The sequence below is a fragment of the Prosopis cineraria genome, unplaced genomic scaffold (genome assembly GCF_029017545.1).
Source record: "Prosopis cineraria cultivar Desert tree isolate PC_DT_omini unplaced genomic scaffold, ASM2901754v1 PC11, whole genome shotgun sequence".
NCBI classification, from domain to species: Eukaryota; Viridiplantae; Streptophyta; class Magnoliopsida; order Fabales; family Fabaceae; genus Prosopis; species Prosopis cineraria.
The window spans coordinates 30,484,488-30,556,576 of NW_026555342.1; the positions used below are offsets into that span (position 1 = coordinate 30,484,488).

Here is a 72,089-nt window from a genome sequence, read left to right on the forward strand (position 1 = left end):
TATTTATTATTCATTTATTCTATTTTTTCCCCAGCAAAATGCTTAGAAGTTTTCTCAACTACATTTTAAATTTGACGATTACATGTTTTACTTGAAAAATGTACTCAGTTGATCAAATATTGTTTCATGAACTTAATCTTTCTCTAATTATAACATTCTATTAAATTTTTTTCCAGAGCAATCGCTTTTGTCACATATGAGGTGGTGAGGGAGATTTTAGGGGCAGTATTTTTAGTCAAGGGAATGATGGTAAAAGGTCTTAATATTGTATGGTTGTGGTGGATCGAATATTTTTTTTACGAAAAATATGGTTGTTGGATGTAATTTTCCTGAAAATTACTATATAATTATATGTGTTATAGATAGACATGACAACACCAAGTCAATAGTGGAAGACTTGAAAAGGTTGGATAATGGCTATAAATTTTTTTTTATTATATGTTAGTGATGATGGAAGACTTCAAGAAGCCAGCTGAATTATGTCTAATAAAAAATTACTATATAATTTTCCTGCAAATTACTATATAATTATATGTGCCTGTTGGTTGTTATAGATAGACATGACAACACCAAGTCAATAGTGGAAGACATAGAAAGGTTGGAATATGGCTATAAAAGTTTTTTATTATATGTCAGTGATGATGCAAGACTTCAAAAAGCTAGCTGGATTATGTCTAATAAAAAATTAACAGTGTCTGTATGCTTTATATTTTTTTCTCAGACGTGAATCATAAGTCCATATTGGAAGACTTTAAAAAGTGATCGGAATGACGATCTAGAAAAGAATTTTGATTATATGTAATTATTATTTAACACCTACACCATTTCTGTGACTAGCAAATATATTTGTGATGACCAATTATTATTTAACAGCTTTATTGTAATTTTTCCCATTTTAACTCGCACAAGTCTAAGAAGCCAATTACCAAAGACTTCACAAAGCTGGAAATGATGACCCCACAAAAAAGAATTAATTTTTCACAGGATATACTTTAAATAATAATATTTACACAAATGAAATATTTTATAGTTAATCGATTGTGTTGGATGTATTATATACATCAACCTAATTCATTTATAAGTATATGGCGTACTTGACATATGGTTATCAAAATATGATCACTCTTAGCTAGGAATGCTAGCTCTCTTTTGCTTACATAGTTGGTATGTCTTCGATCACCCACCCCCTTATTGCATTAAGGTGGTAGATGATGAGATAAATTTCTCTTTCGTGGACATTTAGCTGTACTTTGTTACTTTGTTTAATCCATTTGTAATTTAAAAAAATTGATCACTCATCTATATGATAGCATAGAAATTATGCAACACTATTTTATTTCTTGTTCTTTGTATCAACTTCTTTTAGGGGTCAATATTCAATCTTTCTTATTGATTTAGTAATCACTCATCTTCCTTATTGCATTAAGGTGGTAGATGATGAGAGAAATTTCTCTTTCGTGGACATTTAGCTATACTTTTTTTTACTTTGTTTAATCCATTTGTAATTAAAAAAAAAAGTGATCACTCATCTATATGATAGCATAGAAATTATGCAACACTATTTTATTTCTTGTTCTTTGTATCAACTTCTTTTAGGGGTCAATATTCAATCTTTCTTATTGATTTAGTAATCACTCATCTTCCTTATTGCATTAAGGTGGTAGATGATGAGAGAAATTTCTCTTTCGTGGACATTTAGCTATACTTTGTTACTTTGTTTAATCCATTTGTAATTAAAAAAAAAAAAGTGATCACTCATCTATATGATAGCATAGAAATTATGCAACACTATTTTATTTCTTGTTCTTTGTATCAACTTCTTTCAGGGGTCAATATTCAATCTTTCTTATTGATTTGTGTGCGTAATAATAGTTTTTCTTACGAGTGAGACCATGTTTACATCATGACATGAGATGTTAGAATTCAAAAACAGCTTTAATATGTTTTCATTTTTTGTTTTTTTTTTTAAAAATTAAGAACAGTTTTTAAAATAATTAAATTCAAAACACTTATCCAAGCAAGTTTTTCATTTTTTAAAAAAATAGAAAATAATTTTTGAAAATAGAAACCAAACAGACCCTAAGCTTTTTTTCTCTTTCTTTTAATTTCTTTTGTTTTGGTTTCTTTTCTCAACAGCCATTTCATTAACCATGCAATTTTGTCAGGCCACACAAGTGAATGGATTGAATTTGTCAGGAGTTAATTAAATGTATGTGTGTGTATTAACAAGTATTCTAGAGATGTATAAATAATATCATGTTAATTAAACACTTAGTTATCTACATTGGATCAATTTTTTACTTTAACTTTTGCATTGCTATTTGACCAATATTCAGCTTTGAAACAAAATTAGATCATTCATATCGTGAACATGTTATCTTTAATTGTTATTAATAAATCAAATTTACAAATTGAGTTTTAATTTTTGTTAGGATGTTATCCTTCAATATAATCTTTAAAAATATTTATCTTTTAAATTTCATATAATTACCACTTCAAGTCTCTGACGTAAAAATTGGATTATTAGATTGCAGGTTGTGATCTTTGCAAAAATACATACTATTTTTTTCACATGCAATATATAAAGTTTTTCAAAGAATAATTAAAAGCCACACTATTTACATGTATTGTTGAAGTCAATTGTGCAATTTTTCTTTGGTTAAATTAAGATGATATTACCAAAATAAAATATACTTAAAGGAGACATATAAAAGCTGTTTCGTGTGAAATGGAGTGTGACTTTAAGGTCTTCTTACAAATCAAATACTCCATGACAAATGGGTGGTTGATGTGTACATCCAATCAATTAAAGTGCGAAGACTTGTATACGTTTTTGATATCTCACTATTAATTTTATTTTAGGGTACTGTCCATGGCCTACCAGCAAGACTATAAGCATAAATGAAATAAAGCAATGGAAACGAAAAACGAAATATTTAGTTTTATACTTTAATGCATTTGAATTTATTGAAATCATCATCTGATAGAAACTTCGGGAATAAAGCAAATAATAACATCTTAGTATAAATTGAAAAAATAGCGATGCACATCTTCATCACTTTGTAGATCGCATTAAAAAAAAAAAATTCTATGTTCAATTTCTTCTGCTATCACTTTGAGTTTGAAGATTACATTATCACAGTCTTATTTAATTTGTGGTCAAGTCTACGGGGCCTTAAAGAACCCAGAAAAGTATTTATTTTAGTAATGAGAAGAAGTGTTTTTTTTCCTTTTATTTTCATCTCTTCAACCCATTTGTCACCTGATTGTAGGAGTAGGGACATAGTATTTGTGGCATCTTTAATATAAGAAGACTCACACTTAAGGAGGAGAAAGTTAGGTTGTACAAATGTGAGTGGACTTGAACTGATATAAAAAATCTCACATCGAATAAAACTAAGGCTTGATAACTAATGTATAACAAATTAAAAGTATCCATAAACTATTTATTGAGATTTTTAGTTAAGATGTGATATCTCTCTACTATTCTTGTCCATTTATTCTCTTGTATTATTTTCAAGTAGTCACTCTTCATTTCCGACAAGTGATATCAGAACCCAATAGCCAAATGTCACCCCAAGACCTAGAAAAACCTATATTGCACACACATTTGAAGTCTAAAATGGACTTGCTCTGACTATAATAGGGATCTGTATGCAACTGTTTGAAATCTAAAAATTGGGCTAGCCTTGATTACAGAAATCATAGACTTGGTGTTTGTTCCTTGAATCCTGCCACAGGTATGTTTTCAAAGATCCCCAATAATATTATAGAACTGAGCATTCTTAACTTCTTTTCCTTATATTAAATATTAAAATAACAAATTGATTATATATACATGTAGTAAATGTGTTATATAGTATTAATATCATGAAACTCTTCCAAGAGAACCTGTTCTTTAAATATTTAGAATTATATAACACATTCACTACATAATTAGCTACAAGATTTTAAAATTTTACATAGTATTTATTTAAGTAACCATGTGAAATGATAAGAATGAGGGAGAATACACAACAAAGATTTCTTTCATCAGTTTATATTTCATGGTAGTTTGATTTATTGTAAATTATAACCAATAATTTTATAGATAGTAGAATTTATATATCCATAATGAAGAAATGAATGACTGTCTAACCCAAAAATAAAAAAATAGAAAAAGGAAATTCATAATTAAGGGACAATGTATCTGTGCAGGCTTCGTTTCGATAACGTTTTTATGGGGTTACTCTCTAGCTTGCCAGACTTGACCATAAATGAAAATATGGTCCCAAAAGTGAAATTTACAGCACACTGAAATTAAGGGAAAAAACTTCTTCTCACTAAAGTAACTTTCGGGGTTATTTTATGGCCTATCATACTTGACTACAAAAAAGTTAATGCTGCCAAAATAAAATTACGGTCAATAAATGGGATAATGGAAAAAATTATACCACGCAACAATCTCCTTTTTTATTTTCATTTTTTCTTCAAAAACATTTCCATACCATCAAGTCAAATAATGTATTGTGGAATTTATGGTCACCTACCGAATTTCTATTTCGTAGAGAGATTTTAACTGAGTGTTACTTTAAATTTAAAATTAAGATTGTTATATAATTTTCTTCTTTTAGACTCAACAAGTATGCTCATCTTTCCTTTTATTTTTGTTTTCAAAAGAAAATATCAATTACGGCATTGCTTCCTTAATGTGATGTTTAGTGAATCATATGGTGCTTCATTTTTAGCTTGTACATACGCACGTGCTTTGGTATTTTTGTTTTGGTTATTTTGATTGATTGATTAATACGGAACCCATTCAATGCATGCTTTTTTATTTAAAACAAAATTACTTGGGTTCCATTTAAAAAAAAAAAAAGCACTCATTCCCGTTGAAATAGCACTGTGAATTACATATTCATTAATTGAAGACTCTCGATAGCTGTAATATCCATGTGGTAAAATTAAACGAGAGAAGGTTAAAACGATATCTTCCAATATAAAAAAATAGATATTATTTACCAAACACGTTAGTTATAATTAATATTTCAGTTGAATTTCTTAATCTTATCATGAGAGATGTTATTTTAATTTTCCATTTGTCATTGTGTTTGCATGCCTTGACTTGCTGTGGGATTGGAGAAGTATAAAATGATGTGTGTTTTCCTAGACACACAACTTGCAATTTTGATAAGTTTGATATGCTCAACATGGAAAAATCTCCTTCCTTTGTTTTCCTGATCTTCTCACTCCATTGCTTCATATCCTCCTTAGCCTTGATTGATGCAAACATCACTACTGATAAATCTGCACTTCTTAGCCTTAAATCTTTAGTCACTTCAGATCCATATGATTCCTTATCTACTTGGTCTCTCTCTTCTTCTCCATGCAATTGGGTTGGTGTCATCTGCAATACTCGCCATGGAAGGGTTCGTTCCTTGAATCTTGGTGGCATGGATCTTAAAGGTACCATATCTCCACAATTGGGGAATATCTCATTTCTTGTTGAACTTGATCTTAGTAGCAACAGTTTTTATGGTCAAATACCAAGAGAGTTAGTTCAATTGCGTAGATTGAAACTGTTGAACTTGAGCTACAATGACTTTCATGGAGAAGTTCCAACATCGATAGGAGATTTATCCATATTGGAGTACTTAAATATTGGAAATAATAGTTTTGATGGATTTATTCCACTATCTCTATTCAATCTATCAAGGTTAGAGGTATTCGATTGGAGTTGTAATTTAATTGAAGGAATGATTCCTGTTGAGGTAGGAGGAATCAAGCGTTTGAAGATTTTACGACTTGCAGTTAACAAGCTTTCAGGAATCATTCCCCAGACAATTTCAAACTTATCGTCACTTGAATTGCTAAGTCTGTCTTATAACACTTTGTCAGGTATGTTTTGGATTATTTTTTTATACCTATATTTATTTGTGCTCTAAACTAGTCTATTTGGTTAGCATGATATATTCCCTTTAGGATCATGTGGTAGGACCTAAGTTTGTCTCGACTATTTTAGTTGGACATTTTTATGCATTTTTTCTTTCATCAATTGTTTTCAATAAATCACGTATCTGTATGAAACTGAAGCAATAGGATATTTGTTTCTTTACTACAGTGCATTCAAATAATAGCTAGCATGGGAATAATAGTCTATTCGATCATTGAAAACATTTTGAAGGGTTTTCTTTCTAAATGAGTAAAGCTTACAATGCATAGACCTAGAACATTCAATTTTAATTTGGACTATTTAAATTATATTTTAATTTTATTATTTATTACTAACTATTATTTTGTTTAAAAAAAGTTTGTAGTCAAATATTCATTTTTGTTATGTATATTATTTGCTAAAAATAAATATAATGAAATACAAACTTTAGATATAAAGAATTTATACTTAATTCGTATATGAAATGTATAAGTTATCACATTTATAACATGAGTTGGAGTTGGAGGGAAGTGTAAGCTTCTTTTCTCTTCATTTTCATCTCTTTCTTTTGTTCTTAAACCAATGTTAGATGCGAACGTTGTTTTTCCTTAATGATAATTACTAAATCCATTATAATTACACAAACCACCAAAAATCTGTGGCCTTCATTTCATAATTGAAGTTAACTATTCAAAAAGTAAGGCCATATAATGTGGCACTCATTTTTTCATTAATAATACTATTGAATTCACTCAAAAAAAGTAATAATAATATTGAATAGCTCAGTTCTAATATTGAAATTTTTGTGTTGATTTTTGTTATATCATTCTATAAAAAGAGGTATTTGTTTAAATTCTAAGGAATATGACATTTGGATTGGGACACTTCAAAGGAAGTAAGCCAATGACTTCACGGATACCCCCAAGACAATGATAGCAATGAAACCCACTACAACTTTTTTCTATTTTATATCAATTAGAAAAAAAAATTAGGTGAGTTAAGTCTTCAATAATCGAGAACTTAAGATTTAGGATATGCTTTATAACTCCAAAAGTACTTTCACATATATTTACATGTTAACATCTACTAAGGATCTCACATCCATGACCTACTTTAAATATGTTTCTTTATAAGATAAAGGTTTTATTTTTATCAACTAGAAAAATAATCTTCATTGGCCTATGTATGTTGATACCCTATATAGGACTTAATTAGTTAGTAACAAATTCAATTTCTGAAAATAATTATATTTCTTAACATTGTGAGCTTTATTTTCTAAGGATGGATTTGCTCATTAAGTATAAATTTTGCTTTTTGAATCTTGTGTCAGTAAAAATGCATATAACTACCCCTCTCATCTCTAACATAAAACACATGCAACACTAGATTGAGAAAGTATTAATATTGTAAACATGAATAAAAGAATGCATACTTTAGAAAATTCTTCCTTATGCTTATTCTATATTGCTTCTAATAGTTTAAGCTGAAGATATTTTCATTCCTGAAATATAAGCTAGTTTGTCTAAACTATCAAATTAAATATTTTGCATTTTTTAGATGAAATTTCTTCATTTCTTTGGAACATACCTTCTTTAAGAGAGGTTAACTTGGGAGGGAATCATTTAAATGGAAATTTTCCCCAAAAAATTATATTTGAGTACCAACTCATTTACAAGTATGCACATTTGTGTGTGTGTGTGTTTTTTTCCCCCCAAAGTAATTATGAATAAAATGTCAATTAGCTCTGGATTAGAATATTAGATTAACTATTTAATCCCAAAGCAATTATGGTTAAAATGATATATAATTATATATGATATAAAGAATTATGTTTGGATGCTATTACATATATGTCCCTATCCGTATATGTACATGGTTTGGGCTGTTGGCTGTTGAAGCAAATGATGTTTGTTTTTCTTCCTAATCTCTTGGATAGAAATAAATTTGAAATGAAATCATTTTGTTTACACATATTTTGACAACACGCACTCACATAATGGTGAAATAAAAATTTTAAATCAGTTACATATTTGTGGAAATTTTTTTGAATGCGAAAAGTAACTTTACATCTTTAAAAGGATTATATTTAATTTAAAGAATTTTATTACATATAGATGACAATAAGCTTTTAAGAATGTTTAATGTTGATGATTTGTAATATCAACATTATTTATTTTCACTATAATGATATAATTTGATAGAGATAATAGAAAAAGGATCACTAAGATTTTGATGCCTCTGTCTTGTCCATAGTTGCCAAACTCTCAAGTTGACTCTACAAGTTTAACATTTTTACATTTCTAGCTTACAAAATCATGTCAATTCACTTATAAACTCAGAGTAGATACAAATTTGGTTAAACTCACGAGTTTACTATTTTTATATTTTTAACTTACAAAATTATATCAACTAATTCATAAACTCGGACTAGATGCAAGCTTGGTTAAACTTATTAAGCTTGTCAATTTTTTTTAGTTGAGCGAATTAATTATATACTATGAAGAATTTAATTTATAAAAGTTATAAGATCTGTTTCAAAGAAAAAAATTAAAATGCAAAAACTAATATTAATAGAAAAAGAAAACAAAAATATCAAAAATAAGTTCTCCTCTTTTAAAATTGTTATGTCTTGTATATGGTAATTTATCAATGTATATGGGTTTATTTTAATAATTTACATTTTTAATATATTTAAATTAAATCATAATCATATTTTAATGGCTATTTGTTAATAGAGGTAAACTCTTACGAGTTTACGATCCGAGTTTAAGATACGAGTTTACATTCTTATTACAAGTTTACTTAAACTCGTGAGTTTAACAACCTTGGTCTTGTCTCTTATTTTTTATTTTTCCTTCATTTTCTTTTCACATGCAACTTCTCTTGTTTTTTTGTTTTTTGTTTTACCAATAACTGTAATTATATTCATGATCTGTCTGTATATATGGATGAGTTTTGAATTTTCGTTTCTAATATATAGGCTCTCACCAATATACTAAAAAAGCTTTTCCTGTTTTGTTTTCAATTTTGCTATCACATTTCATGTTGTCAAATGCATTTTAAATATGCAAGTAATTTGTCACTTGTATAGAAATAAAAATATTTATTCTTTATTCCATAAAAATATTTAGCTTTTAACAAACAAAAAATCACATATACATAGTAAAAGAAAATAAAATGGTGATAGTATTATTTATGTATATTGCTTGATGTAACTTCATGGGAAATAATAAAATTTTTTAATAAATATAATTCCAGTTATACCATAACAAGATTGACACTTTACTATTTATCATTACTTCTGATCTTATCTTATAAAAAAATTACTTCTAATCTTATATCAATATTAATTATTGTATAAAAAGCTTAAATTTTTTAAAAGTAATAACCAGATCATTTCAATGCAAGCCCACGTATCCCAAGCCCAATCATAATTTTTTTTTGGGCCAAATTCCAGTCCGTTAGTATTTGCCTTACACTTCAAATTCATATATCATTAAACACTTATTTCATTTTTTTTCCAAGAATTGTATATATTAATTAATTAATTTATTTCATTATTAAAACTTATAGTAGAGGAATTAAATATACAAAAATATATATAAATAAATATACAAAATAAATTTAAAATTATAATATCAGAATTGAAATTTTAAAACTAAAAAGAAATCTGTTCAACCATATCTTGCTCGCTCAAACCACTCTTCTTTTCATTTAAAAAAAATTAATTTTTAATAATTTCAAAACCTACATACTCTAAAATTAAGATTAACAAAACAAAATGGTACACGAACCTACATACTCCGTCTAAATTGGTGCTGAATAACAACCTATCCAATAACATTAAAAACAAACAAACAAACAAACAAACACAAAACGCTGAAATTAATAACAAAGTACATAAACGAGATATTCGCAATACTCAACAAACAAATAAAATTCATCATTATAATTTATTTGGGTTTAGAAAGGAACTGTGCTAAATTTTTAATTCCAAAATTATGCTTGGTGAAATTTTAATAATACTTTTCAAATTAAAGTTTTTCTTATAATAATTATTCAATAATTATTTAATTTGAAATTAAAAATTTGGGAGATAATAAATAGAGAAAATACTGAAAAAAGGTCAAATAAATAAACAATGATGAGGAGAGAGAAAAATATAAAGTTAAAATGAATAGGAGAGAAAGTAACAACAATAATCATTTTCCAGGTTAAGTTGTTGGTGACAAATTTTCAGGAGTAATTTCAACAAGAATTTCCAACTTATCTTCACTTGAGTTATTTAATTTGTCTTAGAACAATTTAGATTATTTTTAACATATATAATTGTCTTTGTTCTGAACTTGTCAATTTGGTTTGCTTGCTATAACCCTTCAAGGACCACGTAGAGGAATTTGGGTTTGTCTCAATTGTTTTCTTCTTCTTCTTCTTCTTCTTCTTCTTTTTAATTTTTTGATATTTTTATGCATGTTCTTCTTTTTACTTTGCAACATTTTTATCTTTTTAGAAAATTTTTCATCCAATTTTCTGCTATTATTATTAATCCAAACGGATAAAAAGGGTCATTTATCTTTGAATGTAATAATATTGTTTATATGTATTGCCATAGAGGAATCTAGGTTTGTCTCAATTTCTTTTTTTTTTATTTATGTAGATTTCTTTTTATGTTTTGCCAGCATTTTTTTATTTTCATGTATATTTAAGTTAATATAGTCACAACATGGGAAAATAATACTGTTATAACGATAGTCCGAACAGATCTAAAACCAATGATTAAAAATAAATGTTTACTGTTCTTTCATTAAAAACTTTGTTAATGGTCTGTTTTTCATTACAAAAAAATGAGTAACCCTTACAAGGCACAAATTTGGAACATTTTATTTTGATTTGGATAATTTAAATTTCATTTTAATTTTAATTTCTAAAAAGCTTGTTGTTAGCAAAACTGATTTTTTTTAAGAGACTCCCAACAAATGTGTTTTGATACGAATGATGAAACGCAATGGCCAAATTAGATTTCAATGTTTTTCTTTGATTTTTTGTACCATAGTTAATTGAAGGAACTTAGAATCTAATTTCTTGAATGAGTCGAATACGTCTTACAAGATATATAGGAATTTGCCAAAAATAATTAATTCACCAAATCTGAAAAGATAACATTAATAAATCTAAATTAAATTCTTCTAATTTCGTATATCCTGTGATATGAATAATAAACTGAACTGAAGCATAAAACAGTGTAATGGGCCTAATATGTTATCCTACATATCCAAATAATTTATTCATGGTAATTTCTGTTTTAAAATAGTTGTAGTTGTGTTTAATCATTTGGAATATATTTGTGTTTTTTCCATACTATATTTGTCTTTATTTTATAAAAATATAAAATTGTTACTTACATGCTCTTTTTTCTCCTTCCTAATTTTTCAAGGGGACATTCCCAATGAGATTGGTGATCTTTCACAACTAAAGACATTGTATCTTGGAGCGAATCAGCTTGTTGGTTCTATACCATCTTCATTATTTAACAGTTCAATATTGCAACACATTGAACTTGGAGGAAATCAATTATCAGGTAAGAGTTTTAATTATAAGATTGTCTTAAATTCTATTTTACATTTTGGTAAGACACTAGTGAATATTGATAATTCTGCTAGATTACTTTTAAAGGAATGAAATATGATGCTTTATATGTTAGTTAGCTCTGGATTAGATTAACTAATCCCAAAGATAATATGAATAAAGTGACATATATGATATATAGAAGTGTAAAAGTGAGGTGAAAGTGAAGAAAGAATTTTTAATTGGGATGGAAACATTCCAAAATCTATAAGCCAAGTGTGCTAATTCGTTCACTGGTATACCCATATCCATATGGGTGTGTAACATCTCAAATGGAAATAAATTTGAGATAATATATCCTTTAGGTTTTTATCATTCCATTTGTTGTCCATGGTTTTATCATGAGATTTATATGTGTATGTTCACGACACACACTTATTATGATGAAATAAAATGTTAATTCAATTATGTTTGTAGAAAACATCAAGTAATTGCACAAGATTTGTAATATTTATATTTGTTTCCACTATAATGATATTATTTGATAATATAAAAACAATATAATGGACAGTTTGGATTCTGATTCTTCCCTCTTGCCTTTTATTTTTTATTTTTCCCTGCATTTTCTTTTCAAAGCAAGTTTTCTTTTTCTTTTCCGTTTTTTTTACAAATATAGAAAATAACTTGAAAGGTATTAACTTTAATTATATCCATGATACGCCTATATACATGAATGTGTTTTGAATTTTTGGCTCTAATATATAGGTTTCTAGCAATATATACTTAAAACAGGCTTTTCCATGTTTCTAATCTTATTTTTTCTATGACGTTTTATTTTGCCAAATTCACTTTAACATATACTTTGTCTCTTGTGTTGCTAGAAAAATGGTGATAGTAGTGTTTAATATATTAATTCTTGATGTAATATAATGATTATTAATATAAATTTAATAAATATAATGACAATTATATCATAACAAGATTGATACTTTACAATTTGTTTTTTGATAAGCTGACACTTCACTATTTTATCATTACTTCTAATCTTATATCAATAATTACTGTATAAAAAAACTTAAATTTTTATTAGTCAATCTTCTATGAAATTTGTTATTTTGGGCTAGATTATTTAGAATTTGTTTAAAGCAAATCTTCTAAACTATAGTATTTAAGGGTATGTTTGGTTGGGGGGAGGAGAGGGGAGAAGAGCGCTCCCCTCCTTTGGTTAGGTGGAGGGGAGCCCCTCCCCTCCCTTCCAAAACCTCTCCCCACCCCTCCCTTCCCTCCTCTCCTCTCACCTCCTCTTTCCTTTCTTTGAATCAAACAGACCCTAAATGTAAGCCCACATATCGTGAGTCCAACTATCACATTTTTTGGCACATTAGTTTTTCCCTCACACATAGATTAATTCATATTTTTGTTTTTTTATTTATTTCATAAGTTTTAAAGAATTGTATATTATAAGTATTTCATTAAAATTATTTTTTTATTTTTTAAAATTTATAACAGAGGAGTTAAAAAATTTATAATAGACAAAGACATGTAAACAAACAAAATGGTGAACAAACGTACATATACCACAATGTATCCTATAACAGTAAAGAAAACAAACAAAACTCTGAAATTAATAACAAACTACATAAACGATATATTCTCAATACTCAAAAAATAAATAAAATACATCATTTTAATTCATTTGAATTTAGAGAGGAACCGCCCTACATGTTGAATTCCAAAATTATACTTTATTAAATAATACATTTCAAATTAAAAAAAAGTAAATAGGACAAATATTGAAAATGAAGTTAAATAAATAAAGAAAGATGAGTATAGAGAAAAATATAAAGTTTAAATGAATAGGACAGAAAAGAAAAAAAAAGATATATCATTTTAGAAGTTAAGTTGTGGGAAACCAATTTTCAGGAGTGATTTCAACAGAAATTTCCTACTCTCTGTGGTAGAAATAAATTTGAAATAAGATCATTTTGTTTTCACGCACACATACATATTTTGAAGACACATGCTCATCTAATGGTTAAATAAAATTTTAAATCAGTTATATTTGTGGAAACTTTTCCAAATGCAAAAAGTAAATACACATCTTTAAAAGCATTATATTTTAAAGGATTTTATTACTTACAGGTGACAATAAACTTTCAGGAATGTTGAATTATGATGATTAAGACCACTTGAAATTTGATGCTTTTCTCTTGCCTTTTATTTTCATTTTTTATACATACTTTTCTGAAGGCAAGTTTTGTTTTTGTTTTTTTAACACATGTAGAAAATAATTGGAAGGCATTAACTTTAACTATATCCAAGATATGCCTACATACCGGTAGAAAACAAGTCGTAAGGCTTTTTCCAGTTCTTGTTTTTAATTTTTTTATCACATTTCATGTCATCAAATGCATTGTAAATATGTATGTACTTTATCATTTGTATTTCTAGAAAAATATTTATTTTGTATCAATAAAAATTATTTAATTTAAAAAACAAAAAAATCTCATATACATAGTAAAATAAAAAAAATGGTTATAGTATTATTTACATATGTTGCTTGATGTGAGAAATAATATAAATTTAATAAATATAATTCCAGTTATATCATAACAAGATTGACATTATATGTTATCATTAATTTTAATCTTATATCAATAATGGCTGAAAAAAAAAGCTTAAATTGTTTAAAAGTAAATCTTCTAACCATAGCATTTTAATGTAAGTCTACATATCCTAAGACCAAAAGAAAAGTAAGCCTACATATCTAGGCCCAATAATCACATCTTTTGATCCATTAATCTTGCCTCATACCTCAGGTCCATATACAATCACTAAACATTTTTTTTATCATGGTTAATGAAGGTACTTAGAATCTAATATCTTGAACAAGTCGAATAAATCTTAGGAATATATAGGAATTTGGGAAAAATAATTAATCCACCAAATCTGAAAGGATAACAGTAATAAATTTAAATTTAATTATTTTAATTTCATATATTCTGTGATATTAAACAAAATCAACTATACTTATTTCATTGAAACATTTTTATCTTTAAAACATATAACAGATGAATTAAAAATTTCATAATAGACAAAGACATATAAATAACTATAGAAAATCAATTACAGATTACATTTTAGGAATTGAATCAAAATTTTAAATTCAACTAAGAAAAAAAAGCTTGTTCAACCATATCTTGGGCTCAAAAATTACCACTATTCCTCCAAAAAAAAACCAAGTTAGATAGTAATCATTTTAAAATAAACAAAAAATTGGTAGACTGACCTATCTATATCACAACATATCCCATGACAATAAAGAAAACAAGCATAAAACTCTATGAAATTAAATAACATAGTACATATTACTAACGTATGAGATATTCTCAATAATCAACAATAAATAAAATGTATCATGTAATTCATTTGGGTTTAGAGTGAAACTGTGCTACATGTTTGGATTCTAATTCTTCTCTCTTGCCTTTTATTGTTCATTTTTCCACTGCATTTTTCTTTTCAAAGGCAGTTTTCTTTTCTTTTCTTTTTACAAATATAGAAAACAACTTGGAAGATATTAACTTTAATTATATCCATGACATGTCTATATACATGGATCTGTTTTAAATTTCTAGCTCTAATATATAGGTTTCTAGCAATACATATTTAAAATTGGCCTTTCTTGTTTCTGTTCTTATTTTTTTCTATGACGTTTCACTCACTTGCCAATTCATATGCAAAGTAAAATAAAACAAAATGGTGATATTAGTGTTTACATATATTAATGCTTGATGTGATGAGAATTAACATAAATCTAATAAATATAAATGTCCATTATATCATAACAAGATTGACGCTTTACTTTTTTTTTTTGATAAGCTAACACTTTACTATTTTGTCATTACTTTTAATCTTATATCAATAATTACTATATAAAAAACTTAAATTCTTTAAAAGTAAATCTTCTATTTTTTAAGCTGGATTCTCTAAAATTTGTTTAAAGCAAATCTTTTAAATCATAGCACTTCAATGGAAGCCCATATATTCCAAGCCCAATTATCACATATTTTGGCACATTAGTTTTTCCCTCACATACATATTTGTTCATAGTTGTACTTTTTTCATTTTTTTCATATTTTCCCAAGAATTGTATATTATAAGTACTTTGTTAAAAATATTTTTAAAAACTTATAATAGAGGAATTAAAAAAATTATAATAGACAAAGATATATAAACAAAACAGAATGGTTAAAAAACTACATATGTCTCAACATATCCTGTAAAAGTAAAGAAAACAAACACAAAACTCTGAAATTAATAACAAAGTACATAAATGATATATACTCAATACTCAGAAAATAAATAAAATACATAATTTAATTCATTTTTTATTTAGAGTAGAACGGCCCTACATGTTTAATTATTCAAAGATTAAACTTTGTGGAATTAAATAATACATTTCAAATTAGAAAGAAGTTAAATAGGATAATCACAAGCCCCAATCACTACTTTTATTTAAGAAATCACAACTTTTGTTTTGTAAATTGCAAGAGTTGAACAAGAATTGTCAAGTGTGATTTCTATTATTGAAAAACAAACCCCAATCACAACTTTTGTTTAAAAAATAATAACTTTTTCTCTGTGAATTACAAGAATTATACAAGAAGTACAATTTGAGTACAATTTGTCAAGTGTAATTTATTATTGGAAAACAAGTTCTCTAAATAACAAATCTCATTCACAACTTTTGTTTAAAGATTCACAACTTTTATTTAATGAATCACAAAATTGAACAAGAAATCACAATTAGTCATTCAGGGTAAAATGATCTTTTCAATTTAAAATTTATTAACAAAGAGGTCTTTAAGGAATTCAATAAAATTATGGCATTTTGAGAGATCAGATTGTCATTTATATAATTTAAAAGGATTTTATTGTCATCTTCCCATTTTTGTATGATTAAATAAGGTTTATATCAAGATAACATTAAATTACAGACTAGTTTGGAGTTGTATTTTTCTTATTTATTATATATAAACAAAAACATATCTAAATACGTTAAAGAAATCAATTACAAATTATAATAATGAATTTAAAAAAAATTAAGTGACATCCAAAAACGTGACGTTACGTTCTCATTTTTAATACCTGTGTTTTGTAATTGGAAGCAATAAGATTTAGCTGAAATGGAATTTGAAATCCAAGAATTAAAATTTTGTCAAAAATATCATCAAGTTACAGTTCATTGAGTAATTTTAGAATTTTTGCTGAATTTGAAAAAATCATAACTAAATCTAGAGAATTTGTAAGAGGATGATCTAAAATTTTATTGAAATGTATTTAAGCCCTTTACCTCAAACAAATATAGTTATGGCTTTTACTAATGCCAGACAATACAGTTTATTGCTTTTCTAAACTTGCCCTGTTTTTTGGACAGAATCTGTACCTTAAATGTAAAAATTCATAGCTCATTATACAAAATGATTTGACATGATTCTTGACTCATTTTAAATCTTGTCGAGCCTTCTAAAAATGAAAAAATAAGAAACGGGACTTTAATTGGGCCAACTGATGCATTTAATACATTCACTTAAGTTGCTCTGTTTTCATGACTGATTCTGACCTTTCACTTAGAAAATTAATAACTCACGCTACAGAGCTGAAATTGATTCGGTTTTGAACTTTCTAGAAATCTTGGGATGCCTATATTATGCATACAAATTATCAGAGTCAAAAGAGTCCATTTACTGTAACATTTTAACGACACAGTAACAGACCTTTGGAAATCAAGCATCAGAACAATATGATACTTGTGAGACGCTTAAATCGAAGATCCAAGAAATTTCTATAGCTTGAATTCATGCTTTATCTCTCTAGACATATAAAGGATGGATATTATTAATTTTTAGTGAATTTATATAACTCAAATAAATTAACATGTTATTAAAAATATAAGTCTCCAACTTGGCAATCAAGTTCCATTTACTTAAGATTGAGACATAAAGTCTCAATAACAAGATAACCATTCCACATAGCATGGTCCATTCAAATATTGAACATAACTAGCAAGTATTGCATGAAGCACATGTAAGTCTTAAAACGATGTCATAAAAAATATAAAATCTCTGTTAGATAGTATCTCGTGACACTCTCTTCACAGGAAGAGTATTGTGGCAAAGTAATTTTGATGGTACATTTAATTCTCTCATAAAGATATATATATATATATAATATGGTATCTGCTTATTCTCTCTCTCTAGTTTATACATTATATTTTTTGAAATCTTAGAAGATGTCATGCTGTCAATTAAAAGATTTTAAAGCTTTTAGTTTACTTTTATTATTAATATTATTTTTTATTCTTTTTAGACACCTATATCTTTTTAGTGTTAAAAAGCATTGTGAGAGCTTCTCTCATAAAATGAAAAAGTCAGATTATTTTTTTTTTTTTTTACAAAGATAAAATGTAAGATGTTTAATTAAAATGTTCAAACTCGTCCATATTTTAATCAAACTCATGAAAATCTCATTTCTTTTCCTTCTCCAATAATTTTGTGCTCATTTCTTCTTCCCTTCTCCAATAATTTTGTGCATGGCATGAGGTATAAAATCTGGTTAAATTATTATTTATTTAATAAATAAAATATCATAATTAATGTTATACAACGGGGGATATGTGGCTATGTGCTGATGTGCAAACATAGAAGTGGCACATTGAATGGTCCAGGTTCCGGGGTTCGGCGATGAGTAATGAGCATTCCTTAGAAAATATATCAAAAATTAAAATAAATATATTTGATGCATTTGAATTAAAAAACATGAAATTGAAAAAATATACACGTTCATTAATTATTCATGAAGAATCTAGCAGTGATTGCGTGACGGGCACTTGGGTGGATGGTGGTGGGCGAGTGCCGTTCTTGTCATTTTACAATCATAACATGTTAGAACTTAGAAGGGTCCAAATTTACCACTTTCTGTACATCCATTTATTTAGAATAAGATTACTAATGTTGATTAAATTACGTTGAATAGTATGTGGTGTATGAATAAATTATCTAATAAATAAAATGATCAAGGGTTCAAATTCTAGTTCTTACGTACCTAGAGAGCAAGTTAATTTGGAATGATCTACATTTACTTGGGAAAAATTAGTTTATGCTACCTATTAAAAAGCATTGTGAGAGCTTCTGTTAGAAAGCTTTCACTGTCTATTATGATGCATGCTTTAATGTACCCGTCAAATTAATCTACACATGCAGTGCTTATTCTATACTGCCTCCAATAGCTTAAATGGAAGATATTTTCATCCCTAAAGCATAAGCTAGTTTGTCTAAATGATTAAATAATTAAATATTTTCTTTTTCTTAGGTGAAATTCCTTCATTTCTTGGAGCATGTCTTCTTTAAGAGAGGTTAACCTTGGAGGGAATCATTTAAATGGCAATTTGCCAGAAGAAATGTGTCATCAACTCCCTTTGCTGGAAATCTTGGCTGTTGATAGCATAATTATTTAGAGGGAATCTTCCAAAATCAATAAGTAACTGCACATCTTTAGAAAGATTATATTTGGACTACAACTCATTTACAGGTATGCACTTGTGTACATGTTGTGTTTTCCCCAAAGTGGTTTATGAATAAAATGTGAATTAGCTCTGGATTAAAATATTAGATTATTTAATTCCAAAGTGATTATGGATTAAATAACATATATGATATGAAGAATTAAACTTTGGTGCTATTACATATATGTCCCCATACATAGATGTATGTGATTGGGCTGTTGGGGTGAATGGGTGCTTGTTTTTCTTCCTAATCTATTGGATATAAATAAATTTAAAATGAGATCATTTTTTTTACGCATACATATATTTTGACGAGACACAGACTTACGTAATGGTGAAATAACATTTAAATCAGTTATATTATGGAAACTTTTTTCCAAATACAAAGGTAACTACACATCCTGGAAGGATTATATTTTAAAGGATTATATTACTTACAGTGACAATAAACTTATAGGAATGTTTAGTTTTGATGATTGGTAAATCTACGTTATTTGTTTTCACTATAATGATATAATTTGATTGGGATAATAGAAAGGACCACTTGGATTTTGATGCTTATCTCATGCCTTTTATTTTTCATTTTCCCCAACATTTTTCTTTCGAATGCCATTTTTCTTGTTTTGTACCAGTAAGTTTAATTATATTCATGATATATCTACATACGTGGATGAGTTTTGAATTTTTGTTTCTAATACACACTTTTACCAATATACTAAAAGAAGCTTTTCTTGTTTTTGTTTTTTAATTTTGCTACCACATTTCATGTTGTCAAATGCATTGTAAATATGTATGTACTTTGTCACTTGTATAGCAGTCAAAATATTTAACTCTTAACAAACAAAAAAATCTCATATACATAGTAAAAGAAAATAAAATGGTGGGTAGTATTATTACCTAGATTGCTTGATGTGACTTCATGAGAAATAACAAAAAATTAATAAATATAACTCCAATATACCATAACAACATTGACATTTTATTATGTATCATTACTTATAATCTTATATCAATAATTACTGTATCAAAGCTTAAATTTTTTTAAAAGTAAATCTTCTAACCATAGCATTTCAATGTAAGCCTACATGTCCCTAGCCCAATCATTACATCTTCTTGTCCCTTATTATATATGATACCAGAGTTAATAACATCGATAATTTTTGTAAGAATGTGTAAATTTAATATTGAACTTACGTTAAAATACGGACAAGTTTGGAGTTGTATTTTCTTATTTATTATATATAAACAAAAAAATACTTAAATACATTAAGAAATCAATTACAAATTATAATAATGAAATTTTAAAAAAATTAAATGACACCCAAAAACGTGACGTTACATCCTCGTTTTCAACACCTTTTGTTTTGTAATTAGAAGCAATATGATTTGGCTGAAATGGAATTTTGAAATCCAAGAATTAAAATTTGTAAAAAAATCATTGAGTGAACAGTTCATTGAGTAAGTTTAGAATTTTTACTGAACTTTAAAAAAAATCATAACTAAATTTAGAGAATTTGTATGAGGATGATCTAAAATTTTATTGAAATCTATTATAAGCCTTTACCTCAAACAAATATACTTGTGGCTTTTTTACTAATTCCAAACAATACAGTTTACTGCTTTTCTAAACTTGCTCTGTTTCTTGGACAGAATCTGTGCTTTAACCGTAAAAATTCATAACTAATTATACAAAACTGATTTTGACATGATTCTTCACTCAATTAAAACCTTGACGATACCTCTAGATCAGAAAAATAAGAAACAGGACTCTGATTGGGCCAACTGATACATTTATTACATTCACTTAAGTTGCTCTTTTTCAAGACTGATTCTACCTTTCAATGCTAAAAATAACAAGCCCTAGTCACAACTTGTTTAAGGAATCACAACTTTTTTTTTTTTGGTAAATTGCAAGAGTTAACAAGAAATTAGTTGTCAAGTGTAATTTCTATTATTAAAAAACAACCCCAATCATAACTTTTGCTCTATGAATTATAAAAATTAAAAAAGAGAGTACAATTTGTTAAGTGTAATTTTATTATTAAAAAATAAGTTCTCAAAATAACAATCTCATTCACAACTTTTGTTTAAAGATTTACTTTTATTTAAAGAATCGCAAAAATTGAACAAAAAATTACAACTTGTCATTAAAGGTAAAATGGTCTTTTCAATTTAAAATTTATTAACAAAGAGGTCTATAGGAGCTTTAGTAGAATTATGACACTTTGAGATATCAGATTGTCAGTTATATAATTCAGAGGGATTTTATTGTCATTTTTCCATTTTTGTATGATTGAATAAGTTTTATATCAAAATAACATTAAATTGCAGACAAGTTTGGAGTTGTATCTTTCTTATTTATTATATATAAAAAACATATTTAAATACATTAAAGAAAACAATTACAATTATAATAACGAAACTAAGAAAAAATTAAATGACACCCAAAAACGTGACGTTACATCCTAATTTTTAACACCTTTGTTTTGTAATTAGAAGCAATATGATTTCACGTTACATTATATTCTTTGAAATCTTAGAAGATTTCACGCTGTCAATTAATAGATTTCACAAAGCTTTTATGTTTAATTCGATTATTATACATTATTTTTTATTCTTTTTAAGACACCTATATCTATTTAGTGTTTAAAAAGCATTGTGAGAGCTTCTCTCATAAAAATGGAAAAGTCAGATTAATTTTTCTTTTTGCAAAGATAAAATGTAAGATGCTCAGTTAAAATGTTCAAACTCGTCCATATTTTAATCAAACTCATGAAAAATCTCATTTCTACTTCCCTTCTCCAATAATTTTGTGCACAGCATAAGGTATAAATCTGATTAAATTTTTATTTATTTATAAAATAAAAAATATCATAATTAATGTTCTAGCAATGGGGAATACGAGGCTACGTGCTGACGTGCAAACATTGAAGTGGCACATTGAATGGTCCAGGTTCCGGGGTTCAGCGATGAGTAGTGAGCGTTGTTTAGAAAATATATTAAAAAATTGAAATTAATATATTGGACGTGATGCTAAATAATAAACCATGAAATTGGAAAAAAAATTACATGTCATTAATTATTCAGGAGGGAGAAGAAGAAGGAGGAGAAAGAATCCAGCAGACGGCACTTGGTGGATGGTGGTGGGCGGGTGCCGTTCTTGTCGTTTTAGAGATCATAACATGTTAGAACTTAGAAGGGTCCAAATTTACGATTTTCGTACATCCATTTATTTAGAATAAGATTACTAATGTTGATTAAATTACGTTGAATAGTATGTGCGTGTGATAATAAATTATTTATTAAATAAAATGATCAAGGGTTCAAATTCTGGTTCCTACGTGCCTAGAGAGCAAGTTAATTTGGAATGATCTACTTTTACTTGGGAAAGATTAGTCTTTGCTACCTATTAAAAAGCATTGTGAGAGCTTCTGTTAAAAAGCTTTCGCTGTCTATTATTACGCATGCTTTTAATGTACCCCTCTCCAACAGTTTAAACGGAAGATATTTTCATTCCTGAAACATAAGCTAGTTTGTCTAAACGATTGAATAAATTAAATATTTTTCCTTTTTTAGGTGAAATTCCTTCATTTCTTTGGAGCATGCCTTCTTTGAGGGAGGTTAACCTTGGAGGGAATCATTTAAATGGCAATTTGCCAGAAGAAATGTGTCATCAACTCCCTTTGCTGGAAATCTTGGCTGTTGAAGATAATTATTTAAAGGGAAGCATTCCAAAATCAATAAGTAACTGCACATCTTTGAAAGAATTATATTTGGAGTCCAACTCATTTACAGGTATGCACTTGTGTACATATGTGTGTTTTTCCCAAAGTGATTATGAATAAAATGTGAGCTAGCTTCATATTAGAATATTAGATTATTTAGTTCCAAAGTTATTGTGGATTAAATCACACATATGATATAAAGAATTATACTTTGGTGCTATTACATATATGTCCCTACACATAGACGTATGTGATTGGGCTGTTGGGGTGAATGGGTGCTTGTTTTTCTTCCTAATATATTGGATATAAATAAATTTGAAATGAGATCATTTTGTTTACACACATATGTTTTGATGAGACAGACTTACGTAACGGTGAAATAAAATTTTAAATCAGTTATAGTATGGAAACTTTTTCCAAATGCAAAAGGATTATATTTTAAAGGATTTTATTACTTACAGGTGACAATAAACTTATAGGAATGTTTAATTTTGATGATTTGTAATATCTACGTTATTTGATTTCACTATAATGACATAATTTGATTGGGATAATAGAAAGGACCCCTTGGACTTTGATGCTTATCTCATGCCTTTTTTTTTTCATTTTCCCTACATTTTCCTTTCGAATGCAATTTTTCTTGTTTTTTACCAGTAAGTTTAATTATATTCATGATATATCTACATACGTGGATGAGTTTTGAATTTTTGTTTCCACTGCACATGCTTTTACCAATATACTAAAGCAAGCTTTTCTTGTTTTTGTTTTTAATTTTGCTATCACATTTCATGTTGTCAAATGCATTGTAAATATGTATGTACTTTGTCACTGTGTAGCAATGAAAATATTTAACTTTTAACAAACAAAAAATCTCATATACATAGTAAAAGAAAATAAAATGGTGGGTAGTATTATTTACCTAGATTGCTTGATGTGACTTCATGAGAAATAACAAAAATTAATAAATATAACTCCAATTATACCATAACAAGATTGACATTTTACTATGTATCATTACTTATAATCTTATATCAATAATTACTGTGTAAAAATCTTAAATTTTTTTAAAAGTAAATCTTCTAACCATGGCATTTCATTGTAAGCTCTTATATCCCAAGCTCAATCATTACATCTTGTTCTGTATTATACATGATACTAGAGTTAATAACATTTTATAGTTTTTGTAACAATGTGTAAGTTTAATTTTAAACTTACATTAAACTACAGATAAGTTTGGAGTTGTGCATTTTCTTATTCATTATATGTAAATTTTATTATATATATCATTAAAACAATTATATTTGGATTTGGATGGTAACTCATTTGCAAGGATGTACTTGATTATACTTATGTTTTCTTTTCTTTTAATCTCTTTTTCGAAATGGAGTATATCGAAAATAGAATTTTGCATTTCATTACTTCATTCATAATTTCATGTTGTTTATTAATATTAAAATGGAGTAAATCTAATATGCCATTACTTTTATTTTTAAATTTTATGCGTCTCCTGTGAACTTTATTTTTATACTTTTGTTTCTTTATCAGTTTAACTTATTTTTTTAAAATTTTTTATCTTGCGAAATAATTAAATCATGAGGTTAAAACAAGCATTACTTAAAATTATTTTTTTTATATTTAACATAATTGTTAGACTTATTCTTAGACATACTAGATTTAATGATAATGATAATTTTGTAGGAAAAATGACTATAAAATCCCTCTGAATTATATAAAAAACAAGTTGGTCCCTCAAAATGTCATAATTCCAATGAAATCCCCAGGAACCTCTATGTCAGTAAATTTTAAAGTGAAAAGATCATCTTTCCCTTACTAAAAATAATAAGCCCTTGTCACAACTTGTTTAAGGAATCACAGCTTTTTTTTGGGTAAATTGCAAAAGTTAAAAAGAAATTACTTGTCAAGTGTAATTTCTATTATTAAAAAATAAACCCCAATTATAACTTTTGCTCTATGAATTACAAAAATTAAACAAGAAAGTACAATTTGTTAAGTGTAATTTTTATTATTAAAAAATAAGTTCTCAAAATAACAAATCTATTCACAACTTTTGTTTAAAGATTCACTTTTATTTAAAAAAATTGCAAGAATTGAACAAAAAATTACAACTTGTCATTAAGGGTAAAATGGTATTTTCAATTTAAAATTTATTAACAAAGAGGTCTATAGGAGCTTCAATAGAATTATGACATTTTGAGATATCAGATTGTCATTTATATAATTCAGAGAGATTTTATTGTCATTGTTCCATTTTTGTGTGATTGAATAAGTTTTATATCAAAATAACATTAAATTGCAGACAAGTTTGGAGTTGTATTTTCTTATTTATTATATATAAAAAAACATATTTAAATACATTAAAGAAAACAATTACAAATTATAATAATGAAACTAAAAAAAAAATTAAATGACACCCAAAAACGTGACGTTACATCCTCATTTTTAACACCTTTGTTTTGTAATTAGAAGCAATATGATTTGGCTGAAATGGAATTTGAAATCCAATAATTAAAATTTGTAAAAATCATCATCAAGTTACAGTTCATTGAGTAAGTTTAGAATTTTTGCTAAACTTTAAAAAATCATAACTAAATCTAAAGAATTTGTATGAGGATGATCTAAAATTTTATTAAAATCTATTTAAGCCCTTTACCTCAAACAAATATAGTTATGGCTTTTACTATTGCCAAACAATATAGTTTATTGCTTTTCAAAACTTGCTCTGTTTCTTGGACAGAATCTGTACCTTAACTGTAAAAATTCATAACTAATTATACAAAATTGATTTTGACATGATTCTTGGCTCATTTTAAACCTTGACGATACCTCTAGATGAGAAAAATAAGAAAGAACTTTAATTGGGCGAACTGATACATTTAATACATTCACTTAAGTTGCTCTGTTTTCAAGACTGATTCTGATCTGTCAATTCAAAAATTAATAACACAAGCTACAGAGCTGAAATTGATTCGGTTTTGAACTTTGTGGAAATCTTGGCAATCTTGGGATGTCTATATTATGCATACAAATTGTCAAGGTCAAAAGAGTCCATTTATTGTAAGCATTTTAATGAAACATTAATAGACATTCAGAAAATCAGGCATCAGGGCAATATGATACTTGCACGCTTAAATCGATGCTCCAAGAAATTTCTATGGCTTGAATTCATGCTTTATCACTCTTTTCTTATGTTGACCAACTCTTTAGAACACACAAAAAGAAAATTTCTCAAAACGATAAATAAATTTTTTGATCATAAAAAACATAATTTTAATTATTTATAATATCCTTATCTGTTTTGATATAATGATGGAAATGATAGACAGGACCAATTGAGTTTGAGATGCTTTTCTCTTTCATTTTCTCTTCAAATTTTCTTTTCAAAGTTAAGTTCAGCAAATAAATAAAATGTATCATTATAATTCATTTGGACATAGAAAGGAACTACGCTACAGTTTAGTTCAAAATTTATGCTATGTGAAATTAAATAATATATTCAAATTAAAATTTTTCATATAATAATTATTGAATAATTATTTAATTTGAAATTAAAAATTTAGAGATAACAAAATAGGATAATTACTGAACAAGAAGTTAAATAAATCAAGAATGATGAGGAGAGAGAAAATATAAAGTTAAAATTAATAGGAGAGAAAATAACAAAATAATATATATATATATATACATATATATATATATATATATATATATCACAAGTAAGTTGGGGCTAACAAATTTTCAGGAGTAGTTTCAACAACAATTTCATACTTATTATCTTCACTTAACTTATTGAATATGCCTTGCAACAATTTGTCAGGTGTGTTTTTGGATTATTTTTAACATCTATAATTGTATTATTTCTAATAAATATTCACATCATATTTTTTTTTCTTAACTCTTGAAATATTTTATGGCAATTAACATGCTTTCATAAAGCTTTTTCACATTCCATTCTATTATGATGTCTTATTTTTTATTCTTTTTTATGACACCTATATCTGTTGTAGTATTAGAGTATTGTGAGAGCTTCTAACTACAAGCTCCCTTTAATCCACCCATCCCTTACTTTTATGCTTTCAACAAAATTTTGTGTATTATTTATCCAGCTTTTTGAGGATGACAAGCATAGTGCTTATTCTATAATGCCTCCAAAAGTTTCACTTGAAGATATTTTCACACCGTAAGTATAAGCTTTGTCTTAACCATCAAACAAATTAAATATTTGTATTTTTTTTCAGGTGAAATTCCTTCACTTTTATGGAACATGCCTTCTTTGAGAGTGGTTAACCTTGGAAAGAATAATTTAAGTGGCAGTTTGCCTGAAGAAATGTGTCATCAACTCCCTGTGCTGGAAATGTTGGCTATTTATGATAATTATTTAGAGGGAAGCATTCCAAAATCAATAAGTAACTGCACTTCTTTGAAAGCATTATATTTGGACAACAACTCATTTACAGGTAAATTTGAAATGAGATTTTTCCTTTTCCTCATTTCATTCATTTTCTATGTTCATCATTCATTCATTTAATTTGATCACACTCAGTTAGGCACAATAAGTGCATGGAGTTGCCCATTTTATTTTTCTACTCCTTTTTTCTTATGTTGACCAACTCTTTAGAACACACAAAAAGAAAATTTCTCAAAACGAAAAATAAATTTTTTGATCATAAAAAACATATTTTAATTATTTCTAATATCCCTATTTGTTTTAATATAATGATGGAAATGATAGACAGGACCAACTGGAATTGATATGCTTTTTCTCTTTCATTTTCCCTGAATTTTCTTTTCAAAGGTAAGTTTTCTCCATGTACACGCGCACGCGTATTTAAATATAGACAATCCATCCATCACACATTAAAACACATACTCACATCACATGAGAACTAATGTATCTATGGTTATTGGTCCTACCAATTGGGCGTATTAGTGTTATTTCTCAATATGAGCAAGTCCTCAATGTTGTTGTGGAAAATATACAGTTGTCTCTTACATATGACATGTAAAAGGAAAAAAAAAAGAAATATTATTTACCAACGTACCATTTTTGAAATAATTGTAGGAGACATTACATCATCATTATTTACCTAGCTAGTTTGCTTTTTTGGATCAACTTATTTACCTGAAAGTCTCCTAAAAAATAACGTATTTTTTTGGGCTTCCAAAACTTGAGCCATTTTATTTGCATAAAAATAATTTCACGGAAAAACTATCCACCTATGCATGGCTTCAATAGAACATATATACCAAGTAATAATGGAAATTCAACTAATTCCAAAATTATACCAGAAATTTTATTATTCTCTCTCCTAATAAAAATTAATATTTACATATATAGCATATATACCAAGTGATGGTAGAAATTCAATTAATTCCAAATTTACATTTTATGGGAAAAAACTTCAAATGTTTTATATATTTTTTTTGACTAAATGGAACGTTTTCATTTTAATTATATCCATGATATGTTGATGCATATGCATGAATATTGAAATATTGTTTTAATATGCGTATTCTCTAACAATATACTAGGCTAGACTTTTAATTTTGCTATTAAACTATTTAAATGTGGGCCAACACATTTAGTGTGTGTAGTTTTTATGAATTATTTAATTCCTTACCAATAGGAAAATTGAAGAACGTAGATAGTGCCTTGTAATATTGTTTGCAAATATTATTATCCAATGTCACCTCTCATATATAATAGGGCAAATCACACCAAGAACCTAAGAAGATAATTATTCATAAATAAGGATCAATATGGAATGAATTGTTATTAAAATGAGAATATATGCTTTTTTTTTTTAATGAGACTTGTCATTGGTCTTTATTTGTGAATAACTTTCTTTTTGGGTCCTCGAATGTGATTTCTCCTATAAAATATAATGAATTGTGTGGATTATATATAAAAAGAATGACTTTTTATTATTTGTTGTTACCTATGATGTCATATCAATCAATGTATTAGAATAAATATACATAAAAGATAGAAAATTATTATTTACTAATACTATAAATTGATAAGATACTACGATATTCATCCATTAAGTTTAAAGTTAGAGCCTTGTAAATATTAAATCACTTTAGTGCAAAATATAAATAATTTGATTGTTCTGTTTAGACAAGGAAAATTAATTTCATAATCTATTTCACCATATCTCTTCTTTGAAAGAAATTTAGTGTGCAATTTTAATTGATATATTGAAAGAGTCCCATTTAACTTTCTTTCCAAAGACAAAATATTTTATTTTCTATTAATTTCAAGACTCTATTAACAAAAACTAATTACAAAATGAATTCATGAGATTTCTAATTAACAAACAAATATTTTGTATTTTTTTATAGGTGGAATTCCTTTCTTTATTTGGAATATGCTTATTTGAGAGGGATTAATTTGTGCATGAATCATTTAAATAGTAATTTGCCAAGAGAAATGTGTCATCAATTTCCTTTATTAGAAGTCTTTAATGTTTCATTTATATAGCTACCTAGTGATTACAAGCCCAAAATAACAAAAGACTATGAACTGTGATATTTATTATATATGATATCAGATTTAATAACATTTGATAATTTTTGCAAGATGGTGTAAGTTTAATATTAAATTTACATTAAAATACAGACAAGTTTGGAGATGCGCATTTTGTTATTTATTATATATAAGTTTTAAAACTATATATGATATTAAAAGAAATATATTTGGATTTGGATAGTAACTCATTTACAGGTATACACTTAATTATGTTTATGTTTCCTTTTCTTTAAATCTCATTTTTGAAATGGAGCATATCTAAAATAATATTTTGTATTTCATCATTTCATTCATAATTTCATATTGTTTATAAATATTGAAATGGATTAAACCTAAAATACCATTACTTTCATTTTATAAATTTTATGCGTCTGCTATTAACTTTATTTTTATATTTTTTCTTTCCTTATTGAATTCTTTATCAGTTTAACTTATTTTTTTTCAATTTTTTATTTTGCAAATTCATTAAATGGTATGGGGTTGAAAAGAGTATTAATTAAGTTATTTTTGTTTTATTTAACATCATTTTTAGACTTACTCTTAAACATACTAGATTTAATGATAATTGATAATTTTTGTGTGATTGAATATTTTTATATCAAAATAACATTAAAATACAGACAAGTTTGGAGTTGTGTTCATCTTATTTATTATATATAAACAAAAACATATTTAAATACGTACAAGAAATCACTTACAAATTATAGTAATGAAATTAAAAAAATAAAATGCTACCAAAAAATGCAACATTACATCCTCACTTTTAACAGCTTTGTTATGTAATTAGAAGTAACATGGTTTAGGTGAAATGGAACTTGAAGCCCAAGAATTAAAAATTGCAAATTAGTCATCGAGTTACAGTTCATTTAGTAAGTTTAGAATTTTTTTCTGAATTTTGAAAAATCATAATTAAATCTAAAGAATTCATATGAGGATGATCTAAAGTGTGGTTATGGCTTTTACTAATGCTAAACAATACAGTTTATGGCTTTTCTAAACTAGCTCTGTTTCTTGGACAGAATCTGCACCTTAAATGTACAAATTCATAACTAATTACACAAAACTGATTTGACATGATTCTTCATTCATTTTAAACCTTAACGAGCCCTCTAGATGAGGAAAAAAAAAATAAGACAAGATTTTGATTGGGCTAACTAGTACATTTAATACATTCACTTAAGTTGCTCTGTTTTCATGACTAATTCTAACACTTCACTTAGAAAATTAATAACTCAAGCTACAGAGCTCCAATTGATTCGGTTTTAAACTTCCTAGAAATATTAGGATGTCTGTATTATGAGTAGAAAATTATCAGATTCAAAAGAGTCCATTTACTGTAAACATTTTAATGAAACATTAATAGACCTTCAGAAAATCCTGTGTCAGGCCAGTATGATACTTACATGCTTAATTAAATCATAGCTCCAGGAAATTTCTATAGCTTCAACTTATGCTTTATTACTCTAGACATGTAAAGGATGCATAACATTATTTTTGAATGCATTTATATAAATCAAATAAATTTATGTGATTTAAAATATGAGTCTCCAACTTCGCAATCTTGTGCCACTTATTTTATTCTTTGAATTCTTCTTCCTTCTTGTTATTGTTAAATTTCCACCTAACATGGTTAGTAATTGGGAGTAAGACATAAATTCTCAATGGCAACACAACCATTCCAGATAGCATGATCTATTTAAATATTAAACATAACTAACAAGTATGGCATGATACACATATCATGGTACCATGGAAGAACTTTACATAAAACTTTATATAATAACATATCATGATAAAATGGAAGAACTTCACATAAAGCTTTTAGAAACTCATAACATGACATTAAAACTTCATTTGAATCATTCCATAATAAGGATAAGATCAGATGAAAGAGAAAAGGTTGAGTAAAAAAAAAAAGAATGACAGGGAGAGAGAAAAGTATACAAATTTAAATAAATAGGAGAAAAAGTAACAAAAAAAAATTATATCAATTTATAAACTAAGTTGTGGGCAACAAATTTTTAGGAATGACTTCAACAGAAATTTACAGCTTATCTTTACTTGGGTTATTGAATTTGTCATATAAAAGTTTGTTAGATATGCTTTAGATTATTTTTAATATATATAATTGTCGTTGTTCTACGTACTTGTCTATTTGATTTGCCGGATTTAATCCTTCAAGGATCATGTAGAGGACCTGGGTCATTTGTCTAGATCATTTTCTTTTGTTTTTATTTTGGTATTTTTACGCGTGTTATTTGTCTTCAAAAGACTTTTTATGTTTTCTTAAGAAAACAACTGTCATCACTTTTTTTGCTATAATTGTTAATCCAAACGGATCTAAAGGCTCATCAATCTTTTGAAGTAATTGTAATACATGTTTATTGTGATAAAAATTTTACGTTTTTTATAAGTTCATTCTGTAATAAAAATGCTATTACCTATCAATTTTTGTGATTCTAGGTTTTATACCCAAGGAAATAGGAAATCTTGTTAAACTTGAAGTCTTGAATTTGGGATCAAATCACTTGAGTGGACCCATTACTTTTAATGGGATGTCGTTGGCATATATACTCCTTGAAGACAACTTCTTTACAGGTACGCTTATTCTTTATTGTTTGCAAAATTTTCATTTTATACTTTAACAAACTTTTCATTTATTATTTACGCTTGTTCTATATTGTTTGTAAAATTTTTAAATGAAATTCCTTTAAAAATAAAAATTATACTATACTTGACATGTTTAACATAATCCAATTTCTAAACCAATAACTTTGAATTTTTACGTCATTAAAAGTTCGTACACGTGCAGGCTTCTGCAAAAAAAGTCAATTTATTTATTTTATATATAGGAGGGTGTTGCCCAAAAAATGCTTATATTCTATAAATTATTTCCAGAATCTGCAACTGAAATTATTTTAATTCCTTAAATAAAAACAAAAATTTTAGCCTTCTTTACACCTATGATGTATTCATCGTTAATTTCAATTTTAGAGCCTTGTAAATATATTGAAAAACCTATATATGGCTCATGATTACAATCTCAATATAACATAAGGACGTGGCTATGAATTGATGGGACCACATGATATTTGTAACATGAAAAGTAGAAAATTTCAATTCCACTTGCACACACATCATTCGTGTTCTATTTATAAAAATCCTCCATCTCATGTACAATAGATCCACGTGTTTTATTAACTTCTTTTTAATTTTTCCTTTTTTATTTAAAAATAATTTGAATTAAATAATTATTTAATAATTACTGTTTAAAAAACATTAAATTTTTAAAAAGTCCACTAGCCTGGCACTCCAAGGATAATTTATGATTTTCTTAATTCTTTTCATTTTAAAACCTTTTCAAAGACAAAAATAAATTTAAATTTTCACGTCTAGACATTAAAAAGACATGAAATGTTGTTATGTTCCTCTGATAGGATCAAAGAGTATTAGTTGATTTTTTTTCCTTGGCCCTTTTCCTATTACTTGATTTCACCCGCATATGTAAGAAGATTTTTCGGTAGATCCAACGTTTTATACTTATTTGTAAACATGTCAAGGTTAATAATATATAATAATTTTGTGTGATGGAGTTTAATACATATTAGATCAGAGTTGTGATTTTTTTTCTTATTTATTTCATTGTAATTTATGCAACAACTCGATTTATTTTATTTCATTAAAATTCAAATTATGTGATTTTTCTCTTTTATTTCTATACATTTATTACATAGGAATTAAAAACTCATAGTAAACAGAAATATTATTTTAAAAGTATAAAAATGGAGGAAGCTTAGATACTTAATCTTTCTCACAGGAACCATGCAATTCGACCACTTCTTTGGGGAAAACATGAGTTTCATTGACTTGAGTTCCAATTTGCTTCAAGGAGAGCTCACTTCTACAATTTGCAATTCTAGCTCACTTGGAGTTCTCAACTTATCCCACAACAACTTCAGTGGCCAAATTCCACGCTGCATTGGGAGCTCTACCCTTACTCTTTATGTGTTGGATTTGCAAAGCAATAGCTTTTATGGCACCATACCAGAAACATTTGAGGTGGGAAACAAGTTGAGGACCTTAAATCTTAATGACAATCTTCTATATGGCTTGTTGCCTCAATCTTTGGTCCATTGCAATAATTTAGAGGTTTTAGATCTTGGCAGAAATGGCATTCATGATACATTTCCCCATTGGGTTCAAGACCTCAAAGAATTGCAAGTGCTTGTTCTTAGAGAGAATAAGTTACATGGTTTCATCCCTAATTTAAACAGAAAATCCAACTATGCCTTCACAAAGTTGAGAGTTTTTGACATATCCAACAACAAGTTGAGTGGCCCTTTACTTGAAACATACTTCGAATCCTTTGATGCTATGAAAAATCAAGAGGTAGAACTTGGTTTAGAATATATGGGTTATAATCAATCTACTTACTCAGGAATATATCATGACTCCATCGAGGTGACCTTGAAAGGACATGATATTCATATGGAAAAGGTCTTGACTATTTTTATATGCATTGATATATCTAATAACATGTTTGAGGGAGAGATTCCAATATCTATTGGGCAGCTTAGAGCATTGAAGGGGCTTAATTTTTCTCATAATAGGCTCATTGGTGTAATTCCAAACTCAATAGGAAATTTGAGAAATTTAGAATGGCTGGACTTGTCATCAAACAAGCTTATTGGAAAAATTCCTATAGAGTTGATTAATCTCAACTTCTTATCTATCTTAAACCTTTCACGGAACCAACTTGAAGGTTGCATTCCTAGGGGTCAACAATTTGAAACTTTCACAAGTGATTCCTTTGAAGGAAACAAGCAATTGCATGGTTTTCAACTAATGATCCCTTGCAACCCCAATAGGGAAAGGCAATCACCACAACAAAGTTCAAGTTTTGAAGATATATTTGAATTTGGATGGAAACCTATCTTGCTAGGGTATGTATGTGGAGCCTTTTTGGGATCAACAATGTTTTGGGTTGTGATATTTACAGGTAAACCTCAAAGGCTTGCAAGTTTGGTGGATGGTCCACTAAAGAAAAGGAGGAGGAGGGTTAGAAATCGTCATTCATAGAAGCTAATTTTTGATATAGGTTTCAAATTTTCTCTTCTATCTTAAATTTTCTTTTTTATCTTTTCCCTTCTTGTTAAATGTTCAAGTTCTTGTGTTTTGTGTCCAATATTTGTATCAAAGTTGTGAGGAGATCAAAGTCTATTTCTCTTAGCTATGGTAATTGCAAATCGTAATATTTTTCTCTTTGCTACAATAATTGCTTTTTGTTGAGTATCTTTTAGAAATTGGGAGAGATAATAGTAAATATTTTTAGCTTTATGCTACAATAATTTCTTGAATGGTTGTTTTTCTTAGTAAATAGAAGAGATGAAATATTGCCTAGGAATTGCTTGGTAGAAAGAGTAGGACAGGGTGAGTGTAAAGATCAATAGTTCTATCACCCCTGATTAATAAAGGGGTGGGAAAAGAGAGATGAAATATATCAATAAGTTAAATTGTTTGGTTCTTTAATTTAAACCTTCATTAAGTTGATTAAGTCATCTAGCACTTAGGATTCTAATGTCCTTGAGGGTCATAATAACAACACAATAAAAAAATAAAAAAATCAATATATATATATATATATGTTCAATCAGTTTCCTTCTCTTGAGGAATATGTGTGTGTATTAATATGATCATAATTGTTTAGAGAGAGAGTGTGCATATTGCAAACTATCTAGAGAATTATAAGACTCCCATGTTTCATGAAATGTCTCCCCTGTTTACGCGAAACTGTTACATATTATTAGAATAGATATGCACATTCAACATGATGGCTTCTTTGCTAGAAATGAAATTGAATCGATAATCCCAGTCCTTATTCTTGATTGATATATATATATATATATATATCTTGAAATTTTAATTAGTTTTATTTTTCCTTTTTTGTTATTGGTTATTACAAAATTAATTAATAAAGGAACTTGAGAGCAGCATGATTCCATTAATTAAGAGCTGTGTTGTGCGTACATATTACAATTTTGCTATCAGATAACAAATTACATTGCAAAAAAAAAATCATAGCATCAAACTGATATTTATTAAAAAGAACCATGGCATTTTGATAAGTTTTTTGAGTAACCATTGGAATTAAATTGCGGCATCTACATCTTCCTCTGTCTTCATATGACAAGCGATTAACTATCGTGGAATAATATCATGAGTCAATAATAAAGAAAAATTTTATTTAATTACTACATTCAACTTGCAAAAAAGATCTCATCTATAACGTACATCTAAAAACTTTCAATTCTAAATCCATATATTTTTATGTATCTAAATGGAAAATTTGGTCTAAATCCAAGTTCAAATCAAAATTCCCATTGATTCAAACATAACTATAATTTTAATTTGTTTGATGTCACTTGATAGGCTTTTTAGAGAAAGAGAGTTTCCTTGAGAGCTAAGCAGGTTAAGGACAAGAACGAGAGATCTTACTAATTGGATTTCATGCTTAACATCTACGTGGTCCAAATTTAATATAATTTGTTCTTACCAGTTTAGTATTTTTTTTTTATAAACGAAAAATGTAGATTAAAAATAATCTTAATTTCAAACATCTCTTTTAAATGTTTCTAAAAAATGTCACTTTTTAAAAATAATTTATTATTTGAAATTTGATAAAAATTTAAAACTTTGTTAGTCCGAAATCCAGCTTATAGGTACTTAGTTGTGAACCTAGTCGAAGAGTTTTGTGTCAGTGATGTGATTTTCTATTTTTTTTAATAGATTGATTTTTTATTAATTTTTAGACATGATCAAGCATTAAATGTAAGCATTAAATTTATTAATTAAATAATATTACATGTGTTATGAGAAATGTGCTCCCGTAAAAGAATATTAGGAATGTTATCTTTAATACATTTGTGAATTTATGAAGCACACACACACACACACATATATATATATATGAATATTGGAGAGCTAGCTGGGACAAAATTGATTTATCTCATTCAAATAATGACAGACATATTCAAATAATGACAGACATATTCAAATAATGTCTACCTGCATGTTGGAATAAAATTCCAATCCTTGTGTATCAAATTTATGTACAAATTTCACGTTTTACTTATTTTAATCTGAATTTTAATCTACCTTCAATATAATTCTCAAAAATTTAAAACAATATCGATAACAAAAAAATAAAATATCAACAATTAAGTAAATGGAATACTTACCCTGAAGTGTTTCAAAAGGTTCATGTTTCCAATCAACATTATTCTTAAGGAGATGAAAAATTGATTTTTATTTTTAGGTCTGCTCAATGCTCACAAATCCGACATCATCTTTTACACAGACGCACACACATCACTCACTAACTCTCTTTTAGGGCTGGTCTGAGGCTGACTAGATTTAACAAAAACGAAAAAACAGGAAAAGCTCCGATGAGTTTTTTTTTTTTTTTTTTTTTTTTGTAGAAGTACCAGGTCTTATAGTTTTCAAGAAAGAAAAATTTGTTTTCATGATAATTTTTGTATTCAATATTTCTTTTATTATGAATGGTGTTTGAATTGATAGAACACTCTGATCGAGGAATTCAAGTCATGTTATATAAAAAAAGCAAGATTTTGCTATTGTATATTGAGCTTGGGCACTTCTCCAACTAACTAGATTTAGCCCCCTGCGAGACGGTTTTTTTTTTTTTTCAAGATTTTTTTATATAAAAAAGCAAGATTTTGCTATCGTATGTTAACCAAGGGAGTGTTGTTATATTTTTTTTTTTGAAATTTAGTTAAAGGAAAAATTAATCACTCAATCCATTTAGTTTTGATTTTGTTATAACTCAGTTCCTAAATCTTGACTCGTAATAATTCAATCCTTATAATTTAACTTGGTTATAACTCAGTCCCTAAATTTTGCCTCTTGCAACTCAGTCCCTCTAATTTCAACCATTTAAATATTGGTCCTTATATTTTTAAAAAATAAAATGAAAAACATTAAAAATATTTTAAAATTTTAATATTTATAATATTTATACAGATTATAAAATATTAGTAATAAATTTTAACATAATTTTAATCTTTATAATTTTATTTTTTAAGATATTGGGACCAATATTTAAATGATTCAAAATATAAGAACTAAGTTGCAAGAGTCAAAGTTTAGGGATTGAGTTACAATTGAATCCAAACTTTAGGACTGAGATTTTCCCTTAAAAATAAATGTATATTTTTTTTGAATTTTCATAAGAGAATTTTAGATAAGTACTTTTGGGCTCATTTATATATTAAAATTTTCAATAAGTCAATAGAAGTAATTTTTAACAACTGTACACTTAATATCAATAATATTACAATCATATAGCCCTCTAAGTAGCTTATTTTGTTAGTATATCAACACACTCTTCATTATCTCATAAAATCATTCTACCATATTATAAAATCATTTTTTTGAATAACCATTATCCTTATACTTAATTTTTATCACATTTATATCTCGTTATATCTAATGACCACAAGACTCATTAACAAAAAAAAAATTGAGAGCAAAAAGTAAATCAGAATATGAATTAATGTAGGCTAATTGGTAATCAATTACCATGAATAAAAAAATAACAAGTCATACATATATTATAGAAGTTGTAGAAAATTTAAATCAGTGCTAAACAAAAAAATGTTAAAAAAACATATCATTGCATTTAAAAAAGAAACACTGGGCCTCGCTACTACTATTCATTCAACTATTCCATGAATAGTAAAAAAATCGTATATTTACTATATATAAGATGTTTTACATGGTAGCTTCTTTGTTATATCATTTTTTGCTGTTACCCCAAGTTTAATGTTGTGTTGGCAGGAAGATCCCGACAATGAGTATATGAGATGCACTTAATTTTACATGGTCGCATTTGCAGATATTGGTGCATCAAAAGAAATTAAAGAATCACCCCAAGAGCTATAGTCATGCATGCACTGCAAATGCAAGTTAGAGCAAGTTTCATCAATGTTCCAATGTCTACGATCACATCTATGCTGAGGAGAAGATAAGAGGAATGTTATCGAGCCCTATTTCCACTGGCTTCAAAAGGTTTCTCCAAATGGTATTTTTATCAATGAAGTTGATAGCTTGCTTAGGCCATGAGAAAGATATGGAGATAAGGACACTACAAGGGGCCAGTAAGAATGAATTCATGGCTCAATAGGATGGTCTATTTATTGGAATGATTGTTCTTGATCAGTCAAGTTCATACTTAAACTACAAAATAGTTACAACCAAATCCATAAACTTGAATATAACTCGATATTAATTAAGAAGAATAGAAGAAATTGAAAGTGGTAGTATACCTGAATTCATTGCATTAATTTGGCATTCAATTTCATGAACTAGTGTGTTTTCTGGATAGTCAATAGAGAATAGAGAGAATTTCTGAATGTTTTCAAGGGAAATGGAGAACGTTCCAACTCACCCGCTAATCCAGTGACTATGACCTCTCTTTACAGACTTAAGTTTGTGATATATGATTTAGCCCCTCAACAAATTATAAATACCACTTCAGTCACTATACATTAATTCTATGACAATTATACAACATAAGCCTTTAAACTTTTTTCAAATAGATCACTTTATTTAAGCTTAATTAAAAATAATGACCTCACATTTTTAATATTTATATGTGTGGTCTCATATGTTGAATTTTAATCCAACATAGACAAAACAAGGTGGGAGAATTTGTGCATTGTTGTTGTGTGTTGACCTATTAGGAAGCCAATGAAGCTGGAGAAATTGAGGATATGGTAATGCTACTAAGTGAAATTGACTTTGTTGACTTGTAACATCATCTCAATGTGCCGTCTCAATTTAAGCATAAATTTTATCATATTTGGTGAGAAGGATAAGGAGGATCGAGAAGAGCAAGTAATTACCTTGAGGCCTGTAAACATATCAAAGACCTGATTCTAGCTATGATCATATATATATATATATATATATAGAGTATGGTTTTACTTGATTTAGGTGGTTCATGAGAATTCAGTGACTAATATTTGACGTTTATGTAAAACAATGTGGGGTTGATGATGCTTTTCTTGTGTTTATTAACAAATCCATTACATAACATTTGGATTGATGAATTAATTTGACTTTTAGATTTAAAATCTCACATTTAAAATCCATAAATTTAAAATTATTTGATTGGATAATGTAAAAAATTTCAAAGAAATAAGATAGATGAGCTAAGATTTGAAGCAAAAATGGAAGATTAAAAGCGAGCATCTTACTTTTGTATTTTTAATTGATAAGAGATGAGAACAAAATATGAGAGAAGATATGAAAGTACTAGAGGCACCAATAATAAAAATATAAAGAAAACAAGAAAGTTGGAGTAGTTGAAATTATATTTCAAATAACTATAATGTATAAGAAATTTAAAATTACAAAAAAGTTGTAATAAAACATGGATATAAATCAAATCCAAATTTATATACTTGTTTGTATCTACATGGGGATTTGGTTCAAATTCAAATTCAAATTCCCATACATCCAAATGCAAGACCTCAGTACTCTAAGATTTCAATAAACAAAAGTTCTTATAGTGTTGAATAATTTTTGTTTTTGGCCAAAACGGGGAAAATACTAAACCAGCAGCCAGCCATTAGTGTAGAAGAATTTAAATATTACGTTTTATCATATCACATATTAATGTATTGTCATTTCATCATCTTTGCAAAAGCTTAATCACCTTTTTTTATTCTGAAAGAGTAGTTATGTGTAAGCTCACTAAGCAATGGAACGAGCTTATGGAGAACGAGGTTTGAGGTGAAAATAACAACTTAATGTGTATTTCACGTTTTTTTTGACTTTGTATCATCTGAATAATTTCCATTTAGCATAAAAATGTCATTTTGAACCTATACTATTCCAAGATGCTACTGAAGACTCGTAATAAGAATAAGTAAGCGAAAGAGTTATTATCTGTGGGCTGTTTGTTATTTGAGTTTTTGGACATATAATTCAATAGCTTAGACTGGTTTGGATCCAAATTATTACACCCTGTTTCTGAATTTGTTTCAATCGCGTAACATATTTGTGCATCATATTGCACATATTATAATACAGCATCTTTGAGTCAATTACATATTATCCATGAAAAGTTTAAAATCAAAATAGAAACCATCCACTTTGTTAACGTCATAACTGTTAACCTTTGCAGTTATGTAATTGTGGAATTTATTTATTTATTTCCCCAAAGTACGTTGACACGAATCCTTCATCAATTTATTTAATGTGTTGACTTCTCATGGATTAAGATTTATGTGTCCAAATAGTATTTTTTTTTAATATGCCCTTTTTATGAGCTTACACGATAGGATTTTCCACCATGATATTAAAATATATTCTATTTATATTTGTTTTTTGGGAATGAAAAACACAACTAAACCAAACAATGTTGTAGGATCAGGCGTTTTTACTTTAACAATTAAATAATAATATCATTTTGTGAAGAATATTATTATTATTATTATTATTATTATTATTATTATAGGTTATGTGTAAATAGATTAAACTTTTAACCTTTAGGCAATGCTCAAAAGCTAATTGTTGCGAAGGCATATAAGAGACTACCTGGTTACTAGTTGAATTTTTTTTGTTATCTGGGTTCGTAGTTGAATTTTGACCACCTAAGGGCTTACTAAGACCAAGGTATGCCTTGGAGTCCAAATAGAGATATTTACATAAGGAATTTTAAATGGCCTTGTGAATCATGAATTAAATCCTAACCAATTCAACTAACTTTTATTAACAACGAATATATTAATTAAACAGGGGCATGGTGGTATATTGAATAAATAGTCCATTTGTACCTTATTAAAAAATAAAATGAAAATTAATTAATTAAGGGGGGTGGAATAGTGTGACGCAAGGAGAGAGAAATGAAGGGATAGAGCGTGATGAAGGGAAGGGGCTGCTGGTATTTGAGACACTCATGTTTGTCAAGCTAGTACCTCTCTTGCGACGCTTTCATTCCTTCCCATGATGCATATATATAAAATAATCATAAATACTACTCTTAATTAATTTGATAAAAATTCATTTTTGACGGATCATTATTGATATTACGTGAGACATTAACTTAAAAGGATTTATATATAAATCAAAAAATAAAAAAAAATCAAATTATAAATCAAAAAATAAAAAAAATCAAATCTTAATTTTTAAATCTACTGTCATGACATATAATTTATTTAAAAAAGTTAAAGACCAATTTTTCCTGTAAAATTTTTTTAGAAGCAACGGGTAGGCTCTACTAAGTGGTGAGAAAATATCCCCCAAATAATTTTTTTAGGGGCAAAATCCTCTTTCTATCAAAAACCTATTATTTTCTCCATTATTTATTGATGTGGAATAGTTGTGGGATGCATGCTTAGGGATCCCATTTTAACCATTTGACATAGACTAAAGGGATTAGAAATGACATGAACCAGGCTTGATTTTACTGGCAAAATAGGTCAAAATACCTTACTATTATTGTGTGTGCTTTGTAATTAAAAAAAAAATTATGCGTGTGCTCCACAACTATTCAACATCACCAAAAAATGAAGAAAATGATGGATTTATGATGAAAAGACAATTTTGCTCCTAAAAAATTGTTTAGAGAAAATATTGCCCTACTCTCTAGTACATATGCCCAATGTTCTAAAAAAAATTTAGGAGGAAAAATAATCTTACTCTTTTTTAAATGTACCTACATATTAAGCACCTACGAATTAAGGGGGGAAAACATATTAGTATAAAAATTAATATATAATATTGATTGGTCCATAAATGAGTCACATTTACTGGATCAAATGCTGATGTTTGAGCGCACATGCATGATATTATCAAAATATTGTGTGTGAGAAATATTTGTTAATTATTATTGTATACTAAAATATGTATCAAATTTTCATCAGCCTAAAAAACGACCGAAGCAAGCCACATAAGCTATCACAAGTGACCTACTTTGCTTGGATATTAGGGTTAGGACATTGGACTTCTGCAAAATTAAGTGTTGAACAAGAAATGGACTTAGGTCGGTTGTTGTATTAATATGGTGACCGTGAAATAGCCACACTTTGGTTTATAAATTATCATAATGAAAATTTTCTCTTTGATTGAGCATAAAAAAAATAGTATTAGAAAGATATGTTTCCTGCTAAAGGAGTGTGAGTCCAATGGTAATTTGTGTTGTTTTACGTGGTACATTAAATGCAACCACATCTCATGAGACTTAAGATTATTTTCACAAATTTATGAGACCCACTTGTAAATAAGTATTTTATTGATATACACAACATGACAACATATAATGATAAGGAAAATAATAAAAAGTTTGGCTGTGAAGATAGACCCACACAAAACAAAAGAGAAGGATAAACCACACAACACACACCATTTAAATTGGGCTTTTTACTAATTGGGCCAAAGCAGGCAGGCAACAAATCAATAAAGGATAGAAAACATAATCAAAGCTCATTAGTAATAGAGTTTAGTGAGCTTGGGAGAATGGAGGCGCACCAAGAATAGAATACACCACTTGTTGGGAATGGAAGGAGAGGAGAGATTGGCAAGAGTAACCAAAGAATGTCACATCTTAACTCAGAACCTCAAAGTTCATATTTATGAGTCTTTTCTCTTTATTTTATATTAGATATTAAGCCTAACTTTATTCAATGTGAGACTTCTTACATTCTCTTAAATTCACCCACACTTGGATAACCTAACAACTACAAATTTAAAAGAATATTTACATACTTATCTATGAATTAATTACTAACATGGTTCTGATAATGTTAGAAACAAAGTTCCAATTCATGCTCTTTCATATAAAATAATATATTTTTTTGCTACACACAAGAATACATATGGTCAAACCCCCAAAAATTTAGTGTGACTGGCACGGGATATGGCCACAAAACTCATATCCCATAAGCCATGATTGAAGAAATTTTAAAATTAATATGTTAAATACACTAATAGAGTAATTAGAAATTGTTACAATATTAAATCAGATATTCAATTTTAAAAGAAATATGAGGATCCTACCTGTAGTTTACGTGGAGCACCTAAGGCCAGACGCCAATGTAGGTATAAAGTTCAAATTTTTCATCAAATTAGGAGTTGGCTAAAATAATTCTTCTATTTCAATTCAGCAATAAAACTCCTCAGTTGATATCTCGAGTCATGAGTTCAACTATACCATCTGAGATCAAAATATCTTTTCCAGTGAATAACGTCCCAATAATAAATAATTGAACATGAATAAAAGAAAAGTTTGAAACAATCATGCAATTCAAAGAGACAACGATTTCCATAAAAAACTTAATAAACTTCAAAAATAAAAGAATTTCATAAAGTTTAAATAAAATCTTGAACTATTAAAATATCATACCAAAGATTATCATCACTTGATTACAAGAAAGTAAATAAATAAAATAAATAATTATAAATAATTCACTAATTAAAAACCAATGGAATGTAAAATAATCAAATAATCAAATTCATATTACAAGGACTTATCAGAACAATTAACAAACGCGGATACAAAGTTCACGAGGGCAGATAACCAAATGTGACTCTTGCCACGAAGACAAACGTAGACATACAATCCATGAGGGTAAGTAACCAAACGCAGCCGAAGCCACGAAACAACTGTGGACACATAGTCCACGAGGGTAAGTAACAAAACACAACCAAAGCTACGAAACAAACATGAGCACGATGCTCACGAATAACCATCCCTCCGTTCCACGTGTGTTGGCCATTGCACGAGGCTAGCACCTCCTATAAACACCTTGCTAGCTGGGTGTACCATGGCGCGCCAAGGGCTAACGGAACTGCCATTAGCAAACAATGTTCTATATAAAGTCCCTTTTTAAAATCATTTTCAAACATGCAAGAAAATCATCACATTCAAGATACATTTCTCATTCTCAAAATCAAACTCGCATGAATACTTTTAAGCATTAAAACTTGATAGAATCAAATTTCATATTCGATGCTCATGCTTGCATTTATTTAAAAAAATTCCAACGTTGAACTCGCATGAATCATTCTCTGTATCAATCTAATATTTGATAAAATAAAAATCTTATAATCAAAGTTCAAATTTGACTTAATTGGTCAAATAACATTTCAAATTTGGTAAAGTTAATTTCATAAAATAAAGAAATGTTAATCAACAAATATCCAATAATCGCATTAATGCTATTAAAATAATTTCTAGAAAAACATAATATTTTAGTAAAGGAAATTTTTATTGAAAAAAATAATTAGTTGGGACGCTATCCACTTACCTGAAAATTCTCTAAGGATTCTAAAGCTTGATTCACTTCAACTTCTCACTTAATTCCAAGGGTACCATTAATTTTTCTAAGAAGTCAATCAAAATCCTAAATCACTTGTTTTATTCTTCTCTTAATATAAATAAATAAGTACTTAATATGCTAACCATCATTAATTAACAAGATTCTTTTAATCCAAATAAGTTTTCTTCCTCCTTTAATTTCACTTATCAATTAATTCCTGAAGCAATTAGGAACATTTAAATTAATTCCAACTAACATCACAACTATACGTATAGAGCCAACTATTTTCTTATCAAATTATTAACTTAACAATAATCCAACAAGAGCAAAAGCAAACCTTCCCATTCCTTTTATGCCTTCCTTAATGCTTAACACAACAACACAAACTATCAAGCCTCTTTCACATAAATTTCCTTTCTAAAAGTTTTCTTTTAACAGTAATTGTTTAATTACCAATATGTTCACCACACATATCTTGCCATAATATGTCAAAACTCACATTTAGACATTTTATTAAATATCTTACAGGCATCAATTCTCAAACTAGTGTCATGCTTCCCCCTATCCAATTCCATTTCTTCAACCCAAATCAATAATAAACTTAAAGAAAATCAAATCAGTTATGCTCCTCATGTTCCACCCCCTACTAAGAATTAATTAGTTAAGCTTGATCAAGATTTAAATCCACTTTTATCCTTCCTAAGTTTGAATCGAACAACTATAATGAATAACATATTAGAAATCATGCTCTTAAAACTTGATCTTCAACTTGTTTATATATCCTATTGCCTCTCCTATTCACGCACAAAACCAGTAGAGAGAAAGAGATTCAGATATCCTTACCTCAATCCACGATGACAGAAGCACAAGTGAACAGAAAGTTGCAATCACACGAGTATGAAGGAGAAAGAAGAAGGTCTGGTGCACTCCATACCACAGCAAGGACAGAGAAGGAAGATGGATTTTAGCACCTGAAACAGGGGAAGATGATGAAGGAGAGGCTTCGATGACAGCACCCCACAGCGCACACGAACAGAGGAGAAAGAGAAGCACAGTGATCGTGACTCCAACCTCGTCAGCGGTGAATCCACAGAAAACTTGGATATTTCCGACGGACAAAACAGCAGGGAAGGAGAACGAAAAGGATGGAGAATAACAGGGGTCTTGAGTTCGAAGCTTCTCTCAATCACCAAATTCAACCGAACAGAAAAGAAGAGAGAAGAGAAAGATGATGGCCGAAGGCACAGAAGTGAAAGATCGCCGGAAAACATGAAGAGAAACGAAGGGAGACAGTAATGAAAACGAAGACTGAGTCGAAGGTTCCAGATTTTTTTTTCTCCTTATCTGTGCGCCTGGAAAGAGCGGAGAACAGTGACAGAAAAACCAACGTCTTCACCACTTTCAGAAGCCCATCACGACAGCAAGGAAGAATAGCCGGCGACGGACAGATGAGCTGAACAGCCACTCAGAAAAGTGAGTGATTGGCAGTGCGAAACAGGGGATAGGAAGAATTCGCGAGCTGGACCTTTAACAATGGTGGAAGGTGTTCTAACACACACTCACACCAACAACGGCAACGAGGATGACACCGGAATAATGAAGGTGGAGGTAGCGACCACTCTTGGCTCTGGAACTTTCAAAAAGGCCGAAGGAGGAGACGGAAAAATTTGAGGCGGTGCGTCTGACCGACGGAGAGGAATAAGAAGCCTGAACTTAAGGACAATGTGAAAATTACATAAGAGGACACGTTATTTTTCTTTAATAACATAATAGACATGGGCACTTTTAAAATTTTATTTTTCATAATTTTAAACTAAATGAAATTAGCCTATTGCTCAAAAGAATTTAATCTCTAAAATTTTAGGTGAACTATTATTTTAAATTTCACTGAATCACCATTCTCCATTTTTATAATTTATATAAAAAATTATTATTATTATTTTTATTATTTTTTTAAAATTAAAATATAGGGTCATTACACATTCTTTGAAAATCCTTCCATCAGTGTTTTCTAAGGTACCCTACGTTACTCTAAAAGTGCATAATTTTAACTTCTTTTCTTTATAGTAATAACAGATATTTAAATAATAAATTGATTATGTAGTGAATGTCTTATATAGCAATAATATTATGTAACTGTTCTACTTTTAGCAGCAATTATGCACAACATTGCTTCCAATTATTTTCATATTAATCATGAAATGCTTTACTTCACTTGTATCTTTATTGAATATACCTTTCTTATTTCAAGGCTCTGCCAATATACATCATCAATGTATGTATGTATGTATGGTATGTAAAAAACTATAATATTTACATGTATTTTTAACATCAATTAGGTGGTATTTTTCTTTAAGCCAAGTAAAACATTTGGAAGCAGTTTTACAATAAGAGATACTTAGAAGCAATTTCTTATGAAATGAAGTGTGACTTGAAGTATACTTACAAGTCAAGCACACCATGTACCAACAAACGGGTGATAGAAAGATATAATACATCCAATCAAGTTAAGACAAAAGACTGGTGTGTGTGTGCGCGTGTGCGCTTGTAAAGGCATAATATACCATACAACTCGTAAGTTTCTTCTCACTAGCCTTCTTTGGGAGGTATTCTCTATGGCCCATCAGACTGACCATAAATAAAATAATGCAATGAAAATGATTGAAAATATGGTCCAATAATTGAAATTATATTCCATAAGTGACAAAGCTTCTTCTTATCTACAACATGTTATTTGGGGTTACTTTATGGCCTGTAAAATACAGTCATGAGGAAAATATGGTCCTTGATGTGATAACGGACCACTTCTAAGGGAAAAGCTTCTTCTTATCACTAACATACTTTTATTTCTCTTTCATCACATCAACTTTTGGGAAGTGAACTTTAATCCTTGAAAAGTCAAGAACACTATATGCCTATACTTCCGATGTGAACGAATGAGTTCTTTTTATTAAAAGGGGCAGAATCACAATTAATTTTGTAAGCTTTGCAAAGTGTTTTAAGCTTTACTTTTTGTTTCTAAATTATTTACTTTTTTCATTTGTTACTTAAGTTTTAAGTCATTATATTAAATAAAGGTGTTAGGGCCAAAAATGCACCTTTACTCTTTTAGCAAAAAAGACTAGTAATTCACAACGTGATATCAAGATTCAAATTGTTGCTAAGAGATATATCTGTGTTATATTTAATGTCCAACTATGCTAAGAATATGATCACTTCTAATAGGAGAACCACAATCTCAATAAAAAAACAAAAAAAAAAACATCATTTTATTTATTTTGTTACTATTTGATTTGTTCTTTTCTTTATCATCTTCACTATTATAGGATAGGCTTTTGACAAGAAGTTAAAAACCCTTTTAACGGCGATTGCAGAATTGCTATTATTTCAAGGGATGTTAAAAGTATGTGACTTTTAACAGCGATTGTTAAACCACTGTTAAAAATCAACTTTCAATAATGGTTCTAAGTTTGCTGTTAAAAGTTACTCATTGATTTTGATTTTAAAAAAATGGGGGACTTTTAATAGCGTTTAAACATATAACTAATGTTAAAAGTATTTAACATTGGTTATCTGTTTAACCATTGTTGAAAGTCATACTTTTAACAATGGTTGTGACTATAACCTTTCTCCATCAAGTGATAAGGGCAAAGAAATCTGAAATTATCACCTTTGCCTGATGTAATACACAAATGATGGAGGTACCTATAATAATGCAAGCATGTTAGTTGATCGAACTTGATAAGTGAATTATATTCAAGTAAAAACATACTTATAGCATAACATAGGGCATTAGGCAACCACTCCTAACAAGCAATTATACAAAAAACTATAGTTAAAGGTAATTAAATAAAATTAAAGAGTAAATTAAATTAAAGTAAATTAAACAAAAATAAAAAACTAATTAATATATGTAAATTAAAAATTAAAAAATTGGTACTTGTACGTGTGCTAAGGAAGAATGAGGAAGAGGGAGGAGGCCGAGAGTGGTAGAGGGTAGAGGTGGAGGGGAGTGGTTGGGGGCCAAGAGGGGTAGGGGTGAAGGGGGAAGGGAGAGGTGGGGATGAAGGAGGCAAGAGGGGTGGGGGCTGGGTTTAGGGGTGTGCCAAGAGGTATGGGGGTTCGAAGGAAAAGGGAGGGATAGGGGGAGGCATTGAGAAAGGTAGGGGAAGGAATTTAGGGGGGTTAGAGGGTAGGCGATAGAGGGGAAAGGGAAGGCTGGAGGATGGAGGCGACAAGAGGGGTAAGGGGCAGAAAGGGATGGGGGCTAGGTTTATGAGTGTGCTGAAAGGGTTGGGGGTGGAGGGGGGAGGGAAAGGTTGGTAGCGAGGGACCAAGATGGGTGGGGGAGAAGTTGGGGTTGACCAAGAGGGGTGGGGGGAGCAATTGGGGGAGGAGGCACCGAGGGAGATTGAACAAATTGGGATAGTAGAGTGACTAGTGAAGAAAGAAGAGAGAGCAAGAGATTTTTTTTTAAAAAATAATTTAAGACAATCAACAGTGAGTGAGGCACTTGATAGAACACATTTTTTACCTACTTTTATTTGTCAATTAGGACCTTTTTATTAATGATTTATCACCTTTAAGTACACACATCGCATTAAATTAAGAATTTTGCCTAAGTTTCTAAGTTCAGTGCACTAAGGGTATTTTGATCCAAAAATTAAAATTTTGAAAAAATATACAAGAAAAATTGACAAAGTGCATTTTATGTCCAGTTGATGAGTGGTGAAATTATATTTTTAAAATTCATTTTAGTTTGGGAGTAATTAAATAAAAAGTCAACACTTTATTAAGTGTCTTAATTTGACCTAGTTTTCAGTTTGCCATTATGTAAAAATTTTAATATAATTTTATACAGCCTAAAACTTAGTTAATTTAATAAATTTTTCTTTATAATTATGAATTTAATTCTGGACATTAATTAAATTTTATTATATCACATGCCATTTAATTGAATTATATGATTTATGTGACATAGGTGGCATGTGACTTATGCATCAATTGGGCAATTAAAGTCAACACTTCTTGAGGTCAATGGCTGAGCATTTGCACGTGATTTATGCTATTTTTAGGATATAAAATTAGCCTAAATAATGTGGATGACACATGAAAAATTACACACACATTAGAATCATCTACAAATCAATAGGAGGTTGCCACTTTATAAGTGTGACAAGGCTCCCATTTTCATTTTAATTTCTTTTCTTATTTTTTAATTAAGCCTTCAGCTGATGGGAAACAAGGGGGAGCATGCCATTTACCCCCTCAAATCAGATCAATCATCATCTCATTCATCTTCTACATTTTCTCTCTCTTGTTCTTGGTGTTTTTCATTTTCTCCTCCTTCTCTCTACAATACAGCACATCCAGCCACCATTTCTCCCTCTTTTCACCATCAAATCCACTCAATTCTTCTACCATTCTTTCCTCTCTCAAGGCTGAACCAACCCCAAGCAACTAAAAGGAGATTTGAAGCTCAATCCACCAAGAAGCATGAAGCATATGCCACAGCCTAGTTGTGTTCATGGAGGAATCAAAGTGCTCTTGATGTTTTCTAGCTAGAGCCTCCATGGAATCCTAGGGGAGAGTTGGTAGAAGGGGAGTTTTGAAGTCTTCACTTGGCTAAGCTCAACTATTTTTTCATCTTATTTCAATTCCATTAGAATACTATGACTATTGTTGATTGTAGTTCAATTTGACTTTAGTTACATGATTGTTTGTAATTTGTAATGTTGAAACAAGATTGTTGAGTTGAATTTCATGACCTACGTGCTACTGGAATTTTGTCCACTTCATGAATTTGCATGATAATATGTGATTTCAATGGGTGAATGTCTTGTATTAGCCTAGTATGTAATTGTGTGGTGGATACATGATGAGTTGCTTGAGTTTTCATAGTTTTAAACTTAGGTACAGCTTTGGGCAGTGGCACTTGGGAATGAATTTTAGCTAAACACTTGGTTAATCTTAGAGCTAAGCTAGTAAGGTTACCTAAGGGGCTTGTAATAGCACTTAAGAAATTGAATTAGTGAAGCTAGGATACTTAAGATAGTTCTCTTAAGTAAATGCATTTTTTAGCCAAGGAAGAGAAGTTGAGTGAGCTGCCATAATTAATTAAAGGCTAGAAATCTTTCATTAACAACACCCTAGGGTTCCTACTTAAATTGAGAAGCCACTTCTTTCAAAATTAGGATTAGCTTTCTATCTTAATTCACTAGATAAATAGGTTAGCAATTAGTTAATCAACTTCAAACTTTAGGTGATTTATTTTATTAGATAACTTTAAATTAGACTTAAAATCATTCCTTAGAAGATGACTTAAGGTTGGCCCTATATTGCATTAGGGTTAGCTTTAGTTTAATTTTGAAGGCAAACGACAATCCTTATCAAAATTTTGGTGTCTTTGCTGGAGAATGGTGTAGGTTTAATTCTATGGTTGTTTAGTGCTTAATTTACATTTTTAGTGTTTCTAAATTTTTTAAGAAAATCATAAAATTTATTTTTTGTGTTTTTCTTAGTGTTTTTGTGTGTTTTGAGTCTTTTTGTTCTATTTTGGAAAAAAGAAAAAAAAACTAGTGCAATTTTCGTTGGTTTGGTGTAGAGCTGAAAATATTTTGTTTTCAGTGTCTCTATCTGAAATTAAAAAATTAATTGGGAACGATTCTGAGGTAATTTGAACTTGAAATTTTTTTTCATTGGAAATGTCTATATCTTATCTTCATTTTAAAATTAGTTTGGTCAATTTTGGACGTGGGAAGTGTCCTGTAGAAATTTTAGAAGCTAACAAGGTCCAGGGAGCCTTTACAGAGGATTTCCAAAACCCTATTGCAACTTTGAGTTGGCATATCTCTCTCTCTATATGTTCAAATTGATTAATTCCAGTCTCATTTTTCTTTTTATTGTCTTATATTTGTTTCTTATGTTTATAATTGTCTTCAATGTTGGAATCTTCATGTTTGAAAGTTTGTTAGATGCTCTAAAGGTCTTCTGGACGAAATCCTGTTTCTCCAGACCTGAGGACTAAATTGTAAAACATTCTGGGAATGATTGGGAAGGATTTTTTATCTTAAAGTTTTATATAATTTTCATGTATATCTCTTGTATCTCTAATAAAATTTTGAGGAGAATTTCTCGTGTGGATTGGTTGATAAAAAAATCCACAAGTTCACTATCTCTAGAAAGCCTACTGTGCGAATTTCAGAATTGTCAAAGCTTATTGATATAGCATTTCTAACTCTCTTTCTACTTGTTTGGTGTTGTTTTTGATTGCGTTTTTTTTTTTCATTTTGTTGTGTTGAGTTTATTAGAAAAAAAGAAAAAAAAATTATTTCTCTTGCTTTTGTGTGTTTTGAATTGTTTATTCTTGATTTGCATTTTAGTTTAGCTTGTTCTTTGTTCTTAATTTTCTTAAGCTTGATTAGTGCATGACCCGAAGAAAACATACCTCTTTTGTTGAATTAGATCCAGAAATTGAAAGGACTATTTCTAGATTGAGAAGATCACAACCTATTCTTGATTCTCATTTGGTTTGTAATTCAGTAATGGAAGGTATCTTAAGGCATGAGCATGTGCATAATGAGCGCCATAGGAATGGGAATGAGAATTTGCATGATGATGGCTATGTTAATAATGAATTTGAAGGCTTGCATAATCCTAGAGAGAAGAGGAACATTAGGCAATTAACTCAACCTAATTGGTGTGATAATCCTTATGGCTTGTATATTCCTCCTACTAATGTTCAATTTGAAATTAAACCCTCTTTGATTTATGCATTGCCTTAATTTCATAGGTTACCGGGAGAGGATTGCCATAGGTTTTTGCATACTCTCCTATTGGTTTGTGATACTATGAAGCCTATGCATGCAAATGTTGATGATGTTCAAGCTAAGGCTTTTGTATTTTCTCTTGAAGGTTTAGCAAAAGAGTGGTATTTCAACCACCCTTCTTATGTGAAAGTAAGCACATGAGCCGAGCTAAGAAGACTCTTCTTGGATAAATTCTTTTCAAATTCCAAGGTCACCAATTTAAGGAAGCAAATCTATAAGGTCCAACAAGGAGATGATGAGAGTCTCTATGAGTATTGGACTAGATTTCAAGGTCTTTTGGCTAAATGCTCACATCATCAAATTTCTAGTGAGAATTTAGTCCAATATTTCTATGAGGGCTTAATTTCAAGAGACAAAGTTAACATTAATGCCGCTAGTGGTGGATGCTTGATTGACCTTACTTCCTTAAAGGCTTGGGAACTAATTGACAAGATGGCTTCAAGTGGTGCTCAATACTCTACAAGGGAGAAGAGAAATGTAAATATGGTAGGTTCCTCAATTCTTAATGATTCACATGTGGACTTACCAGCTACCAAGATTAGGAGAATGTTGGCTCCACAAATATCTCAAGTGAGCAATGTAAGTACTTCTCAAGCACTTGTCCCTTATTCTTGTACTTTTTGTGACTCACCTATGCATGTAGAAAGCAATTGTCCTATTAAGTTTGAGAAAGTAAATGCTATCTACAATGAGAAACAATCTTATGGTGAGAGGCAAAGGCAAGGAGCTTATTCTAATACTTACAACCCTTCATGGAGAGACCATCCTAATTTCTCCTATTCAAATCCAAATGTGGCTCTACAAGACAATCAATAAAGAGGATCCTATCAAAACACCTTTGGCCATGACCTTCCACCTCATTTGTCTCAAGGTAGCTCTTCTCAAAACTACAATCCAAGTGGTAATTCTCTTGCACCTTCTTCTAATTCTTATAGTGATAGAAGGCTTGTTCCAATTAAGAGTTCTTCTAATGATGTGAATGTGTTATACAAGAAATTGATTGAAATGAATTCCTTGTATAAAAACATGTATAATGGCTTAGGGAACAAGGTAGAGAGTATGGGTAACAAGTGTGAGAACATGAACTCTAAAATTGATGCCCTTACTTCTCAAATGAATATGCTTGCTAACCAATTAAGTGTAGCCAATGCTCAAGCCTCTACATTACCATCCAACACCGTTGCTAATTCTGAAGCTAATCTTAATGTTATCACATTGAGGAGTGGCAGGGAGTTAGGAGAAAGAGTGCAAGAAGACAAGAAAAGGGAAGGTTGAGAATCCCTCTTTAAATTCTTCAATTGATATTAATGTTTCTAGTTCCTCTTTTGCTCCTAATGATGCATCTTTTTGTAGGGATGATGAGGATGAGAACATTTAGGAGATCATATGTAAGCAACCACCATCTGAGGTGGAAAAGAGGACTATGGATGAGTTGTTTAGCAAGGAAAAAGAGGGAGAGGCCGAGCGAAGTGAAACAAGAAAGGAGAGTTCAAGGAAGGAAGAAGGAAAGCAAGGTCAAGAGATTGTGAAGAAACTTCCTTTTCCACAAGCACAAGTGGTTCCTAAACAATTGAAGGGACAATTTGATCAAGAGGTATATGATTTCTTTTATAAGATTCATGTTAATGTACCCTTGATGGATGTAGTCAAGAACTTTCCTAAGTATGCCAAATTTTTGAAAGATTGTTGCACAAATAAAATAAAATTACCCTCATCTGTGAGTGCTATCATGAAGTCTCAACTCCCTATAAAATGTGATGACCTCGGTTCGTTCACAATTCCATGCAAGGTAGCAACCTCCTATTGCTTTGTAGATGATTCCAATTTGTGTGTAATTTCTCATGTGTCATCTACATCATTTAAAATAATTTAATATCCCAAAAATAGCATAAATCACGTGAAAATGATCAGCTATTGACCTCAAGGAGTGTTGACTTCAATTGCTCAATTGATGCATAAGTCACATGCCAATTATGTTACATAAATTACATAATTCAATTAAATGGCATGTGACATAATAAAATTTAATTAATGTCCAGAATTAAATTCATAATTAGAAGGGAGAATTTATTAAATTAACCAAGTTTCAGGCTGCACAAAATTATATAAAAATTTTTACACAAAAGCAAACTGAAAACTAGGTCAAACTAAGACACTTAAGAAAGTGTTGACTTTTTTATTTAATTACTCCCAAACTAAAATGAATTTTAAAAATATAATTTCACCACTCATCAACTGGACATAAAATGCACTTTTTTAATTTTTCTTGTACATTTTCTCAAAATTTTAATTTTTAGACCAAAATACCCCTAGTGCATTAAAACTAGAAACTTAGGCAAAATTTCAAATCTAATACAATGTGTGCACTTGAAGGTAATAAATTATTAATAAAAGGGTCCTAATTGACAAATAAAAGTGGATAACAAATGTGTTCTATCAATTCCCCTACACTTAGCTTTTGTACTCCGGGCAAAATCAAGTGAAAAAGGTCCCAAAAGAAACTATAAGACAAAGAAACAAGAGAAAAACAATGTTCAAAGTCACTAAAATACTAGCTCATGAACTTCTACAAATTATCAATCAATGTGGCAATAATTAAGAAAGAATTATGCACATCACAAACAAACTCTTACCAAGAATCAATGTCAAAGAGTAAGCCTCTCTAGGTTAAGTGTTTGCTCTCATCACTCACAGTATATAAGGTATTAAATTTTACTCAAGATTTCTTAAGATACACCCTACCATAAATTTGTAACCCTTCTACATTTCCATCACTAAACAGCACTTGCAATCAAGAATCAAGTGGACTTTATTAGGTTGTAATATTGGTAATGAAAGGATGTCTAAGAAATACATGTATGAAAAAAAATAGGGTTGGCATCAAAATAATGCTAAAGTCAAGATATATCCCCTTAATATGCAAAGCATAACCTAATTCAATTAAGTGGCCACCTTAACATAATGAGGATGGAAAGCAATGACAAGAATTAATAAAACAAATAGAATGGATAAGCTAGGTAACTTTTTATTCTTTTCTTTCTTTTCTTTTTCTCCTTCTTTTCTTCTTCCTTTTGTTTCTTTTTCTAGTAACTTTATTTCTTTTCTTTTTGACTATATAATTTTTTTAAATCTATCTTTTTTTTCTTTTTCTTTTGGTTGCCCCTAACTCTTTGAAAACAATAAAAGGAATGGATATAATGGTGTAACAATAAAGGATAAAGAGTAATGAATAGAAAAATGATAATAGGCACCCACTTACTTGATCTAGGACGTGCAATAAATATTAAAAAGATATATAAAAGTGTAACATGCATTTCTTGGGAAAAATAGGGTGAATATTTATTTTTAATAATCAAACCAAAAGCTCAAAGTGGCTAACAAAGGATAGTCAATAATAATAGGTTGGCTATTTGACTCCTGGCTATTTTTTATGAATTTCATCTTTCATCTCCTATCAAACAAGTGCAAGACATGTGACCTTAAGTAAGAAAGTGAAACAAATTCTAGAGGATAACATCACTAAGTAATTAATCACACATGAGTGTTTGGCCTCTTCTATGAAAAGGTAGTGTGCCACTCTAATCCATTAATTCAAGATAAATGAATGTTCACTTCACACCTATTCAATCCTAAAAATTACCACATTTCAAGCATCAAAACATCCATTCAAGAGTTAGGTCATTAAGTAACCTCAAACAAAACAAAACAAAGCATTTTTGTTAATTTTTTGAAAATTTTTGCAAAACCAAACAAACAAAACAAAATATTTATTTCTCTCCCTTACACTTAAATCATGCATTGTCCTCAATGTATGTATAGGCTAGTGATAAAATAAGGTGAGATCAATAATGAATGCATAATAAAAGTGTAGTGTAGAATTTTTTTTCAACACACAAATAAATAAAAAGAAACTAAAAAAAATCAAAGCAAACAAATCTACTATCTACTAAGTTCATCTCCCCACACTTGTACTTTACCAATCATTAGATATATCAATCAAAGCAAGGTAAAAGCTCAAGGTTGGAGAGATATAACCTTATCATGGTGGTTTAAAATCATGTTGAGAAAAGTTCTCTTCCTTTTAAAGAGTTGGGTTGGCCTCCTTGTAAAGTTGCATAAATGGCCATTAATCTCCCAAGTAGACCCCGTGGCTTCATCCTTAAGTTGAAGGACTCCATAAGAAAGAACATTAGTCACCACATATGGCCCATGCCATTTAGATGTGAGCTTGGAATGCTTATGGATGTATCTTGTTTTGTAAATAAGGACTAAGTCTCCAACTTTGAAATTCTTCCTCAAGATCATTTTATCATGAAAAATCCTTATTTTCTCCTTGTAAATCTTAGATGACTTATAAGCATCCAACCTAAGCTCCTCTAGTTCTTGTATTTGAAGGAATCTCTCCTTAGCCGAAAGATGCAAATCCATGTTAAGCTTCTTGATGGCCCAATAGGCCTTGTGCTCTATCTCCACTAGGAGGTGGCAAGCTTTTTCATACACCAATCGAAAAGAAGACATCCTAATGGGAGTCTTATAAGCAGTCCGGTAAGCCCACAAAGCATCCTTCAAGTGTAAAGACCAATCCTTCCTATTTGTGTTCACTACCTTGGTTAAGATCTTGACTTCTTTATTTAATACTTCAGCTTGGCCATTGGTTTGGGGATGATATGGTGTAGAGATCTTGTGGTGCACCCCATATTTAGCCAAGAGAGCCTTCATCATCTTGTTGCAAAAGTGGGATTCTTGGTCACTTACTAAGGCCTTAGGAACTCCATACCTACAAAAAATATTAGATTTGAGAAACTTTAAAACAATCTTAGCATCATAAGTTTCTAGTAGGAATGGCTTCAATCCACTTTGAAACATAATCAACACCAAGCAATATGTACTCAAAACCAAAAGATAGTGGAAAGGGACCCATGAAGTTAATGCCCCAAATATCAAAAATCTCACAAACTAAAATGGGTTGTTAAGGCATTTCATGCCTCTTACCCTAACTAACAACCTTTTGACATTTTAAACATGCTTTACAAAATTCATAAGAGTCTTTAAACAAGTTAGGCCAATACAATCCACAATCTAAAACCTTCCTAGCTGTCTTATTTGAGCTAACATGCATAAGAGTGACAAAAATAAGAATAAAAGGCACATCAACATCATCAACACATCTCCTAATCACTTTATCACTATAAATCTTCCACATCAAAGGTGGTTCCTAAATGTAAAACCTAGACTCTCTTTTCAATTTTTCAATGGCAAAATGTGAAGCATAAGGAGGCAAGACTCCACACTCAATATAGTTAGCAAAAGAGGCATACCATGGAGGCTTAGATGAAATGGCATGCAATGCCTCATCAAGAAATGAATCACAAGGAATAGTAAGGTTAGAGTTTACCATAATAGCTTCCAAATGAGGTAGCCTAGACAAATGATCTGCCACTTGGTTAGTAGAACCACTCCTGTCCCTTATCTCCACATCAAATTCTTGCATCAAGATCACCTATCGAATCAAGCGAGGCTTAGAATCTGTCTTCTTAAACAAGTACCTTACAACAGCATGGTCATTGTGCACAACAACTTTAGAGTTAAGAATATATGATCTAAACTTATCAAGTGCAAAAAACAATAGCAAACAACTCTTTCTCAATCATAGTGTAATTAACTTGAACTAAATCTAGGGTCCTAGATGCATAAGAAATCACATATGATAACTTACCCTCTCTTTGACCAAGCATAGCTCCTACAACAAAATTGGGAGCATCACATGACAGCTCAAAAGGCAAAGTCCAATTTAGGGTTTTAAGAATGGGAGGGCAAATGAGCATGCTTTTCAAAGTGTCAAAACTCTTTTTGCAAGAATCATCAAAATCAAAATCAATATCTTTTTGTAAGAGTTTAGACATAGGCAAAGCAATTTCACTAAACCCCTTGATAAATCTCCTATAAAAGCTTGCATGTCCTAAAAATGATCTTAAATATTTTAAACAAATAGGATATGGTAAAGAAGTAATCACATCTACTTTGGCCTTATCCACCTCTATGCCCTTGAAAGAAATTAAATGACCCAAAACAATGACTTTATCTACCATGAAATGGCATTTCTCAAAGTTAAGCACAAACTTCTTTTCAATGCACCTACCAAGCACTTTATCTAAAGAATGCAAGCATGAATCAAAGGACTCACCATATACAATAAAATTATCTATAAAAACTTCCATGCAATTTTCAATAAAATCACAAAATATGGACATCATGTATCTTTGAAAAGTACCAGGTGCATTGCAAAGACCAAAAGATATCCTCTTATAGGTAAATGTACCAAAGGGGCATGTAAAGGTGGTCTTATCTTAGTCACTAGGAGCTATGGGAATCTGAAAATACCCACTGAACCTATCTAAGAAGCAATAATAGGATTTGGAAGCCAATCTCTCAAGCATTTGATCAATAAAAGGCAAAGGAAAATGGTCCTTCCTAGTCACATTATTGAGTTTCCTATAGTCTATGCACACTCTCTAAGCATTTTAAACTTTAGTTGGGACGAGCTCTCCTTTCTCATTTTTTATCACAGTAATCCCCCCTTTCTTAGGCACAACTTGGGTTAGAGACACCTACTCACTGTCAGCTATAGGATAAATGATCCCAACACTAATAGCTTGAAGACCTCTTTCTCTACCACATCTAAGATCAATAGGTTAAGTCTCCTTTGTGGTTGCCTAATAGGCTTAGCATTGTCCTCAAGAAAAATTTTATGTATGCACACAATAGGATCAATACTAAGAATGTCAGCCAAAGTCCAACCAATAGCATGCATATTCTTTCTCAACATATCAAGTAATGCATTTTCTTCCTCAAGAGATAAAGAGTTAGAAATCATTACCAGAAGCTTCTCATTCTTAAGGAGATATGCATACTTCAGATTAGATGGTAAAGGCTTCAACTCTAAGATAGGTGGCTTTAAACAAGAGGGAATGAGCTTCTTCAAGTCTAATTTGGTGGAATATCCCATAGTACTCTCTTATCTTTTAGGCTTCTCACTTATTTTTGATTGCTCTTCTTCTTTCTTCACAACCTCCCCCTTTTCTTGCAACTTGTCCTCAAGTGCTTGGACATGAGCCATGGCCTCGACATGTAGAAGTGCAAAATTTTCCTCTAATAGCTTGGGAATCCTAAGAATAGCAAGCTCGAGTGGAGAAAAACTTATAGATTCAGCCTCAATGGCTTTAGTATCTACAACACAAGAAGATATACCCTTCTCAAGCATTTCAAGATCAAGCATAGGAGATATTTTAAGAAAATCATGAGAAGAAGTAGTCACATCATTCAAGCATGCATCAATCCCTAAACAAATAAGGCAATCACATCTATCAATGCATGTAGTAGTGACAAGAGACAAATCATCATCAACATGTGAGAAAGAATTAAGCATGTGAGACTCACAAGCATCATGAAGCAATAGCTCAATTGAACTCACACCCAATAAAGAATAATCCTCAAAAGGATGTTTCATTGTTTTCATATATATTAAAAACAACATGATCCTCTCCACATTTGAAAATCAAACTACCATTTTCCATGTCAATCAATGTACGGGAAGTCCTCATAAACGGCCTTCCTAAAATTAAAATATCGTCCCCACTCTCTTCTTTTGACATATCAAGCACATAAAACTCCATAGGAAATAATAGACCTTTAACACAAACCAACAAGTCTTCTACTACTCCACGTGATCTTCTAACATTTCTATCCGCTAATTGGCATATCATAGGTATCTTATGCATGCAATCAAGACTCAAGGCATGATAAATTAAAAGAGGCATAACATTAATGGCCACACCTTAGTCTATCAATACATGAGAAAAATGTGTGTTGCCAATCTTGCATGGAATTGTGAAAGAACCGGGGTCTTCACATTTTATAGGGACTTGAGGCTTCATGATAGCACTCACAGATGAGGGTAATTGTACCCTTTCATTGTCGAATTACAAACCAAATGAGAATCAAGAATAGGTTGTGATCTTCTCAATCTAGAAATAGTCCTTTCAATTTCTAGATCTAATTCAACAAAGAGGTATGTTTTTTTCAGGTCATGCACTAATCAAGCTCAAGAAAATTAAGAACAAAGAACAAGTTAAACTAAAATGTAAATCAAGAAGAAACAATTCAAAACACAAAAGCAAGAGAAATAATGTTTTTTATTTTTTTCTAATAAACTCAACACAACAAAAAAAACCACAATCAAAACAACACGAAATAAGTAGAAAGAGAGTTAGAAATGCTCAATCAAGAAGCTTTGACAATTCTAAAATTCGCACAGTAGGCTTTCTGGAGACAGTGAACTTGTGAATTTTTTTATCAGCCAATCCACACAAGCAATTCTCTTAAAAATTTTATGAGAGACACAAGAGATATACAGGAAAATTATATAAAAATTTTAGATCAAAACTCTTTACCAATTGTTCCCAGAATTTTTCACAAGTTGGTCCTTAGGTCTAGAGAAACAGGATTTTGACCAGAAGACCTTTAGAGCTTCTAACAAACTTTGAAACACAAAGATAGCAACATTGAAGACAATTCTAAACACAAGAAACAAATATAAGACAATGAAAAGAAAAATGAGACTGGAATTAATCAATTTGAACACAAAGAGAAAGAGAGAGAGATATGCCAACTCAAAGTTGCAACAGGGTTTTGGGAATCCTCTGTAAAGGCTCCCTGGACCTTGTTAGCTTCTAAAATTTCTATAGGACACTTCCCATGTCCAAAATTTACCAAACTAATTTAAAATGAAGATATAGAGATTTCAAATGAAAAAAATGTAAAGTTCAAATTACCTCATAATCATTCCTAGTTATTTTTTTTAAATTTCAGACAAAGACACTGGAAACAAAGTATTTTCAGCTCTACACCAAACTAACGAAAATTGCACTAGTTTTTTTTTTCTTTTTTCCAAAATAGAACAAAAAGACTCAAAACACTAAGAAAAACACACAAAAAAATTACGATTTTCTTAAAAATTTTTTAGAAACACTAAAAATGTAAATTAAGCACTAAACAACCTTAGAATTAAACCTACACGATTCCCCGACAACGGCACCAAAATTTTGATAAGGATTGTCTTTTGCCTTCAAAATTAAACTAAAGCTAACGCTAATGCAATATAGGGCCAACCCTAGGTCATTTCCCAAGAAATGATTTTAAGTCTAATTTAAAAGTTATCTAGTAAAATAAATTACCAAAAGTTTGAAGTTGATTAACTAATTACTAACCTAATTATCTAGTGAATTAAGTTAGAAAACTAATCCTAATTTTGAAAGAAGTGGCTTCTCAATTTAAGTAGGAACCCTAGGGTGTTGTTAATGAAAGATTTCTAGCCTTTAATTAATTATGGCAGCTCACTCAACTCCTCTTCCTTGGCTGAAAAATGCATTTACTTAAAAGAACTATCTCAAGTATCCTAACTTTACTAATTCAATTTCTTAAGTGCTATTACAAGCCTCCTAGGTAACCTTACTAGCTTAACTCTAAAATTAACCAAATGTTTAGCTAAAATTCATTCCCAAATGCCACTGCCCAAAGCTGTACGTAAGTTCAAAACTATGAAAACTCAAGCAACTCATCAAGTATTCACCACACAATTACATGCTAGGCTAATACAAGACATTCACCCATTGAAATCACATATTATCATGCAAATTCATAGAGTGGATGAAATTTCAGTAGCACCTAGGTCATGAAATTCAACTCAACAATCTTGTTTCAACATTACAAATTACAAACAACCATATAACTAAAGTCAAATTGAATCACAATCAATAATAGTCATAGTATTCTAATGGAATTGAAATAAGATGAAGAAATAGTTGAGCTTAGCCAAGTGAAGACTTCAAAACTCCCCTTCCATCAATTCTCCCCTAGGATTCCATGGAGATTCTAGCTAGAAAACATTAAGAGCACATTGCTTCCTCCATGAACACAACTAGGTTGTGGCACATGCTTCATGCGTCTTCATAGATTGAGCTTCAAATCTCCTTCTAGTTGCTTGGGGTCGGTTCGGCCTTGAGAAAGGAGAAGAATGGTGGAAGAATTGAATAGATTTGATGATGAAAAGAGGGGAGAAATGGTGGCTGGACGTGCTGTATTGTAGAGAGAAGGAGGAGAAAATGAAGAACACCAAGAACAAGAGAGAGAAAATGTAGAAGATGAATGAGATGATGATTGATCTGATTTGAGGGGGTAAATGGCGTGCTCCCCCTTGTTTCCCATCAGCTGAAGACTTAATTAAAAAATAAGAAAAGAAATTAAAATAGAAATGGGAGGCTTGTCACACTTGTAAGGTGGCAACCTCCTATTGGTTTGTAGATGATTCCAATTTGTGTGTAATTTCTCATGTGTCATCCACATCATTTAAGCTAATTTAATATCTCAAAAATAGCATAAATCATGTACAACTGCTCAACCATTGACCTCAAGGAGTGTTGACTTCAATTGCCCAATTGATAAACAAGTCACATGCGATCTATGTCACATAAATCACATAATTCAATTAAATAGCATGTGATATAATAAAATATAATTAATGTCTAGAGTTAAATTTATAATTAGAAGAGAGAATTTATTAAATTAACTAAGTTTCAGGCTGCACAAAATTATGTAAAAATTTTCACACAAATGCAAACTGAAAACTAGGTCAAATTAAGACACTTAAGAAAATGTTGACTTTTTATTTAATTATTCCCAAGCTAAAATGAATTTTAAAAATCTAATTTTACCACTCATCAACTAGACATAAAATGTACTTTGTAAATTTTTCTTGTACATTTTCTCAAAAGTTTAGTTTTTGGACCAAAATACCCCTAATGCACTGAACCTAAAAACTTAGGTAAAATTCCAAATCTAATGCAATGTGTGCACTTGAAAGGTGATAAATCATTAATAAAAGGGTTCTAATTAACAAATAAAAGTGGGTAACAAATGTGTTCTATCAGCACCTGCTGTTCATTGTCATATTTTTTATTTTTTTAAATAAAGATTTTCAATAGTGGGTACCAGCTCACCCGCTTTTGAAACTGGAGTTTCAACAGCAAGTGACTTGTCACCCACTGTTGAAACTCTTTATTTTTGTTTTGAATTGTAAGAGTTTCAACAGCGGGTGACAGCTCACCTACTATTGAAAGTCTTATAACCCACTGTTGAAACTCTACTTTCAACAACGGGTGAGCTGTCACCCGTGATTGAAAGTCGTATAGTTATATTTTTTAAATTTTTTTAAGCCTTTTGACATCAGGTTAATTTATATCCAATGTTAAAAATATTTTTTACATTGGTTATATTTTACCCAATGTTAAAAGTCCTCTTAATATTACAAAAATGCTACCGCCTCACTATTAACAGTGGGTATCTTTTAATCAATGTAAAAAATTTCTTGTAAAAGACAAATTCTGCACCAGTGCTTGCTTCTTTTTCTTTTTTTCTTGGGTGCACCCCTATGATGATAATATTGTTTTTTTCTTCATCTCATAGGTGATGCTCGTTATAGTACAAAATATAATAATTCTTAGCAAACTATTAATACATAAAATTTGAAAATTATTCAAGGGTGTCCTTGCAAAAGTTCTCACACGTTATGGAGAGTATCATTCTCATTTTCTTAACAGTTAGAAAAAGAAATGCAACGATGTTTATTATATATCAAAAACTATGCTTTTTAAGATTCTAATTGTTTTAAAAAATAAAAAGCTAACATTTTTCTAAAAGTAATTTTTTTCGAAAAAAGGATAGATTTTCTTAAAAAAAAACTTAAAAAAAACTTAACCAGCCTGATTTCTTTTCGGTGTAATCCTAATGAATCTCAACATTATGTCATCACTATGAATATATTTACAGATTTGACAATATAATTAAATAACAAGTCCAAGATATTAAATGTTTGTCTGTATGTAACTAATTCAGCTACATACGTCTTCTGAAAACCAATCTAACAATATATATATATACCCATTATTTAATATATTAAAAAAAAGGATAAAAATTAATTATAGAAAGAAAAAGGATAATATTAAAATTGGTGCCTTTAATAAAATCTTAATCTATTCAAAATATCTTATATTTTAGAATGGAGAATCTCCTTCAAAAGTACCATATAATTTGGGACGGAGGGAGTAGTTGAAAAAAGATCAATTAGAGTAAATTAATCATAATTTATCAAAACAAAGAGAAAATTAATCATAAAAAATAAACAAGAATAAAAAGTGTAAAATTAAAACAAGTGAGATTTAATGATTAATAATATTAATAACAAGAATATATTATAGAATGAATAATCTATAATTGATATACATGCCTTAATTTAATTAAAAACTAGTAACTTAATTATATAAGATTAAGTATATTAGTTTTTTCCCTAATTCTAAATCAATATTGCGTACACACACACACACAAAACAAAAAGGAAGGTGATAGAGTGAAACACGAAGCAACATGTGTCCGATTAACAAAAGAGAAATTACCAGGGAAAAATAAAAAAAAAAAAGCTGATGCAACTATTAAAAAATATACAAAAATTGGTTCTTTCCAGTGAAAAATGAAAGCACCAGTGAAGAAATTTTCAGAAAATGTCAAGCCATGAACAAATGATTTAACCATACCTTTAATTTGCTTCACTAATTGTCCAAAACTTGCAGCACAAAATACCTTTTTTTTTGTTTGTTAATTTCCTCTTTAACATTACTATCCAATATACACTTATAGAGCTGGTTCGTATTTTCAGGAAAACCTTCTAAACCTATCATTCACAAAATTATCCATGAGTTCTTTTCATCTGATAGCGAAAGATAAAAGGTAACTAATTATTAAAAACATATAAAAAAATTTATCTAAAATATATACAAGGTAAAAGAGTAAATTTGCCTCTAAACTATAAGTCTAGGAGCATCTGAAATTCTAAACTTATTTTTAGTACAATATTTCCTTTCAACTTTTAAAAATGATTAATTTTGCCCCTACCATTAACATTAGCTGACTAGAAAATAACAGATAAGACCTCAAAAAGTATAGAAAAGGATAAAAAATTATAGACAATGATTTAAAAAATTCTAGAAAAGGACCACAAAAAATTTTATTGATCCCCATTTTTGTAATGTTTGATGTTATTTTTTATCATTTTCTAGTCAACTAACATTTAAAGTTACTTTTTATTAATAGTAGAGGCTAGATTGCACTATTTTCAAAGTTATAGGAGAATCTTGCATCAAAAATAAATTTACAAACTCAAATTCTTCTAAACCTATAGTTTAAGGGCAAATTTTCCCTTTGACCAATATATATTTAACCATGCATATTATGAGAGAAAGAATGCACTTAATATTTTCTCAAGATAAAATTACAGCTTTAATAAAAAAATTATTAATTTTTAAAAGTTCAGGAAATATCATGTCTAATATTGATATCGTTAATTAAGAAGGTTATTTTGTTGTATTCTTTCATTTTCTTTATTATAAAGAGTTGATTTCTTTAAGAAAAAAAAAACAGAGGAGGACATGAACTTGAAAAATGTGAATACTTAGCTTCCAATATTACATGTGTCTTTATTTACACACACATAAAAGTTAAAAAATGATAATTACCAACCTTGTTAATGCATTAATGACAATTAAAAGCTTTGAATTATTGAAATAGCTATATGAATTTAAGGAATGGTAGTTATCAATTTAAAAATGCCACTTATAAATCAATAGAAAATCAATAATAAATGAATAGATAGGCTCATGGATTTAATGCACTTTCTCTTGTGAAATTGTGGATAGTCACCTATAAATTTTATAAAAGTCACACTTATATAAAGTCAGTTGAAAATAATAAATAACTTCACGAATTTATGCATGTCACTTGTGATTTAGAAATAATCAGGTGTGAATTACAATCAATTGTGAATTCTATGGAATATTAGTTGTAATTAATGAATATGAATAGTATAGATCATAAATCTATGATTTAGAGACCATCTCATGATTTTTAATATCCATTTACAATTGATGTTCCATAAATTTATAAGTAACTTCCTAAAATTATGAGTAATTATATTTAAATTCACAAATGATAATTCATAAATTCATTTCTTACATGGACCTAGTGCATCATGTCATCCATGCTCTATCCAATAAAATTGCAACAATTCAATTAAATAAAATCTTATGTATTATTTATTTTTAATGACTTTATTTTTATTATAAAATGCCTATTTAATTTCTTATATTTTTTCTCTTACTATCATTAATGGCAGCATTAATTTATATTTAATATTACATGAATGTTATATTTTTATTAGATAGAACATGGATGACGTGGTGAACTGGGTGTATGCAAAATTTTCTCTACATATATTTATAATTGACAACAGTATTATTTAAATTCACAAATTTTCTTTAGCTATTGTAACAACTAGCAATTAAAGACCCTGACTCTTTCAAGGCATTCCAACAATTTAATATCTTCAGCTGTGAGTAGTTAAGATTTCCCAAGGTCCACGATTTTCATTTTCCAAATATATAATTTTATTAAAATAAAAGCCAGATCAATTATATAATATCTGCATAAATATTTTTAACCATACTTAATATCAAATTTTTTAAAATATTTTACTTTGTATATAATGTAAGTTAATAGAAAACTAATTATTTGGTTTTTAATATCATCAATATAATCAGTATATTAATATGATTATATACTAAAATTGGATCCATCATGTTACTGTTAATCGACCAGGCGAATTGAATTTTGGTAGTAAACAGAGACTAAAAAGCCCAAAAACAGCAAAAAAGAACCCAAAAAGGGGGAAAAAAAATCTCAAAAGTAACCCCCAGACAACCTGATAGAAAAGCCATCGGGCATCTGCACTTCATTAATAACCCTGCGCCAAACCTGCAATCCAACTCCCAGCTTCAAGCTAAAATTAGCTAAAATTTATTGCTTTTTATAATAATTTGGTTTTTTTATCAAATAAAAAATTATTTAAACCCTTTGCATAAGGGTTCTTCTATTTCATAGTAACAATATATCAACCCCTCACCTGCAAAACAATTGAATGACAATAAAATCAAGCGAAAAATTATGTATAACTCGGTCTAGCATATTTATTTACCAATAATTCTTGGCGAATTCAAAAATTGTAGCCAGGTCTCTTGAGATCTGAGTATAATTTAAAATTAAGCTGTAAAGATAATAATATCCTTATTAATATATATTACATCAATCAATAATTAATTTATAATTATTCCATCATCAATTTACAACTATATTTTAAGTTTTTACAATTGTAACTTTACATATCCAATAGTTAAACAATCATGTATTTAACAAAGTTTAATATTAATTGTTTACAACTATTTTATCAGCAAATTATAACTATAACTATAATTTCACATATTCAATAGTTAAATTGATTAGTTTAATTATTGGATATGTGGAGTTTCAGTTGTAAAAAGTTGAAGTTATAATTATAAAATATTGATGAAGTAGCTGTAAATTATTTGACTGATATAATGTATATATGTTTAATTGAAGCATTATTGTCCTTTTTATCCTAATTTCAAATTACATTCAAATCCTAAGAGACCTAGTTGTAATTTCTAAATTTTATGAAACTTGTTTATAATAAATTTATTTTCCAGGACTTATATATAATTTTCTCTAACATCAACTGTAGTTGAATCAAAAAAATAAATAAAGAAAACAATAGACCCCTCACCTGTGAAACAATTTTTTATGGTAGTTGAATGATAATAAATTATTTCTTATTGGAAAAAGGATCGAGCAAGACCAAACGAGCCACCATCAACATGCAAAACCACGTGCAGATAAAAGATAAAAAGAAGATTAGGACAAATCAGTAACAAACATGCCGATACAGCAAACATCATTAATTCTTGACGATAATGATCAATTGTACTGTGATTCAATCATTCAATTAATGCTGTTTATGTTAATACACTCATTCAATCTATGTTTTCAATTACAGCCATTAAATTTTATTAATATTAAAATTTATTAAGATATACTCCATTCTTATCTGTACCTGGTTTTTAATCGAATTGTGCAAACAATTAAAATTAGTTATCTAATTAAAAGTACAACAGCATTTTAATTTTATCTCTAATTATTATAAATAAAAATAAATATCTTTTTTCTAAATAAATTAATAAAAGTATTTATCTTTTTCTCTTTCAAATTTAATAAGGGTATAATGGTCCATTCATTAAAAATATACTAATAACATCTTATATTTAGAGATAAAAAATTTTTAAAAGACTTCTTATATATATGGACGGAGGGAGTATTTCCATCTCAAAATTTAAAATAATGAATAAGACACTCCTCACTTATGCAGTCCCCTCCAAAAATTAAATGACTAAATTTCTAATAGTTGTTCTGTTAAATCAAATAGTTGTTATTATAACACATAAAACTTTTATTGAATGAGTAGATTTGTACCACTCATTAGATCAAAATTTTTTTCTAGGTTTTTTTATTTCATAAAAAATTATTTAACCTGGTGATTTTTCTTAATGAAATTCGTACATCCACAAGTATTGAGGTTAATTATTCAGAAAATTGAATGGCCTTGGGTCGCACCTTTTCAATTTTTTAATTCATATATATAAATTAAGAATTACTATTGGCTCATATTTGAATATTGTGTAATTTAATTAAAAGCAAACTTTTTTTAATATGAATTTTAATTTTTCTTCAGTCAAGATTCAAGCCTTCAATTTTATTTAAGAAAAAATCGTGTTTTCTTTATTTGATCCAACTACCGTTGAAAAGTCTCCTGCTTTACAGCTAACGTAATGTATAAAATAAAGAAAAATGATAACAAATCCTAAATTATATAAATAACAATCTGGCTCTTTAAAATATTATAATTTTATTTAAAGTTTTTAGATATTTCTGTGTTAATAGATTTTAAATTTAAAAACTCATTTTACCTTTATTGATAAGTTATGATTTTTTATTTAATTCTTACTATTCTTTAAATAAAAGTTATTATTCTCCAAACAAAAGTTGTGATTTGATTTTATTATTTTGAGAACTTGTCTTTCAATAACAAAAATTACATTTGACAAGTTCTGATTTATTGTTCAACTCTTGAGATTCATAGAACAAATTGTTATTCCTTAAGTGACAATTGTGATTGAGACTTGTTATTTGAAACAAAAATTACACTTGATAAGTTATAATTTTTTGTACAATTTTTACAATTTACAAAATAAAAATTATTATTTATTAAGCAAAAATTATAACTGAGGCTTGTTATTTTTAATACAAGTAAAATGATCTTTTCACTTTAAAATCTATTGATATAAAAATCCTTAAAGACTTCAATGAAATAATGATATTTCGAAAGATCAAATTGTCATTTATATAATTCGGAGGAATTTTATTGTCATCTCTCCTAAAACAAAAGTCTACTTGTGTTAGCTTCAATTTTTTTTTTTTTAAATGAATTTCAGAGCCAATGGAAGAGAAGTCTTTATAGCAGCTAGTTTTATGACCATTCAGCAAAGGACACTCACAAATCATTTTTCAAAGACTTATTCATACACATTTAGTCTTTTCAACTATTACATGAAGAACAATACATACACATGTAGAAAAAATGACAATTGTAATGAACCCATTGTAAAATTATAATGAAAATTGCTGTTAGAGCTCGAGAAGATAAAATCCATTGAATGAAGAGCAAGCCCGTCAAAGCAAGTCTTGGACATCATTCTTGTTCGCGCTAACCAAGAGCTTTGCATTTTAGCAATGGTATTCTTTTGCATACAAACAATCTTATTCTGTCTTATCATATTTGTTTGCTCTTGTTTTGACTTCTGTACTGTCAAAAACACCATCACATCATCACAATACATTAAGGATCCATTAGCTCCAATGGTAGTTTCTTTAAATTAGGATTCTTCAGTCCTAAAAATTCCACAAATCGCTATGTGGGAATTTGGTACAAGTATAAATCTAACATCATATGGGTAGCTAACAGAAACCAACCACTGAATGATTCTTCTGGGACTTCTAAAATCTTCGAGGATGGCAATCTTGTGGTGTTAAATGGGCAAAACCAGATCACTTGATCATCAAGTGGTGTCAAATATTACATTCAATAACTTGTCATCTTTTAGATTCTAGAAATCTTATAATCCAAGATAATTCTGCAGAAAACACCATATGGCAAAGTTTTGACCATCTTTCTAACTCATACCTACCCATAATGAAGCTGACAAGCAACAAAATAATAGGTGAGAAACTAAGTATCACATCATGGAAAAGTTTATCGGATCCATCCATTGGGAACTTCTCTATGAGACTTGAACGCCTAAATATCCCTGAATTGTTCATCTAGAATGGAACTCAACCATATTGGCGTTCTGGTCCATGGAATGGCAAGATCTTTACTGGCATACCCTCTATGAATTCCATTTATGTTGGAGGGTTCCAAGTAGTAGATGATAGACAGGGATCTATTTATTTGACTTTTACTATACCTGATGTGATTGATTTCATGTTCCTTATCTTGAATTTTCAAGGTCTACTATATAAAAAAGATTGGCTTAATGATACAATAGAACCCCAATATAATTATAGTACTCAGGTCTCAGAATGTGATATTTATGGTTTATGTGGAGCATTCGAAAGTTGCAATTCAAACACTTCACTGACATGCAACTGTGTGAGAAGGTTTGGACCAAGCAACAATGAGGAATGGAATAGGCAAAATTGGACTAATGGATGTGTTAGGAAGACAACTTGATAGTGTGAGAAGTTGAAAAATGGAAGTGCACATGGCAGAGAAGATGGATTTTTGAGGTTGCAGAAGGTTAAAGTACCAGATTTCATAAAACAATCTTTTGCTTCAGAGGAGACATGCAGAAGCCAATGCTTAGAGAATTGTACCTGTGTAGCTTACTCATACACTCCTGAAATAGGATGTATGTCTTGGAAAGGAAATTGAATTGACATACAACAACTCTCAACATGAGGACTTGACCTCTATGTTCGTCTGGCCTATTCAGATCTTGGTACCATACTTTCATGTTTTATCAAATACTTAAAAATTTAGCTCATTAGCACATACCAATTGATGTTTTATTGATTTGTTTTGTTGACATTGTTTTTTATGAAATGCAGAAAAGGGAAGACAGTTAGCAAAGATAATTATTATTAGAGTAATAATAGAAATAATTATCATTGCCTTTGGTGTATTTGTTTTGTGGAAAAGGATAGTGAAACAATCAGGTGCACTATCATTTATATCATCTCAAAAATTTCAGTGCAATCTTGACATTATTGAAATGTAATTTGTTTCTCTGCTGGGGTGTTTTTCATGTTCTCCACTCTTTTTAATTTTCTTCATTGTTTTAAATTAGTGAGAAAATGGAAGAGCAAATGGTTCTTACGATTAAGCAAAGGTGAAGCATACAATGTAGAAAAAACAATAGACATCAATATGAAAGAATTGTCACATCTTAAACTTCCAAAGCTCTTGGCATATGGTTTTGAAAAGGTTGCAACTGCCACAAACAATTTTCATAAATCTAATAAGCTTAGGC

General features: G+C 29.1%; 1 protein-coding gene and 1 long non-coding RNA gene across 3 annotated transcripts; one reads left to right on the forward strand and one right to left on the reverse strand.

Moving 5' to 3' along the window:
* Positions 1 to 5,103: 5,103 nt before the first annotated feature.
* Positions 5,104 to 34,548, forward strand: LOC129287199 (receptor-like protein 34). 2 transcript variants are annotated; one of them, XM_054923390.1, is made up of 7 exons: positions 5,104 to 5,445; positions 5,552 to 5,877; positions 11,346 to 11,489; positions 22,617 to 22,835; positions 27,022 to 27,240; positions 31,779 to 31,913; positions 33,133 to 34,548. In XM_054923390.1, the coding sequence occupies exons 2-7, from the start codon at positions 5,736 to 5,738 to the stop codon at positions 34,392 to 34,394; spliced, it is 2,121 nt and encodes a 706-aa protein (XP_054779365.1). In that variant the 5' UTR covers positions 5,104 to 5,445; positions 5,552 to 5,735; the 3' UTR covers positions 34,395 to 34,548. The 2 variants fall into 2 exon arrangements, with proteins under 2 accessions (XP_054779365.1, XP_054779364.1); XM_054923389.1 differs by having other exon boundaries at positions 5,755 to 5,877.
* Positions 34,549 to 43,763: 9,215 nt separating this feature from the next.
* LOC129287062 (uncharacterized) lies at positions 43,764 to 46,395 on the reverse strand. The gene is made up of 2 exons (XR_008587585.1): positions 45,503 to 46,395; positions 43,764 to 44,188 (listed from the first exon to the last, which is right to left on the reverse strand). It is a non-coding gene; the product is annotated as an uncharacterized LOC129287062 (long non-coding RNA).
* Positions 46,396 to 72,089: the final 25,694 nt, after the last annotated feature.

Coding starts and splice junctions, on each gene's coding strand:
- LOC129287199 (XM_054923389.1), top strand. CDS start 5,181: ATGCTCAACATGGAAAAATCTCCTTCCTTTGTTTTCCTGATCTTCTCA. Junction 27,241..31,778: donor GGACAACAACTCATTTACAG/GTAAATTTGAAA, acceptor TTGTGATTCTAG/GTTTTATACCCAAGGAAATA. Junction 31,914..33,132: donor TGAAGACAACTTCTTTACAG/GTACGCTTATTC, acceptor TCTTTCTCACAG/GAACCATGCAATTCGACCAC.